Source organism: Lactuca serriola, chromosome 3, assembly GCF_051521515.1.
Source record: "Lactuca serriola cultivar US96UC23 chromosome 3, Lser_US96UC23_V15, whole genome shotgun sequence".
Lineage (NCBI taxonomy): Eukaryota > Viridiplantae > Streptophyta > Magnoliopsida > Asterales > Asteraceae > Lactuca > Lactuca serriola.
The window spans coordinates 34,000,220-34,072,308 of NC_136410.1; the positions used below are offsets into that span (position 1 = coordinate 34,000,220).

Consider the following 72,089-nt stretch of genomic DNA (forward strand, 5'->3'; position numbering starts at 1 on the left):
TTATTTTATCAATTAACAACTAAGTTATCAAAACGAGTTTTTAAGAACTTTTAGTAGCTTTTAACATTTTTTTAAAATGAATTAAGAAAATACTTTATTCGCTTGAAACTTTATATTTAAACAAAAAACTCATGATTTAAAAGCTATAACTTGTAGATTTATTAGTAATGTTGCACTTTTCAAATGTTTAGATTTATTTTTGCCTAACAATTTTACACAAATAAAAAATATGTAATTACTAGCTTACAACTTCTAGTTTACTATCTAGTTTTGCCAAACATAGTCAATGTATTTGTAAGGTTTAACATTAATTTGGTCAACTGAGTAGCTACTTACTAGCGATTTTAAAACCTTGGAAAAAAATAATTTGATAAAAAAAACTAATTAAAAAACATGTAAAACAAAATTGTAAACTAAGTTTGGACAAATTTGTAATAATAATAATAATAATCATAAAATATGAACAAATTTATGACAAAATTAGAACTTGGTCCTAATTATAACTAGTAATGTAACGAATTCAACGAATAAACGAGATAGACAAACATAACCGAACATATAATATAGTAATGTAATTAATAACAATTGAGGATGAATATAAAAAGAACTTAAATGAATGAATATAAACAAACGTTTACGAACATAATTGAATGAATGAGACAAATGTTCATGTTCGTTCATTTATTAAATAGACAAACATAAACTAACTTCTTACCGATATCATAAGATATTGTAGTTTAAGACCTTAGATGTGCATAGGTTGAATTACATATGTATGGATGTCATTCCCCATAAATGATTTTAGAACTTCTGAAGGAAATCATAAATGTGTTTGTTGATCTTGTCTGGTACTTCTTGAGTGATGAAATGAGCTGCACCTTGGATCACCACAACTTCATCCAACAAAGGCACATATTTCTTGAATCCACCACCATTTATGAACTCCTTCACGCCTGGGATATGATACACCAAATCTAACTCCCAACAATGAATTTCACAGGTACACTTACTTTAGCATCTGTCCATGGTGCTTCCAGTTCCCAGTTTCTGCAAAGAAGATAATCAAGATTTCAAATTTAACATCTACAAAAGGAGGCTAATATTTCAAATTCTACCAAACAATTGTCAAAGGAACTTAATTACAGGTCAAAACATCGGTAGTAGTTTAGTCCTCCTGTGAACCCAGTTTGCTCGAATTTTTTGGTGTAATAATCAACATCTTCTTCAGATAGCCACGATGGCAAGATGACCGGAGTATCATGCAAAGCACCAAAGGGCTGGCCTTTAGGGAAATAAAACGGATCAGGATCACGGTGTGTCAAGAATTTCTCAACAGCTTTTTTGGTTCCAAGACTCGCAAGCACAGCTTCTATTTCCCCTGTTTCCTACAACAAAGTCAAGCGAGGAAGAAAAAGATCGACCCTTTTTGTGTCAATTTATCTATATTATACCAAAGATATGGAAAATACAACAAATGTCACCTGAAATCTGCAAATGTAGTGATCATCTCCGTATGCGGTACGGAATATCTCTACCGTTTTCTGGTGAGGGCTTCTTGGGACAAATTGAACGCTGAAATTGACCAAGGCTTTAACTTTGTCGGGTCTAAACAGACACAGACGCCAAGCAATCATGGCGCCCCAGTCATGCCCAACAACAAACACCTTATCTGCACCAAGAGCATCAATGAGTGCGACCATGTCGCCGACAACATGAAGTGTAGTGAACTTGGTAGGATCGTCGATAGGTGCACCGGTGGTGTCTCCGTAGCCACGGAGGTCAGGGGCGACTGCTCGGTACCCGTGGGCGGCGAGGTAGAGGATCTGGTGGCGCCAGGAGTACCAGAGCTCAGGGAAACCGTGGAGTAGTAGTACAATTGGACCTTGACCCATCTCTGCAACGTGCATATCGATGCCATTGACGCTTATCATCTTGTGATCTATCCCTTCCATCTTGGCTTCTGTTGATTTGGATCACAAAGTAACTCTGCAAAATTGTAAACAGGAGTCTGTTTGGGTCATTATGGTGCTGTACGTACCACATAATGATACTATAATTAGCTACGAACTACCCCATTAGATAATGCACCTGCCACTCAAATATAAAGTGAATGCAACTGCTACTATTATTGCTTTATTCAAATTTATAAAAATGATCCGTGTTGGTAGATCTATGACATGACATGACTTGAAATTATTGCAATATAATCAATCATGACTAAATATTTTCTTTAATGGTTAATTTTCTTCATTAATTTTTTATAAATTAAACTCATATAGAAGGGACGTGTTCATTTGGCTACCATTCATTGTAGGGGAATTCGATCCAAATCAACTTCCTTTTGTTGTGTAAATGTGAACATAGAGTGTGCAATGATTGCAAGGTATTCTTGGAGAAGCTTAAAGGTAACAACAAACTATCAGATTTTCATATACATCAAATATTCAGAAAATACAATATCATATTATTCAGAAACCAAAAACATATCAGATTTTCCAATCAGAAATCACATATCAAAATTTCAAAATCAGGATTCATATATCCTATGATCAAAATCAGAATCACATCAGACTTTCTACATCAGATTTCCAAAATCAGAATCTACAACTTCACTGAGATTTAAGAAATTTTTATCACTATCGGATTTTTGCAACTTGATTTATTCGATTTAAGCAAGAAATTACAATGGTTCAATAACTAAGAAAAACATACTGAGATCGATTAGAAGGACGTATTCATTCAATAACCCCTTTGAAACTTCACTTAGCAGGACCGATTAGACCAGTAGAGAACCGTTTGAAACTTCCAATTTCACAGAGCTCTTAAATTTTAGAATAATGCAATCGGACATTAGAAGAAACGATTCAGAAACAAGGCATTTTGAGGAAGCCTCCTCGTCTTCTTCATATTTAATTATTAGGCGTTACTTAGATCGAGATGTCAGAGCGCGTGAAATCAAATTTTGATTGGCGCCTAATGAGGGCTTCCTGCCTATTGTCCTTTTTGGTGTGGACTGGTCCTGTTAATGGATCAAATGTGGCCCAAATTACATAATACTAATAACAGAATTTAGAAAACTTCTGCCCCTTTAAGATGTGATGCCCTCATGTAGAGGTGTACAAACCGGTTTTTTTTTCTAACGAGTTCGGTTCAAGTCAACAAAATCAACATCGGTTCACCTTTAAACCGGTTCGGTTTCAAATCGGTTCACCATCAAATTTATCCGATTCTATACAAACCGGTTCGGTTTAGTGCAAACCGGTTCACTTCAAACCGGTTCTTCGAACATGTTAAAAAAAACCGGCAGAAATTGTATCTTTTTTTAATTGTTTGTTTTATTTTTTGGGATATTATAGGTTATATATGCGTGGCCAATTGGTTAGAATTCTTTAATAGTTGACATATTAAAAAAAAATAAAAAACCCACTTAACAGTAGGTATGCATGTAATGTGTATCAAATTTGGTTTGTGCATATCTATTGAATTTAGACTCATTTCGGAGTAATTTTCGTGGGTATTTTTCTTTTTTTTGGATATTTATATTGAAAGTATATAAAACATCTTCAAACATAAAAACATATACATAAAAAAAACATCTTCAAACATAAAAACATAAACATAAACATAAACATATAAAAAAAAAAAAAAAAAAAAAAAAAAAACATCTTCAAACATCTCGAAAAACCGGTTCATAATTGGTTCAAAAACTGGTTCATAATCGGTCCAAAACCGGTTCGGAAATCCTGTTCATTGTAAACCGGTTTGAAACCGGTCCCGTCGTTTGGAAATACGAATTGGTTCAAACCGCCGGTTCGGTTCGACATCGGATCGGTTCTAGCTTGGACCGGTTCAGAGGTGAACCGGTTTTCGGTTCGGACCGTGAACCGGTTTTTTTGTGCACTACTACCCTCATGCACAAACTGGTTTTTTTATGAACCGGACGGGTTCAGAAAACCGATTCGATTCTGGTCAACGTAGTGAAAACCGGTTCACCCGGAAACCGGTTCGGTTCCAAACTGGTCCAGCTCCAAAAAAATCAGAACATATGTAAACCGGTTCGGTTTTATCGAAATCGGTTCAGAAAAAATCTGTTCAAAAACAGGATCAAAAGCTAGTTCAATACCGGTTCGGTGCATATAAGGTTTTTTTATTTTTTTTGTTTTTGTTTTTGGGCTAATAAGTGTAAAATAGGAATAGGTTTTTTTTGTTTAGATTATATTGCTTTTGATTGTGTTTAGCCATAAAAAAAATTAGGCTTCACAGTAGGTTTTTGGGGGTTGAATGAATTGTGAAGGCATAAAGCGCCTTATGGTAATACACACACATCATATCATACTTAAAAAACATTTTTCCTTTCACCACATTCATTTGAAACTCCTATGACTTTTCAATTTCTTTCTAATAATGATTATAAGTTGATTAATAAAGCTAAATAAATACAAAACCTAAAGTGTAATAAACTAAATTTTAATATTAAAAAATATCTTTACATCTACACATAAATTTACGTTTTTGAACTTTTAACATGTTATATTTAATTTATTAATTTTAATATATTATTGGATGTAAATCATTATCATTTTAAAGCTATAAATTTTGAACAATTTATATAAAATACTTAAATTATTAATTTAAATATCATATTATATGGTCAACTTAAATATAAATTTTAGTTTAACTTAAACAACCTAAAAAATATTTTGTAAATAATTAAAAGTGATAAATTGTAATGTCATTCTAATAATGATTATAGTTTAGTTAATAAGGTTAAATAAATATCCAACATAAAGTGTAACTATAAATAAACTAAATTTCAATATTAAAATAATATATATACTTCTACTTATAAAGTTATGACTTTAACTTTTGACATATTATATTTAATTTATTAAATTTAATATGTTATTGTATGTAAACCATTATCACTTTAAAGCTACAACTTTTGAGCAATTTGGACAAAATACTTAAATTGTTAATTTAAATATAATATTACAGTGTCAACTTGAATATAAATTTCAATTCCACTGGAAAAACCCAATGAATATTTTATGAATAGTTAAAAGTGATAAATTGTTGTGCTAAATACAAAAACTAAATTGTAATCTCAATTTAACTAAAATATTTCCAAACGATATTTTTATAATCGTTAAAAGTTTTCTAATAAGTAGCTTAAAATAACTTATAATAACAATAGTTAAAAATAACTCTATATAAATGATTATATTGTTACCTTTAAAATTAAAAAAAAAAAAAAAAAAAAAACAATGTTTGATGTTTTAAATAATTATAATGATAGAAATTAAAACGTTAAACAAATAAACATTAAAAAATTATTTAACAATAACAACAACTATAAATAACATTAAACCATATATTATATTTAATTTTATTCATGAGTAACTCGCAGGTAGAAGTCATTCAAACGATTGAGATTATGCAATTATAATATATGTATATATTATCATATAATTCAAAATAGTCAATTATTATATCAATTTAGTATACAAATTATTATATCAAATTTAACAACAATGTTATTGTATATTTAGAAAAACATATATTTGTAAAGATTTCAACTATACAGGTCTTTCTGCGCAACGCACGGACATTCGCATAGTATTACATATACACGTCCTTATATATGTGAAAAGGTTTTTTTCATTTTTTTTCTTTTGTTTCTTGTTTAATAATATACATATCCTTTGATGTATTAACTTTTTTTTTTGGTTTTAAATTTGATGTTTGTGTATTTGTACAAAAACATAATGTATGTACAAAATTGTTCAACTTGAATCAACACATTTTTTTGGAGCAATTTCAACCTTTTTTCATTTTTTTTCTTGTATTGGAAATACATAATACAACTTCAAACATAAAAACACAAAGCATTCAAATTGTCAAACTAATACATCTTCAAATATAAAACATCGTTGTCATCGTAGTCTTCATTCCAAGTTCGTAGTCATTGTATTTATTCTTCATCCTGTTGGATTAGTGTCTAAGTCCATAACTATTTTGGTATGTACTTGACCCGATGGTGCATGGTCCTTTTGGGTTGCCTTCACCAAAACAACTTGATAGGATGAATTATGGAGAGAAAGGATTAAATATGATTTATTAATATATTATGGGAATAATATATTAAAGGAGAAATCATATTGTTTAATTAATATTAGTCAATAATTAATTGGTAATTAGTTTTGTGACTAAAAGAGATTAATTAAACTTAAGGGACTGGAATTGTAATTATAAGATAATTGCAATTTGGGCCATGGATTGCCTTATATTATAAGGTGGAAGAATTCTATGGGGGAAGCCCATATGAAATCGTCCAAGGCCTTATGGAAAGGGCTCCATGGGTTGCTTAGGGCTTAAGCATCCAAATTAGGGTTTCCTTGTTAGATAACCCTAATTGCCTCACTATATATAGATCCCTTAAGGACCAAAAACGTGGACAAGCATCTTGCTAGGGTTTTCACACGGTTTTGGCAGCCTCCATCCTCTCTCCTCTTCATCCTCTTGCTTATGGTGTTTGTGAGCCATTAGAGGAGTGACACTTGTGACTCTAAGCCTTCCAAAGTCAATTCAAGGAGGAATTGGGATTGTTATTGCTACATAACAATCAAGGTAACATTATAAACCTATTCTAATATCTAATATGATTACTTGTATGCTAGAATTAGGGTTTATAGTCTTGGATTCAAAGCATGTACAATAGTGAAACCTAGATCCAAGCATTAGAGTTTGTATGAGCACATAGGATGTCTTATGACCAAAACCCATCAGTGGTATCAGAGCCTAGCTTGGTTTCAATTGTATTGATGCCTTGTATATCGGGAAAATTCATTTTTTGGGTTTCTGGAGGCTGGACTCGCCTAGTCCATAGCTGAACTCGCCGAGTTCATGCTGACTCGACGAGTCCAGGCTTGACTCGACGAGTCAACTCGTCAGATGGAGGGTTTCTCGGGTTTTCTTGTTGTTTTTGCTTATGGATTGTTACCTTATCATGTTAGATCAATATTAATCCGATTAAATGATATATTTGACTATAATTTTGATCTAATTGAAGATATTTATCAATTAATAAGATAATTGTTTCCTTATGTGATAATTGATTAATTATTTTGAGTAAATTGATAAATTGTTTTGCAAAAAATCATTAAATAAATCAAATATGGATAATTATGTGATTAAATGTTAATTTGAATTATTTGTTATTTGATCCTTGTTGTTATGAAAAGTTTCATATTTTACCCTTTAGGTTTTATAGTTTAAATTTGAACCCAAAAGTTTTGTTGTTTTGAAATTTAAATAGTTGAAACCCTAATGTTTTGAAAAAGGTTTCAAAACTTGCCCTCAAGTTTTGGAATTTAAATTTTGATTAATGGTTTAATTTTGATGTATATTTAAATTCTAAACCCTAATGTGTTGAAATGTTTCAAAACTTGCCCTCAAGTTTTGGAATTTAAAAGTTGATTAAAAGTTTAATTAGAAATGCTAAATTCTAAAACTCTAGTATAGTTTTGAAAAAGTTCAAATCACACCCTTATGGTTTTATTAATTAATTAAGGTGTATAATTAATAGAGATTTAATAAATCCATAAAAGTTTAGGTTTACAATTTAATTGAATTAAAAGTATAATTGTTAAACTAGACCACCTAGTATTTTGAAAGTATAAAATACACCCTATACTATATATAACATTAAAAGTCTAACATTATATATATATATATATATATATATATATATATATATATATATATATATATATATATATATATGTATGAGTAAAAGTCAGTATTACCGTTAGTAGGCCTCATTCACGAAGCTGGTCTATAAGGGGTGTTTAAGGAAATTGCCTATGAAATGGCGATTGAATGGGTATCCACTCTTACCCACCGCACTCTTGACTAGTGGAGGGTCGTTAGCCGAATGGGTAGGATAGGACGAAACCTTCCATTATAAGTATAATGAATTATTAAAGTAACTAAATGTTTTCATAAAATTCCCAATCTTAGTTACTTAGGCAAATGTGAATTGATGCAATTCCATGAAATTACACTTTGTGCCCTTACAAAGACGTTAGTGGAGCGTGTGTGGTTTACCGGCACACTAAATGGTTCTAAGCAAAGGTAGCAAAGGGTGACTCAATGTTTGTCATAGTTCGGTGGAGCGTGCGTGGTTTACCGGCACATCGAATAGGTGACTGTAACATGTGAGGGCACCATGTAGTTTGCATGGTTATTCACACCCGCTTTGTGATCCTCGGCATCCCAGTCACAAACTAGAAGGGCATATCGAGATTTAAACATGCCATTGAAAGTTCAATGTATCTCAAAGGATCTAGGAGTTTTCATAAAACTTAAATTTCTTTTCGTTTTTCGTGGTGGAAATTAGTGAATCGTCATTCACTTACCTTCAAATATTCTGCAATTAGGGTTACGGCATCCCTCTCCCGAGTTGTAGAATATTGTGTTGGGTCCTAGCCTTAGTATCTCATTTGGGTGATTTACTAAGGACTCAATCTATCAACTAACTTGAATTCGTTTTCTCCCGTATTGTAGATGTCAAAGTTTGACAACTATGGTTTTCTCAAATCCCGTGGAACAAGCATTCCACATGAAGATGATATTCCACGATTCGATCAAGGAACAAGAAATCATGTTTCACTTCCTCCACCTCCTCCAATTATTCTCCCTAACCCACAAGTTCAAAGGCTTGAAAAGTTCAAGATCACTCAAGCCCTTTTGGCAAGTAAACATAAAGAAGGAAAGTCGGTGTGTGCACACGTCATAGGGATGAAGTCACACATTGATAGGTTAAGAATGTTGGGATCCGTTGTCTGTGAGGAAATAGCTGTTGATTGGGTTCTTCATTCACTTCCTAACTCATATAGTGAGTTCGTAAGAGAGTACTATATGATGAACCGCGACGTGACCCTTATAGATCTCACCTATATGCTTATTGCTGCTGAATCAGCAATGGTTTGGCGCAATAGAAAAGCAAAGTTGATTGGTGAATCTGCCTTCAAGACCTCTATGGATATAGACAATAGCAACGAAAGACATGCTATGATCGAAAAGTTTGATCATAAGAGAAAGGCAATGTCTGAAGTAGTTCCATGTGTTGTTCCAAAAGAGTCGATTTGTTTTATTGCCAAGAGAAGGGGCATTGGAGACAAAGCTGCCATATTTACCTAAGAGATCTAAGAGATGGGAGAGTCGAAACTTATGGCTCTAATTTGGGTAAAATCCATTGACTAACTCTTTTAAGCTTCTATTCTAGATTCGTAATACATAATGTGATAAGATTACAATTGATGTTTTGTAAGATCGAAGAATAGAAAGGAAGCTTAAAGGAAGAAGTGAGCAGAATCTAACCGTGAAGGAATGAATTTTGATCGCATTTCTCGAAGATTGGATTCTTGAGCTACTACTTAGAGTTAGAATTAGATTGCTAAGAAAAATGTATTAGCATAAGTATTTCAATGAGTTGCATTGTAAGGACAAATTTTTCCGCAATAAAATAAATTTTGATTTTAAATTTTATTTATCCTTACAATGGCGTGTATGAAAAATTGATGTTAAAATGTTTCTATTATTAGCAATAATGGATTTGGTTCTTATTATGTTATTTATGGAAAGTCGAGAATTTACCAAATAGGGAGAGTTTCTCATCGCCCAAGGTTCAATTGGACAGAAACTTGGAATCATGCAACTTGGTTGCACGATGAATGAGAAATTTCATATTTGGAAATTAGACTAATTCATTGACAAAGTGTCAAGTGAAGGACTAGGAGATCGAGTACACAAAGTTGTGTGCTGATCAAGTTCACCATAAGAGTAACAAAGATATTCATCATGATTTACTAAAAGCTTAGTAAATATGATTATACTTACAAGATTAAGTGTAATTTTGAATTGATTAAAGGGTTTAGATCAATAGCAGAACGAATAAGAAGAATCAAGTAGGCGGAAAGATAAAAGTTTCTCCATTCTAAGAAGTAGGGAGAGTAGCTTTTATGCTTTATGATAGGTCTTAATGATTAAGAACCATATCTCAATTGATCCTCTAAGTGAAGTCTTAGTACAATTGTATGTTTAAGAAGAGGAATCAAGGATTGAAGAAATGGTTAAATCAAAAAGTCAATCATACTTCGTTCCAATAACAAGTCTTAAAGTTAAGATTGTGACATTGAGTGAAAAGTATTAAAGGTTTATAACATTCATCAAATGTGGAAAGTTGTGATGTCTTGGATAAGACAAAGACCAACTAAGACCAATTTATGAAGTGTTTTGATAAAAACTACACTAACTCTTGAATATTTGTTTGTCAAGAAATGTTTTGACAAGAGAATCTTATATGTCAAGGAGTAAGTGGGAGTTTTAATGGTCTTGAAAGGTTTCAAGAACAAATCAAATAAACCTTATCAATCATCACTACCACACGAGTTGAGGTTTACAACCTATCGTGTTGACATTATTTTGTTTCTGTGCCAATCCAATCGAGTTAATTATGCATGTGAGTTCTATGAGTTCTCATTTTGAACGCATAAGAGGCAAAGCACCTTAATCAATGAAAGGTACATTGATAGGAAAGGGTGAGCTGCTTAACTACTTGGAAGACATGGTGGGCAGCTGTGTTACCATAAGGCAAGAAATCAAGATTAAGAAAGTTCGGTCCATATGAGTTTGAATTTGTCGTAAACTTTAGTTTTGACAAATTTACATGGATAGGAACACATACACCGTTTAAATCTGAGTGTCATAAGATTTCCTCCTTCATGAAAATGATTGTGAGGAAATGCTTTCACTAAGAAAGATTTTAAGAAGATAGTGATTGTAAAATTGCATTCTCAAATTCGATTATGGTTACGGTATCCCTTTCCATAATTTGAATTGTGAGGTTTGACAATTGTTTACACACACATATGAACTATCTAAGGCAAAGGTGTATAAATTCAAGAAGCCTTGATAAAAGATTATCAAAGCATTAAGTATTAGAAACATGGACTTAAGAAATTCAATAAGCATTGTTTTTCTGAAAGTTAAGATGTTTATGAATACATGTCGAAGCTAGTGGGAGCATAAGTGTTATGTTTTATAATAATCATCATGATAGTGGGAGCATAAAAGTTATGATTGTATGATTATTAAGGAAAGTATTGCAAGGTTAGCAATATTAATTGTAGAAAACAAGAGTCATACTTTGCAAAGTCGCAATAGTTGATGAATTGTTTTGCTATAATTAAGGGAGAGAATATTATGCTTCATTTCAAATCTAAAGGTTTAGGTTGAGAAATGTTAATAAATTTAGTCAAAGGTACATAGTGTGTTCTTAAAATTTCGATTATGATTACGGCATTCCTCTTCACAATTCGAATTTTGAGAACATAGCAAATAAAACATTGTGCGTCGTGTCCCATACGCTTCGAGTAGAGGATCGATTGCAAATGCTTCAATGTTTGACCATTCTAAAATTTTCCAAATGTCGAGCACATTTAGAGGGAAAAGGGACTAGAATTGGTTTTGACTAAAATAATTAAACAACTATCAAAGGACAATCCAAAGTTTGACAAGGATTGGTCGCTTGTGAGTAATTGGAAGCATGGTATTGGATGGACCATATCGACAGTATTATGAATAGAAAAGATTCTATCAAGAATGAGTTGTCTTATGGAAATTATGGAAATGTTTCCATATTGGATGGACCATATCGACATCATTACGAATAGATGAGATTCTATTAAGAATGAGTTGTCATATGGAAAATATGGAACTGTATCCATATTGGGAATTGAATATTGAAAATCTATGACTAGATTAGGAACTTTTACGCAAAAGGATGTTCAAAGGAATGTACTTTGAGTGAGAGACATCATATCTAAGGAATTGTCTTGTAACAATCTCCGATAAAGGACTTTGTAACATCATTGGCAAAAATCTTTGTGACTTTGGTGCAGTGACATTACGAAAGGATAGTTGCATAGAATGTTAGAATCTAGCATATTCTATAAGTAACAAGAATTTGATATTCTCTAACTTATGGAAAAAGGATTTGGAGTTGTGAAATGAGAAAGATTGGAAATGTGTTCAATTTGATCTATTTCACAAAGTAAGAACCATAGGTAAACATTGTGTGCATGCTAGGAGCATGGGACAAGTGTTGTAATTCAAGTAAGAAGTTGATTAACCGAAACGACAAATAATGAGTAATCAATATGGTTATAAATAAAAGGTGTTTTATTTATGCTCAAAGGGTTGAGGCCATATGGGATTAGAATTATTCTTGTGTTTCACATTTGCATGTTTTGACTTCCAGAATAATTGAGTTTATTAAGAATAATCGAATTATTCGAATGGGCCACAGTCATTCATATGTTGGAAGTAGATATGAATGAAGACTATCATGAATTGGTGTGTGGATTGTCTATAAGGTATTAGACATAAGCAAATGTTTGCTGCAACGTTCATGAGTGCTTATGAATATGAATTTGAGCATTGGATTAAACCCACGCTCACTTGGATCACTCCATGAATTGTATCACGAGTGATTGGTGAGACGATAACATCTTATATTCTTGAAACCGAGATGTGTGAGTTGTATCTTGCGAATCGGTTGCACATTGATAATATGTAAACGCACTAGTAACTTGGTGTTATAAAACATATTGTTGTGTGCGATTTGGTTAGTGAGTGCAAGCAAGCATAGTATCAAAGTTTATCCGTTCCTTTTATCCAAAGTAGGATAAAAGCGATATCTTTGGGCCCCTCGATGATTTAGTGATGACAAACGTAAATGTTCGGCCGGGCTAGGGCTAATTTGATTTGTTCAATTAGTCAGTCGTCATAAATCGGAATCGAGATATAGTACAAAGAGAATGATTAGAAATCATATCTCATACGATATCTAGAATGGAGGAATATATGATCCCTTATCTAAGGACACGCGTATCTGATATGATCAGAGTTGACAGCGGCTTTGGAAAGCTACAATTGCAGATCAGGATCTGAAGTCATACGTATAATAGCTGTTAGACTTATCCAAGTGGGAGACTGTTGGATTAGTGTCTAAGTCCATAACTATTTTGGTATGTACTTGACCCGATGGTTCATGGTCCTTTTGGGTTGCCTTCACCAAAGCAACTTGATAAGATGAATTATGGAGAGAAAGGATTAAATATGATTTATTAATATATTATGGGAATAATATATTAAAGGAGAAATCATATTGTTTAATTAATATTAGTCAATAATTAATTGGTAATTAGTTTTGTGACTAAAAGAGATTAATTAAACTTAAGGGACTGGAATTGTAATTATAAGATAATTGCAATTTGGGCCATGGATTGCCTTATATTATAAGGTGGAAGAATTCTATGGGGGAAGCCCATATGAAATCGTCCAAGGCCTTATGGAAAGGGCTCCATGGGTTGCTTAGGGCTTAAGCATCCAAATTAGGGTTTCCTTGTTAGATAACCCTAATTGCCTCACTATATATAGATCCCTTAAGGACCAAAAACGTGGACAAGCATCTTGCTAGGGTTTTCACACGGTTTTGGCAGCCTCCATCCTCTCTCCTCTTCATCCTCTTGCTTATGGTGTTTGTGAGCCATTAGAGGAGTGACACTTGTGACTCTAAGCCTTCCAAAGTCAATTCAAGGAGGAATTGGGATTGTTATTGCTACATAACAATCAAGGTAACATTATAAACCTATTCTAATATCTAATATGATTACTTGTATGCTAGAATTAGGGTTTATAGTCTTGGATTCAAAGCATGTACAATAGTGAAACCTAGATCCAAGCATTAGGGTTTGTATGAGCACATAGGATGTCTTATGACCAAAACCCATCACATCCGTCATGTCGTTGCGTAATCCTCTCTCATATTCAGTCTCTTCTAGGGTGAGTGGCACTGACATTCCCATCGCTACTTCTTCCTCATGTACTCGTGCTTCGGCATGCAATGATGTGTCTTCTAGACTTTCAACGTCTTGTATACGTTCAACGTCATCAAGGTATCATTTCAAGCAAATGCACACTTTCCACCGACAAAGGGGTTAGTTTTGTTCTTCTTGGTGATATTACCCTGTCACTAACAGAAAAAAGCCGATTCCGAAGCTACCGTAGAAGCTTGGGAGCTTAGTAGATCACGGGGCATAGTGGCTAGAATTGGAAATTGGGTTTCCTTTCCTTTCCACCAAGCCAAAATATCAAAATTTTCAAACTCTTGGATACTCATTTGAGACAAGAAATCGGGACCAATGTACCTTCCGAGCTCGTTACTAGGGGTGTTAGACCGAGCTCGTTTGGAATTTTCATTCCTGAAAGTATTATAAAGCCTAATTGTTTCGTTATTTTTGTGAGAAGTGGATCCGGATGCCCCTGTATTTTGCATCATGTCATGAATGTTTGTTGAATCATATTTTGTTAAATAAACTTCAAACAAATTTTGAAAAACTTTGTTAAAATTTGAAACTTCCTTTGATGCATAATCCATGTCATCATCCAATAAACCCAAATCGTAACAAATATTCAATTAAAGTCTCAACCCCCCCCCCCCTACACACACACACATTTAGAGCCGAATTCAAAGCGACGGAACAAGTAATAATAGGAGGCATTTCTTGACAATATTTTTTTAACTTTGCTTTCATCGGTTTCATCATATTAGCAAACATTATGCTCCTCATTTCAAACTCATTTATTTTCGCAGACATTAAATAAATTTGGTTTAAAACTAAACAATTTGTAGGATAATAAACCCCCGATAAAAAAGTAGTTGTTTTTTTTAAAACATCAAGCATGTTCGTGACAAGTTTGATAGTATCCCAACTTGATTCCGGATAAGCCATAACCTTATTACAGTCCGCAAGGTTGTCATGGAACATTTTTAACGATAAAAAAGTAGTTGTTTTTTTTTAAAACATCAAGCATGTCCGTGACAAGTTTGATAGTATTCCAACTTGATTCCGGATAAGTCGTAACCTTATTACGGTCCTCAAGGTTGTCATAAACATTTTTAAAGTATCTTTTTGACGTAAGGCACATTCAAACATTTTGCAAGTGGAGTTCCATCGGGTATTATTTTCCCAATTTGGACCTAAAAAAAGGGCATTTGCATCAACACAAAATTGCATATAATTATGATATCGAGCGTTACTAGAACTAAAAATATCTTTTAGCATGTCTTTGAAACCATCTTTTATAGTTTCAATGCTAGTTAGTCCATCTTGCACAACCAAATTAAAGATATGTGCAACACATCGACTATGAAAAAAAACACCATCGCAAATTGGTTTATATTTTAGTTTTAGTTGTCCAACCGCGACGGTATTGTTTAAAACATTATCAAAAGATATAGAAAAAATATTTCCTTCAAGTTTATAAGTTTTGATCACACAATCTAAAATTTTAAATAAATTTCTACCAGTGTGCGGGTACTCAAACAATTCAAACGTAATTGTATGCTTCATCATTACCCAATTAGTTGGATTAATCCAATGAGCGGTAAAACAAAGATACGCATTTGGTGAACCGTGAGGAGCCATCCAAACATCACAAGTTAAATTCACACCGGTTTCTAAAGATTGAAATCCTAAAATCAATTCATTTTTTGCAAGTTTCCACATTTCAATACAATCACGTCTAATAAAAGCACGACTCACATGGCAATATCGTGGTTGGAGAGTATCTTGGATGAGTGAAGCCAATCGTTTGTTGTCGAAGTGGTCAAAAGACAAGCATTCTTGAATCACGAACTTTGCCATCCTATCCCGAACTTTAGCCAAATCGTAACTCCATAATGTTGCATCATTCGCCTTTGTTGTTTGATTATGTCTCGACCCAAATTTCACCGCGGGGCATCTTTTGGTCATATGAGTTTTCAATGTCGAATTTCCATCTTCATTAAAAAAAAGCATCACATTTCTTGCATCGCGCTTTTTTTATACCATTCAACATTACACACAAATCATAGTTGCGCCAAATAGCCGGATTTCTATTTGTTTCTTTGATGCTAACAACGGTAAGATTGCTTGATGAATCTCCAACACCAACGGAAGCCGAATCCATTGTTTGAATTAAGAGCGTTTTTTGAACTAAGAGAGGTTTTTTGAGGTTTGGTTAAGGTAAAGTTGAGACCTAAATATCTAATACATATGTATACTATAAGGAATGGTTAATATGGTCCAAAAGGAGCCAAAATCGGATCTTCAACAGCCTCAAATGGCTATATAGCCGTTAGGAAAAGACAAAAAAAAACGGTAATACTCGAAAACTGGTTCAAAACCGGTTCACCAATGGTAATAATCGTAAATCGGTTCAGCAAACCGGTTTAGAAAAAACCGGTTCCAAACCGGTCTCAAGGGTACAAAGTGTGAATTGGTCCAATCCGGTGGTTCGGTTCAACATCGATTCGATTCTTATGTGAACCAGTTTAGGGCTAAACCGGTTTTCGGTTCATCGACCGGTTCGGTTCCTGAACCGGTTTTTTTGCACACGCCTACCCTGGCATGGCCCAGCTCTCCCTGGGCTTGGGTCAGCCCTGCACCTATTCAATCCTAATCATCGCTTTATTTCTTCTATTGAACCGTTCAATGATCATTCAACTCTTACATTTAAGTCTACTCCATGTTGTCACTCATACTCCATTCAACTCTTATTCAATCATAATCATCACTCTATTTAACTCTTATACTACTTGCATTGTGGATGATGGGAGCTAAGGAAGTTGTTAGACGTAATATTCTCCTTTACTATATTATTTTATATATTTTCTATGGTCTTTATGTTTATAAGCCCACTTATGTATACCTAGCCCATTTATGTACATGTATTGAGTATATATACGATTTAATGAAAGGCATTCACTTTTATGGGAAAACATAATTTGTAATATGGTATCAGGCCTTTCTACGTGCCAACCCTAGCCGATCCCTTATCACATAGTATCTTCTTCTTCTGCTTCCCTGCGTCTTCTGCTCCTCTGTGCTTCTCCATTCCATGCCTCCTAAAGAAGACTCTTCTATCCCCACCTCTTGTCCCACCGACAAGATATACGGAATTACCAACATAAAATCTTATGTGCCTCTCATTCTTGACATCGATCGACTCAACTATGACGCTTGGAAGGAACTTTTTCATACTCACTGTCATGGCTATGAGATGTCCGATCACCTAGAACCTCCTGACCCTATACCCGACGACCCATCATGGCCTCAAGTAGATAACGTGGTTAAACAATGGTTGTATCCCACTTTATCCCAGCATGTTCTTCAATCGATCATTAAACCAGGTTGTACTGCTGCCGACATATGGGGTGCCCTACAGGATCTCTTTCACGAAAATAAGGAATCTCAAGCAATTGAATTTAAGGATGAACTTTGAAATATCACTCTTGGCAACTCCACCATTCTTGAATACTATACCAAGATCAAGGTCATTGTCGATCTCCTTTCTAATATCGAATCTCCTATGCCCCCGAGATCTCTCGTCATGTATGCTCTCAATGGCATTCCTTCTACTTATGCTCACATCATCCCTACGATCCGGTACTCCAAACCTTTTCCCTCATTTTTGGAGATGCGTTCTATACTATCTCTTAAGGAACGCTCCATGTTAAAAGAACAAAAACATGGAATTCAAACATCTAACTGCGATACTTCCTCTTCCCCTACCGTTCTTGCTACCGAGCACCAATCCCAATCCACAAACTCCTCCAATAACATATCTCGTAGCAGTAATGGCTCCCGCGGCGGTGGTAGATAGAATCGCGACGGTGGCAGCGGTGGAAGAGGAGGTCACAATGGTAGAGGGAGTCGTGGTCGCTTATGTGGTCCTAAAGGCGGCACTGGTAATTTTGTTTGGGGGCTGGGGATCATCGATTCCTTGGCCTGTCTACTACCCACTTCAACGTGGCCTGCTTCTGACTCCAAGATCTTCGGCCCACTGGCCAGCAGCCCAATGGACTAATCAATCGAGCTCTCATGCGCCTTCCACTCAACTTCCTTGGAATCAGCCTTCTAAGGCCCAACAGCAAACTCTATTCTGTAATGGACAGCCCACTACCAATTTTTCTGGCTGGCCCAATTCTCCCTATGCTTCGTCGGATCAAGCTACCCTTTTACCACATGCTTTCTCCACTATGAATCTTCATGATCCGGGAACTGCAGACTGGTACATGGACACTGGTGCCACCGCTTACCTTTACGCCGACCCAAGTATTCTCAAGTCCTTTAGCAATAAATGTAATAATTCTAATTTCTCAGTTTTAGTCGGTAATGGATCTCACATTCCCATCAGAGAAACGGCTAACACAACTCTTGGTTATAATCCGCTTCGAACGCTTCATTTAAAAAATGTTCTTATTACCCCCCAAATTATCAAAAATCTTGTTTCTGTGCGTAAGTTCACCCGTGATAATAAATGTTCTATTGAGTTTGATGAATTTGGTTTTTCTGTGAAGGACTTTTTAACGAAACAAATTCTTCTACGATGCGATAGCACCGATGATCTCTATCCCGTTACAAGTCCAACTCCTCAAGCTTTTGTTAGTGTCAAGTCTTCCACGTGGCATCAAAGTCTCGGTCATCCCGGCCAACAAGTGTTCAAGCATTTATTATCAAATAAAGTCATTTCTTGTAATAAAAAAGATTCTCATTTACTTTGCCATGCTTGTCAACTTGGCAAGCATGTCCGTTTGTCTTTTGCTTTGTCTAAAACTAAAGCTTTATTTCCCTTTCAAGTTGTTCATTCTAATGTTTGGACTTCCCCATTGGAAAGTCATAGTGGTATTAAATATTATGTCATTTTTCTAGATCAATTTTCCCATTTTTTGTGGGTGTATCCCCTACGTAAAAAATCCGATGTTTTCTCCAAATTTGTCATATTTAATGCTTATATCAAAAACCAATTTCACACAGATATCCAAACTTTTCAATGTGACAATGGAAAAGAATTTGAAAACTCCCAGTTTCATAATCTTTGCACCACTCATGGCATTCATATGCGTTTCTCTTGCCCGTACACTTCTCAACAAAACGGTAAATCTGAACGCATGCTTCGTACCATAAATAAAACCATTCGCACACTTCTCTTTTAAGCTCACCTACCTCCCACGTATTGGGTTGAAGCTCTCCATATGGCTACTCACCTCCTAAATATTCTTTCCACAACCACCCTTAAGAATGACTCCCCATACTACAAAATCTTTCAAAAATATCCCACTTATACTCACCTTCGTGTCTTCGGGTGTGTTTGCTATCCTCACCTTAACAATACCAACAAGCTTCAACCTCGTTCTATTCCTTGTATTTTTATTGCTTACCCCTCGATTCATAAAGGATATCGCTGCCCTAACCTTGAAACAAACTAAATCATCATTTCCCGTCACGTAACTTTTGACGAAACCGTATTTCCCTTTGGTTCAATGACTCCAAATGATTCTCCTAACTATGATTTCTTACATATTGAGGAGACACGCAACATGTTTAATCATCCTTCTCATAGAGCTCAACCCCTCAATTCTCAACCCACACCCTCTCATAACACTAGCCCTCATTCTTTTGGTCCAAATCCTGCCACTCAACAACCCAACTCGGCTGTAGTTACTCCTGTTTCTTCTACTACTGGTACCTTTTCTTTGGATGTGTCTGGTCCTCCTCGTGCTCCGGTTCACCCTATCACTACAAGCACTCATCCTATGGTCACTCGTAAACGCCACGGTATTGTCAAACCCATTGAAAAACTTAATCTTTGTGTCAAGTCATCTTCCTCCCCTGTCCCGCGTTCTTATTCTGAAGCGTTTCAAGATCCTAACTAGTTAAATTCTATGAAAGAAGAATTTAATGCACTTATTTCTAACGGGACTTGGGAGCTTTTGCCTCAGGCCCCCGATGCTAATGTGGTTAATTCTATTTGGTTGTTTAAACATAAACATAATGCAGATGGTTCTTTAGCTCGCTATAAGGCGCATGTCGTGGCAAATGGTCGTAGTCAACGACCCGGTATTAACTGTGATGAGACTTTTAGTCTGGTTGTTAAACCGGCTACATTACGCACGGTTCTCAGCTTGGCAATTTCTCATCATTGGTCAGTGCATCAGCTAGATGTGAAGAATGCTTTTCTTCACGGGAATCTTCAAGAGACTGTCTACATGCATCAGCCCCCCGGGTTCCGAGACTCGTCCGCTCCTACTCATGTTTGTCTATTAAAGAAGTCCTTATATGGACTAAAACAGGCACCCCGTGCTTGGTACCACCGTTTCGCTCAGTTCATCATCGGTCGTGGTTTTACTAACAGTAGATCCAATACTTCTCTTTTTATTTACATACAGGGTGATCAGATCGCGTATTTGCTCCTTTATGTGGATGATATTGTCTTAACGGCCTCATCCTCTGCTCTTCTTCAACAAATCATTGATTCTCTCCGTTCAGAATTCTCAATGACTGATTTGGGTGCTCTAAACTATTTTCTGGGTGTTGTTGTTACACGTGACAGGCATGGCATGTTTCTATCTCAACAGAAGTATGCCACGAAGATTCTTGATCGTGTCGATATGCGTCATTGCAAGCCCACATGAACCCCATCGGAATCCTCTGCCAAGTTTGATGGTACGAGTCCTCCTGTCTCTGATCCGACTTTATACCATAGTCTCGCTGGTGCACTTCAGTATCTAACCTTTACCAGACTAGACATTACTTATGTTGTTCAACGGGTTTGTCTCTATATGCATGATCCTCGGGAGCCTCATTTCATGGCTCTTAAGCGTATTCTCCGGTATCTACATGGCACTTTGGATCATGGTCTTTAACTATACATATCTCCGTCGTGTGGTCTTATTGCCTACTCTGATGCTGATTGGGCTGGCTGTCCTTCTACTCGTGGCTCTACTTCTGGATATTATGTGTTTTTAGGTCAGAATCTTCTTTCATGGTCATCTAAAAGACAGGGTACAATCTCTCGTTCTAGTGCTGAAGCAGAGTATCAGGGTATTGCAAATGTCGTTGCTGAGACATTTTGGTTATGCAACCTGCTACATGAGCTCCTTTATCCCCCTCTATCTGCCACCCTGGTATACTGTGATAACGTTAGTGCGGTCTACTTGTCCTCCAACCCAGTTCAACATCAACGCACCAAACATATAGAGATTGATATCCATTTTGTTCGTGACCAGGTTGCTTTGGGACATATATGTGTCCTTCATGTCCCCTTGTCTTCTCAGTATGCTGACATTTTTACTAAATGTCTGTCAACCACATTGTTTCTTGATTTTAGATCTAGTCTTAACGTCCATTCTTGATCTCCCGTTCAGACTACGGGGGGATGTTAGATGTAATATTCTCCTTTAGTATATTGTTTTATATATTTTCTATGGTCTTTATGTTTATAAGCCCACTTATGTATACCTAGCCTAATTATGTACATGTATTGAGTATATATACGATTTAATGAAAGGCATTGACTTTTATGGGAAAACATAATTTGTAATAGAAGTTACATATATAATTCTTTGGAACAACTAGAAGGGGCAGCAGACAATGCTTTTGCTTTTAGGGATAAATCCCTTTTAGATTCGGTTGATTGTACGAATCATGAAAGGAATGCAAACGAGTTATGAAACAATGTGGCTCGTTTCATTAGGAAGTAGCCAAAGACACTCGAGGGGTGTCGTTTGGGAGGCCATGGTTTTCGAAGAATCATGGTGGTGGAGCTAGGTGGTCCATTAAGATTAAGCAAACTCAATTTAAAAAGTTCTTAGTGTAGTGAGGATGGAGAAAGAGACAAAAAAAAGTAACTAAAGTTATGTATAGTAGATTGGACATAAAGAAAAGAGAGTGGAAACTTAAGTTAGATAGCTTTAAAAAGAAGACATCGAGACTTAAGGACTATTAGGAATACTACGGATGATTCAACATGAGTTCTAATTGAAAGTTTTAATTATTATGAACAAATGTGATAATTAATTTCATTCTCTATTGAACGAAGTTAGGTCACTCGTGATTGATATTCATGTGGATGACTATATATGAAGAGTCCCCTAGACTTGCAATGAGGATTATTACATAAAGACTAGTAGTGAGGAAGTAAAGGGATCTCTTAGGAGGATAAGAAGAAAAAATAGTAGTGGTGCAAATTAAATACCTATTAATGTATGTGTGTGTCATTGGGAGGTCGAAGTTAAGTGACTAATGAACCTCTTTAAAATTATCTTGAAGATTATCAAGATGTATAAGGAGTGGAGATCTGGTACAGTCATTCCGATATACAAATATTAAGCTATTCACCTCCACTATGAAACCATAGAAGAGAGTTGTAAAGGTCAAGTTATAGTGTGTTAAATTCCTGTTATACAAAAATCATTATGGCTTCATGACAAGATGGTCAACAACGGACGCGAACCACCTCCTCAGACGCTTTATAGAGAAATTTAGAGAAAGAAATAGTATCTCTATATTGTGTTCATCGACCAAAGAAAGCATGTGATAGTGTACTACAACATCTTTTCTAATAAAGATTAGGTTTTATCAGGGTCGACCCTGAACCCATATTCTTCGTCATGATCGTGGACAAGATGTCTTGCGAAATTTAGGGGGAATACTCTAGTATATGCTTTTTTTCAATGACATTATCCGGATAGCGGAGACGGGGTTGGAATTGAATGTCGGGTTGGACATAGAGGGACAATATGCAAAAAGAAGTGGTTACAGATCCACCATAATTAAGATAAAATATCTTTGGGACATAACATATGTTATACTTAATGTCCAATCAACCACACTATAATGAAATGAGATCATTCACTCCTATTTTATGATTACTTTAAGACAAATTGCACATACAAATAATGTAATGTTGTTGATTTTTCATTCCGACTTTAGATTGTTTCCTTTAAAAACTATAAAATACAAAAGCCTTTTTGTTTTCGACTAACATGGTATCTAATCATTTACTTGCCTGATTTTACATGACCATATTTTAAAGAGTCCGATTCCACCACCATGTACACAAGGATATGCAAACATCAACTCCCAAAATTGAATCCAGAAATTCAAAACCCTACCATACATATACAATATTTAGGTACAAATTTAATTTTTATCAGGTTAATTCTTCCAACCTTTTATTTCTAATCACGACATTTGAATCAAGACTTCATTGCAACCTGTTTAGAAAAATTTAAAAAATAGCAATGTACTTTAATTTATTTGTGACGTTGTGTAAAAGATCATATTGCTTACATATATGTGTTTCCCATTACATCATGGTGTTTCAACTTTTTCTTATAGAGATTACATATTGAAAAATCGACCAAATTATGGCATTCAATTTTTTAATTTAGAAAAAGAAAATCTCCAGAAAAGTCCTAATATTTTACTCTAATTTACGAAAAATTCCAAAACTTAAATTTGTTTACGAAAAAACATGAATTAAAGGTAAAAATGACGATTTGACCCATTTTCCCGGTTTACCGGTTTCATTACTTACCTGGTTTCATTAAAGTCCTATTATTTTACCCTAATTTATGAATAAGTCTCAAACTAAAATTTAATGATGATTTTGCAATTTTCTCTATGTAACACACATTTATCGGTTTCATTGCTGACTTGGACACCTAATCATTAAACTAGCTAATAAGATGGATACAATGGGTTATATAATGATAAATTTACTGTAAAATTTAATATTCATCTCATAGACTTAGTTGTGACTATGTATCTAGGTCAACAATATAAAATGTGTGTTTCTAGAGAAAAAAAAAAAAAAAAAAAAAAAAAAAAAAAAAAAAAAAAAAAAACAGGAAATGAGTTAATGTCTGATGAGATGGATATATTGGTTATATAAAATTAGATAGATAATTTGAAATTTCTTATAAATGTAAAAATGACGAAGTTGTTGCTGGTTTATGAAATTATTGCAGTGTTCGTTGGATGGATTTTATATTCCAAAAAATATACAATGCATCAAGATATCAAGTTTTATGGTAAACATAGCATTATATAACCCAACATATCCATCTCATCAGCTCATTTAATGACTAAGCGTCAAGGTCAGCAATGAAACCGGTAAAATATATGTTACAAGGAGAAAATTGTCAAATCATCACCAAATTTTAATTTGAGGCTTATTCGTAAATTATGGTAAAATAATAAGACTTTAATGAAACCAAATAAGTAATGAAACTAGACAACCAAGGAAAAAAAAGGTCAAATCATAATTTTTATCGGTAATTCATGTTTTTTTCGTAAACAAATTTTAATTTGGGACTTTTTCGTAAATTAAGATAAAATTTTAGGATCTTTTCGAAGATTTTCCTTTAAAAAAATCTACCAAATTATAGCATACTGTTTTTTACTTTGAAAAATCTTATTTATTTAGAGCAAAAAATTTGTGTTTTTTTATAACTGTTTGTATGGTGGATTTTTCATAGTATGATAATGTAATAGGAAAAAATGGAAAATAAACAAATCAATGAAAGTACATTTTTATTTCTTGTATTTAACCTTATTTCTTGATGTATACGTATAAAAAAAACCACATGAAAGCACAAATTCTGTTTGGCATGAAACTAGTTTAAAGCCAAGTAGATGTTTATTCTGAAGCCATCATCATCATCATCATCTAAATGTAGAATAGAAGTATCTGTTTGAAAGTTACAGAAATGGCATATGCACTACAAACTTGTTTCAACTTATGGTCTTTTGACGCCTTCCAACATCAAAGTGCACATCCAATATGCCTGTTATGCCAGCTTCTATCTTTTGACCAACTTTGACTGGGCCAACACCTTTTGGTGTTCCTACTCAAATAATTCATTACGTTTAGGTAACTAGATTTCCATATTTTCTAAGGTAACTAAATGTGCATTCATTTATGCAACAAAATGATTTTTTATTTTTATTTTTTTAAAACAAAAACACAAAACAAGTTCAGAAATTTTACCTGTGAGTATGACATCGCCTTCAAGAAGTGTCATAATAGAACTAATGTGACTAATCAGAAACGGGATCTTAAATATCATATCTTCTGTTGACCCTTTTTGTCTTATTTCTCCATCAACCTGAGGGGTAAAACCGTAAAACATTAATTTCAACATATAAAAGTGGATTATTATTATGGAATGGAGGGCTACCTTTAACCACAATTCCAAGCTATGAGGATCTGGCACCCTTGACAAAGACAACTGCAAATTATTTAAATATGCCTATTAATTATCAAGTAATATAATATAATAAGATAACAAAATCCTAATCAAATTAACAATTTACCAGACAAGACTAAAGAGTGTAGTTTCTAATAATTCTTACAATGGAGCTGATAGGTGTGAAAGTGTCCTGTCCTTTAGCAACAGTCCAGGGAAGACCTGCAGACTGCCATGTAAAAATATACCAAACAAGAAGTTACACACCAAAACCACAAATTCTTATGACATGAACAAAAGATAAAGAATTAGTGAGAATCAAGTTTTCATGTGGATAAATCATGTTCAACTTTACATAACTTTAAATTTGCAAATAGTATATTGAATAGATGGATCTAACTATTTAGTAACTACACACCATATTTAGTTAGAGTTTTACAACTTTTGTCTTTAACTGTATTCCTGATAACTTCTTCCAAGTTCCAACTATGTTTGACATTCTTATAAAAAAGATTGCATGAACACATAGATAAGAATCCTGATATCAATAAGCTTGAGAATAACTGATTACCTTTGCAGAAGCCTGGATTTCCCTTGCAGTCATATCCAGTGCAAGTGCATAACCTAAAATGAAACAAGCTTCCAGCTATGAGACCTTTAAAATTCTAGAAAAATGAAGCAAGGCTGTCATTACTCCATTGTATAAAGAATCCTTTTTTTGCTCCTTTTTTATTGTTTTGAATTGATTCAAAATAACAGATAATTTAGTTTGGTTGCTGATACTTGAAAGTATCAAAATTTTATGAAACTGCAGGGTTAGAACAAGCATCGATATCACTCACTCCCTTTGTCTATAATAAAATTACGCATTTAGACTCCCTATCTAGTGGCTGGCCTAGTTGATTCTTCTTTGACCATGGAATTTCTTTAAGGTCCTCTCTCCAATTTCTTGGATTAATCTTGTTCTATAGTGTCACCGATTCGTGTATACCCATTCTATTATGCAATGTAATGTACTTATCTGGAGCAGTCAATTTGCAGGACATATAAGAAGAAGGGAGGCAAATGAAGGGGGATATAAGTTAATAAGAGCGCATTACCTCCGATGTAATTCATGGCAGAAGCTTCAGGAACATCGCGAGCCTTTTTGCTAATAACGACCGCCAGCTCCACCTCGTGATCCAGCGATTCCAATGGATGCGGAACTTCGATCGTTCCCCCATTTTCCAAGTAGGAGGATGTAGGCTTCAAAAACAATACCGGCTCCTAAAAAACACCATCACACAAACACACACAGAATCACAATAATTAAATCGTATATCAGCTTCGACAAGGAGATGCAGAACCACATTAAACAAACCTTAGGGACGGCGTTTCCGAGTTCCTTTGCATGAGCGGCGTAATTACGGCCGACGGCGACGATCTTAGTCCCGACGCTTAGCAGTTTGTCCATACTTGTCAATACTTCTACTTCCCCAACACGGATACAACAAAAGATATACACGGCAAATCGGCATCTTCAACGATCAGTGACTCAGTGGCAACTCAAACTCGCAGATAGTCAAACTTTACTTGCTGTTTGGGCTTTGGGCCAACCCATGTTAAGTTTGTAAAAGCCCAATTTGAAGTTAAAAGTTGAACTAGGATTTTTTCGAAAGAAAAGTTCGTGTAGAATTCTTTATTTATGAAAAAATATTTTATGTTTATATAACTAAATGAATGAACACAAATATATTTCTAGTTTTTTAATTTGTTTTCATGAACGTTTATTATTTCGTTTGCATTCATTTATTCTTGTTAAAGTTGGTAATTAAAATGTTTTTTTTAAATGTTTCATTAGGAATTGTTTAGATATGAAGTTTGGATTTGCAACATTTTATGTCTGTAAATATACGTATTCATTTATTGGTTGATGAATATGTCTCGTTTCTGTTTGTTTAGGCCTTAATGACAAAAACAAACTTATTTTCATAGTGAACAAACATGACAAATTATTTTCTTGATATCAAACACGGATACAAAAATATGTTACTTTATGATTCGTATTCATTTATTTGTGTGATTAAACTTAAAAGAACGAATACAAACAAGTCTTGATAATATTTCATAAGTTGCTGCACCCTTTTGTGGAAATTGCAGAAATTTAGTTATTGCAAAGTACGTCACATGTTCAACAGGAAACTTCCAAGAATAGAAATTGTACGTATATAATCTTTATTAAAAAAGCATTAAAAAAAAAAAATAAAAGCAGTTTTTGATTCAACAAGTTACAAGATTCCCGCAATACATTCATTCTCTTTTTCAGTTTTGAAGTAAGAAAGGTTCACACACAACACAATAACATTTTAACTTTAACATACATTTATGTTAACTTACAAAGATGTACTCCATACATAATCTGTCTGCATATCTTCTTTTTCTTTTTGGCCTAAAAACATGATTGTGACAGATCATCGCATATGCAGCAACAACAACTCCGGTTTTTCAATGTACATCTTCCACTCTTTGCAGAAAATCGCAACATTTGCTCCATCAAGTATTCTATGATCAGCTGCTATATTCACCTGAATTTAATTCAATAAAATAAAAAGTTAATTTACGCTAATTGTCAACATATAACTTTTAAACATAACTTTATCGAAACAGGATCTTACTGTCATAAGAGAGACAGGATAAATGCTTCCATCTTCCCTAAAAGATGCAACTTTCTGAATTTTTCCAAGGGCAATTATGGCAACTTCAGGAACATTAATCAAGGGTGAACCAAATTTCCCACCAATTGATCCAATATTGCTTAGAGTTATAGTTCCACCAGCTATATCTGCAGGAGGAAGCTTGTTTGCCATTGCTAACTTTATTAGGCGCGATAGCTCCTTAGTTATCTACCAAACATCATATCATATCATATCATATAATATATTCAGTCAACTGATATAAAAAATAACAATAATTTCATTTTTGCTTAATTGTGTAGATATTTCTAACCTCCAATATGGAGAGAGATTGAACATTCTTAATGTTTGGTACTACTAGTCCAGAAGGTGTAGCCATGGCAATTCCAATGTTGTGAGAACCTTTTAACAAATAAACAAACCACTTGACGGATTAATCAATTGAAAAATAAAAGCTAAAAAGAACATGTGAAATGGGAAAATATAGAGACCTTTTAGAGTGACTTCATAATTTTCCAAGTTGAAGGTGCTGTTGACTAATGGATGTGTGGTCAATGCCATGGATAATGACTTTATTAACACGGGAAGGAATGTGAATTTAATATCTGGATCAGTATTCTCTTTCTGGAAAGCTGATTTAAGTTTCATAAGCCCATCACAGTTTATTTCTTCCACATAATGAAAATGAGGAACACTAGCGGCTGCAGTCATTGACTTAACCATTGCGCGCTGATAAGCCCTACCAACAAAAAATTTGACAACTTTAATAACATCTTTACTTCAATCAAATTCATGAAATTGTTTATTGTTTATACAATAATAACAATAATAATACCTTAGAGAGAATATCTTATCATGATAAAGTGATTCAGCCATCTCTTGAAGTTGTTCTTCAGGTCCAGACATGGGTTCGATAGAAGTAGGATTAAAAGCAGGTTTGTCATCAATAATTCCTTTTTCTACACCATACTTTAAAACATCTTCTTTCAATATTCTTCCATGTTTACCACTTCCAGTGACATCAGCTAAATCAATACCATGTTGCTTTGCAAGACTCCTAACAGCAGGGGTGGATAAATTGTCATTTTCATGACTCTTTCTGAGATCTAGCTTGTGTTCATCAGACTTTGATCCATCAGAACCTATTGATGCATCAGAAGCATTAAATGGAACAGCAGAATCATCAACCATCAACTGTAATAGAGTTTCTCCAACCTGAAAAATCAAAGTCAGATCAAAATCACTTTACCATATTTATGGAAATTGTTAATACTACTACTGGTGTTTTACCTTTATAATGTCACCAGGAGCATGCAGAATCTTGGAAACTTTCCCTTTATAGCGGCTTGTTATTTCTATAGTTGCTTTATCACTTTGAACTTCACAAAGAGGTTGATATTCTTCAACATGGTCTCCCTAACAAAACAAGTTTATTTGGAATGATTCAATTAAAGGAAAGGAAGATGTAATTATTGTAAGACCAAATCAAATCACTCACATCCTGGACAAACCATTTGAGGAGTTCACATTCTGCAATACCTTCACCAGTTTGTGCTAAAGGTACATCTATAATGCCACCAGCTTGTTGACTACCCACTGCATTACTTGAAAAGTAGTGCCCCTTGAACAATTTGTTCAACTACATAATTAAGCACAACCAAATCGTTACCTTTTATGATAATTGTATGAAGTTTTATCAAGATTCTGATGAGAAGTACCACTAATTTTATGGAATGCACCCTTGTTCACATAAAAAATGTAAAATTTACTCCAAATTACAACTGTTGTCTTAGCAAGCATAGCAAATTTACAATCTGAAATTGCCAATTTTGATGTTGAAACCAGGCTATCTAGAAGTTTTCTGAAGAAATTTAACACGTGTGTAGAGTTTATTCACTAAAAGTGACTCATTTGACCAGAAAAGGTAATAGAGACATCAGATTAGAATGGGAGTGGTGAATCTTTAGGAAAGATACAATCTGAAAAAAAGATTATTAAGCGAATATTCTTCATGAAAAGTTCAAAACTATAATCCTTTTGGCAACAAAATCAAAACCTAATAGTTTCCTTGAATCTAGTGAGTAATTTTGAGAGAAGCAATTGCATAATTGCAGTTTCTTGTTGGATTTCGATATCTATGAGTCGAAAGAAGCTTATGCATGCACATAATTTAGATCGAAAACACCCACCCACACATAGATGTAAGTTATGCCTGATGCAATTAAACATTAACCTCTTAAAGCATGGCAAATTTGTAAAAGGAAATTTTCAATTTACTAACCTTGTAAGACCCGTCGAACTTTAACTTGGCAGAAGTTGGAGCTGCGGTTGAGAATTGGGTGATTGTAGGAGGCTTTAGCTCAGTAGTGGCCACCGCCGTCGTTGAAGATGTAGAAGCCAGATGACACAAGCAGCTCCTACCGGCATTCAAAGACCTTCCACGAAGAATCCGGCGAGATAGCAGCATCTTGTGGATGATCCGACCCGATCGACCAGCAAAAATTGTCAAATAGGTTACGAAAATATATCAATCGAGAGGTAGTTAGTAGACTGAAGAGATTCAATCAAAACATATGAAGTTTAAGTAATACGAACAAGATGTGAAACGATGAAAAGATGGATCGGAGTGTGGCAGTTGCGTTGGCATAATAGCTCTTATATGGTCAACGAGTTCATGCCCACCAAACACCTTCTTGTGTTTGTTTAATGGCGCGTTTCTGGCTAGGCACGACTGACGAGGAATAAGAATTAAACACGACTTCGTTATAGATGGAAAAAGCTTTGCTGAACGGATCTTCAAACCATGGCAAGTGGCAATTTATTGAGATTTTTGATTTTTTTTTAACGGCAGGCATATATAAAAACCGAAAGCTAGCCAGCAATCACACCATGTCAAGTGGCATTTTTTTGAACGGCAGGTACAAAGGTTTGCAATGCAATAAGAAAACAAAAAACAATATATAACAAAGATCAAAAAAAAAAATTACAGCTTGCGGTAGCATCCTAAAATTGGATCCTAGCACCAATCACACCATCTTAGATTTTGGCCTCTCCGTTTCCGAGCATTGATCCATAAATGTGAAAGGGCTTGTACCTCATATGCCAACACCATATGCGATTTTGAGTTTGGAGCATGAGCCTTAGCATTTCTATATCTCCAAATTACCCACATGAAGACTAGCATTATAGCTTCATGGATCACCAGCAACCTTTGATGACCATCGAGCCTTGTTTTACAGTCTAGCAAATCTCGACAAGAGTTGAGTGAGGAATCCAATAGCCGCACCATTTACACACTTGCAACCAAACTTCTCTTGAAACCGGGCAGCCCACAAAAATGTGGTCTTCTGGTTCTGGGGCTTCATTACACATCTTACACAGGTTTGTAGAGTTGATGTCAAGTTTGAAGAGGTTGTCCATGGATGGTAATTTACCGTGATAGGCTCTCCAAGCTAGAATATTTATCTTCCCCGGTACCAGTGGATTCTAGGTCCAGATACCATCACTATGAGGAAGGACCAGATTGTCAATATGTGATCTCAACGATGAGACAATATACACCCCGGAGGAATCGAGAGACCATGTCCATTTTAGTGAGCCATCCGCGTTTGGTACCTGCTGAAAGTGGTTCAAAAAGGACACTTGTTCTTTTTATAGTAAAACTGGAATATTTACAATTGTACCCCAGCATCCACTTCGCCTTTTTGCGGTCGAAGGACTAGAGAAGCCACCATGAGATCCGTGTATGGATTTAATCACCACAACCCATATGTTATCAGGGTACTTCTTAAATCTCCACCACCATTTCCCCAATAAGGCTATGTTTTGCGCCTTTAAACTACCAATTCCCAAGTCCGCCTCTATCTTTAGCTACAAGAATCTTTTCCCAAGCGATCCATGCCATTTTCCTTGTTTCCAGACAGCCAACCCAAAAGAACCTCATTCGGATCTTTTCAAGAGTTTTTATAACCTTTACAGGTGCCTTATAAATCGAAAAGTAGAAAGAACCAAGACTGCTCAGAACTACTTTGCATAAAGTCAATCGGTCCCCAAAATATAAGGTGGAAGCTTTCCATCTTGTTAGTTTCGCCTGAAATCTTTCAATTATAGGGTTCCAGTGTGTTGTTCTTGCCATAGAAACACCTACAGGAAGACCTAAATAGATAAAGGGGAGAGAACCAGTTGAATAGTTGAAACTTCAAGCCACCATCTCCAGCTCACAGTTCTGGATACCAAACCCATATAGCTTATATTTGTACATATTTATATTGAGTCCTGATGACAGCTCGAAACATCTTAAAATTATGATAAAGTTCTTTGTATTTTTCGACGACCACATACCCATGAGTATTACATCATCAGCTTATTGCAGGTGCAAAATGGCAGGATCATGCCAGGGTAGTTGGATGCCTTCAAATATGCCATTCTCCTTCGTTGGTTCCATTGCAATATGGAGACCTTCGGCTGCAATGATGAATAAGAAATGGGGATAGGGGGCGCCCTGCCTTACTGTGACATCCCCAATTTTCACGGCCATAAAAGACCGATTTTGTTTATGCTTTATAAAAATCAGAGTACTTCATTTCATAAAAAGGTTGCGGAATTTGTTCCCAGAAAAAACATGGTAAATACGTTATTAAAACATTTTCGAAGGAACGTATTTATTTCATTTTAAAACGTTTGGGATGTCATCGTTAATACAGAAACATAAGCATAAACAGAACTTACAATTATTTACACTAGTGATCTACATCTCTTTAAATCTCTCAGTGTAATGTCACTTCATATCGTCACCTGTGATATAAATAAACTGAGTGGGTCAGGTTGGGAAACCTGGTGAGTACATAGGGTTTTCAACCCACAATAATATAATTATTATGTTCAATCATCAAACAATTAACCCAATTACCCATCCTCATTATCTTCTTTACTCTTAAGGATTTAACCTAAGAGTCATCTATCCTGCATTCGTTTATTCCGAAGTCCCTTACTTCCAGGGTTATAGGACTGGCACTAAATCCATAGTTGTCGATGTTCGTTCGTAAAGCACTAAGTCCATAGTTGCTATATCCTACTCATCGGGTACTAAATCCATAGCTACCAGTGTTCAATAGGTACTAAGTCCATAGCTACCAATTCCTAACAGGTACTAAATCCATAGCTACCAACGTCTAACAGGTACTAAGTCCATAGCTACCGGCGTTTGTCCCATAGGCACTAAGTCTATAGCTGCCAATGTATACTCACATCATCTTCTATCTCTCATCATTCATCTACCCATCTCATACCCAACATATTTGTATATATAAAATACGTATACAGTTTAAATTCTTTAAAACATGTATAAAACGTTCATCCAGCATAGACAGCAAGTATTAAGATAATATGCACACATAGCACGTAGTTTATATAAAATACTTCATATCTATGTGTAAGATGAAAGGGACTATGCACTCACTTGAAAGGTGGTGACTCAGCACTCGGACATCGCTTCGATACTCTCAAAACGATTTTCCTTCGATAAAACCTAGTACCAATACCACTAGGGTTTAGTCTAACGATAACCGCGACAAATTAATAGTCTAGCTATTATTATTATTATTATATAAGTGTTAAATAACACTCGATATAACTCATAATAATAGCCCAAATACTCATTATAAGTTCCTAATAACGTTATTATATTAAAACATAAGCTATACTAAAGATAGGGTAGGTACAGCTCACTTACAGCGGGTTTTTCGCAAAACCGGGCTTCACTGGAGCAGCGTTCCAGAGCCGAAAGGCTCTTTTCTCGAGGCTCTGGGAGCCTCGGGGCTTCCTTCGGGTGCTAGGGGGTTTACCCTAGGCTTTAGGGGGTTAGGGAGGCTTAGAGAGAGAGAGTTTAAAGAGAGAAAGAAGAGGGTTGAGGGGTGAGGAAGTTGGAATGCCCGGCACCTCGATTTATAGTGAAAATATCTGATGGACTCGCCGAGTATGGGGACCTACTCGCCGAGTTGGTCCATGTGGTGGCCTTCTGGTGGTGCCACGTGTCCAATTCTGGTGGTGCCACGTCACCCCCTATCGCGTATCAGCCTTCGAACTTAGAAAAATCATAACTCTCGCATACGAGCTCCGTTTTCGACGTTCTTTATATCCACGCGTAGGTAAAATCAAAATATACAAATTTCGTTTAGACTCCATCGGATAACTCTCGACCGATCTCAAATTTAACAGTAGGAGGCGTTTAGACTGTTAAATGACCGCGAAGAATTCGTAACTCCTTCATACGAACTCCGTTTTCGTCCATCTTTTTACCGTTGAGTTCCTATTAATGAGATCTTCAAATCTCATTTAGGTCGCGTAAGCCAAAAACCGCTCGAACTAAAATTCGAGTTTTGGGCCGTGCACTGCTAAGCCGAATCTTAGAAAAATCATAACTTCCTCATACGAAGTCAGATTTGGGCGTTCTTTTTATCGATGCTCTTAGTTTAACATATTCTACAACTTTTGTTTAGATTTCTAAGGCTAAATCTCTCTCTATCATAAATTCACTATTTACGCTTCCCGGTGCCGTGCCGGTTTTGCCGTAAAACTTCGACGGGCCATAACTTCTTCATTATAACTCAGATTTCGGCGTTCTTTATATGTACGGAAACCTTGTGACATATTATACAACTTGGTTAAGAGTATTTATTCTAAATAATCTTTTGTCGAAAAGTCGTTTTCGACCCTTATTGCCTCTAAATTGACTAGCCCGGATCTACGGGCGTTACACTTACCCCACGTTCCATACAAAATTTTGAAGTTTTTGAACCATTAATAAGCACCGAGACCCTAGCTGACGATAAGCATCCTTGGATCCATGTTCGCTATTTAGACCCAAATTCCATTTGATGCAAGATTGAGTCTAAATACTCCCAACCAAGACTATCGAAAGCCTTCTCAAAATCCACTTTAAAAGTGAATGGCTTCTTTTCATTCCTCTTTATCCAACTGATTACTTCTTTTAGAATAAGGGGCCCATCAAGAATGTGCTTATTCTTAATGAAAGTCGTCTGAGTTGTGCTAACCACCAGATGCACCACCTTTTTAGCCACTTTGCTAGAACCTTTGATATTGTTTTGTACAAGCATCTGATTAGACTGATGGGGCGAAAATCATTAATTATGATTGGGTCTTGAACTTTTGGGGCGAGGGTGATAAAAGATGAGTTACAGCCTTTGTCAATATGTCTAGTAGCTTCAAAATGCTTAACTGCGTGATAAAAGTCACCTCCAATCACCTCCCAATGTTGTGTTTAAAAGGGCAAAAGAAAATCCATTAGGACCTGGTGCCCTATCCGAGCCACAAGGCCAGATGGTTGATTTGATTTCATCCAGCGAGAAGGGTTCTTCTAAATACATAGCTGGGGGGGGGGGGGGATTTCTTAAAATTTGGGCTGACGAATTTAGGGTGTGGTTTAATCGGCTCAACGAATCTCCTAGCAAAATGTTTAATGACCACCTCTTTGATTGCAGTAGGGTCGTTTATCCAAAAACCATTCTCCTTAATTCCATTGATCCTTTGTGTTCTTTGATGCTTGTTAATCAGACCATGAAAGAAAGCACTGTTTTCGTCACCATCTAGAGCCCATTTGGTTCGAGATTTTTGTTTTAAGTCTTCAATGCGTCTGCCTTCATTTTCCACGATTTTTTGGTAAGCATTTTTGTAACATCCATAAAATTCATGAAAATTTAAAACTTTTTCCAAGCATTCAAAACCATATTTATTACAAAATGTTCTCAAAATAGTTTCGTATTAGAGTATCCTAGAAATCAAAATCATAAAATGCGAGGAGGTGCACGATCGAGCCTTCGCCTTCCCGCGATCATCCGAAGTACCTGAAACAAAATCCAAAATTATAAGCCCGAAACTTAGTAAGTCCCCCCAAAATACCAACGCCATACAAACCATAACCATATTATAACAAACAACATGCATATAGAGTCTACAGTATGACTGGACTACCCTCACCGAGCCTTTAGTCTATATGGCCCACTCTCAGAACCTTCAGCATGTCTGGTCTGCCCCTACCGGGCCTTCAGCCTGTATGGACCATTCTCCGAGCCTTCGGCCTAACTAATATGCCCCATTGGGCCTGCAGTCTATCCGGGCCGCCCTGGGTAATGTTGGCCTACAGCACAAAGCAGGTCCGCCTTAACCCACCCCAAAGCATATAATCAACACATAGATAACAATTGCTAGCATGTATAAACAGTCAAACCGATCTAATAGATCACTAATCATGGCATCGTCCTACATATCAGGATACCGACCTAACAGGTCACTAAACATAGCATCATCCTATATATCATGATACCGACCTAACATGTCATTAAGCATATCATCATGCGATAACCAGGATAACAATCCAAAAGAAGGGTTGGTATTGGTGCCTTCGACCCTGTTGATATAATGAGAAGAACTCACCTCACAATGTCGAACTGAACTGAATTGAAAAAGATCAAACTCCCGAAACACGGCTCCAAACTCAGCCACCTACAACCACCATTGATCCAATTCCATAAATTCCCAAATTACCAAAATGCCCTCATAAGTCACACATGGTCAACCCTTGGTCAAAGTCAAAGTCAACGGTCAAGGTCAACAGTCCATGTTGACCCAACTCGTCGAGTGCAGCTTACTGAATCGTTGAGTTCCTTCAGAACTAAAAAACCATGAAAACTCGAGTCAACTCGTCGAGTTACCCAACAACTCATCGAGTCGATGCGGTGTCCAGATGATCGGGAAAACCCTAACCAACTCGCCGAGTCATCTCACCCACCCACCGAGTTCACTCATAAATCCAGAAGGCGGGTAAACCCTTTCCAACTTGTCGAGTTGGCTATGCAACTTGTCGAGTTCCTTCAGACCTTTTTCCATTCAGATGCTTTTAAGCAAACCCAAGGCTCCAAACTGTAGATCTGGACTCCTAGGGTGTAGTTACCATGTAAAGTTGCTAACTTTATGTGCATGCAAGGCCTCAAAAGGTTAAAACACCCAAAACTAGCCTTAGGAAGAGGTTTAGGGCATGGAGAAAGGCCAAAGCTTGCTAAAGTCGAGAACTTTATGTCCATAAGGGCCTAGAGGAGTCCAGAACTGAACTCCTCACTTCAAAATGTGCTCAATACTAGAAATGTAACAGCCCGGATTTTCAGGTATCTTTTATGCTTATGTTTTTGGTGTTTTGTGAGGGGACTCGGCGAGTTGGAGCTCAGACTCGCCGAGTAAGATCGCGGTTCTGGACGCGGGTTCGCGCCTGGACTCGGCGAGTCCAGGGTATGGACTCGGCGAGTCCGCGCTGTTTAATGAAACCCTAATTTCTCGGGTTTGGGACCTATTTAAAGGGCCTTAAGGCCGTCATTTGTACCCACCAGCCCCCTGAGTGAAACCCTAGCGAGTTTGAGCGTTTGGAGCAAAGCAAGGAGCCATTATTGACACTGGAGGTGTTACATTGCAAGGAAAAGGAAGCAATAGCTAAGGGAAATCAAGAGGAGCCACTTCCTGAAGATTTGAGGTCCAGAACATCACATTTGAGGTACTACCTTCGAGCTATTCTCTGTTATGTTGATGTTTATATTGATTTAAGGCTTATTGAGCCTTTTGTGGCTAGATCTAGTGCTTCCTTGGTCCCTTTAGTGACTTAGGTTCTGGATCTGGACCCTTGGAGGTCTAGAGTGTCCCTTGGTCCCAACTTTTTATAGATCCATGGGGGTTTTGGATTGGGATCTTTATGCTTAAGGTCAAAACACCATTTATGAGCCATGGAATGTGTTATGAGCACCAAGACATGAACTTTACGTGATGAATAAGCTTAGGAGGGCCAGATCTATGAATTGTTAGAGCGGATCTGACCTCAGAAGCAAGTTTGAGTTGATGCATGGCATGGACTCGCCGAGTCTGAAGAACAGACTCGGCGAGTAGCATGAAGATTGTCCTTGACCACTCAGTGAGTGGTCCAGCCGAGTTATGAGTTGAATCAGTGAGTCAGGGAGAGTTAGAGAGGGTTGACAGGTGGACTGAGTCAAGCTGGGACTCGCCGAGTTGTTCTTGAGACTCGGCGAGTTGAGTCGTGGTGGCCCCACGATTCATGCCAGGTGGAACCCGTCGAGTCAGGGGAGTACTCGACGTGTCAAAAGAGAATCCTAAGAGAGTTGGTGGATACGTATAGACTCGCCGAGTCACCCTAGTGCACTCGCCGAGTCCGGTCAAAGTTGACCGTTGACCGTTGACCAGAGTTGACCAGTGTTGACTTGATAGGGGTAGTCAACCTTAGTGGTAAAAGTGTTAATTATGAGACATATGATGTTATAGGAGGATTATAGCTCGGAGGATCGAGCACGAGTGATTTCTAGGATTCGCGAGTTATCGAGATACTCGAGGTGAGTCTTCTCACTATACTATACCTGGAAGGGTTGATTGTGTGACCGGAAGGTCGGATATGATATGAGATATATGTGTTATATGTGATAAGTTAATTGTTATATGTGCCATGTATGATATGCTTGATATGGGCCGGAAGGCATTATGTTATGGGCCGGAAGGCGAATATGTTATGGGCCGGAAGGCGTTGTAGTGTGGACCGTAAGGTTGGCGTGGGTAGGACCGGAAGGTCTACCTAGTCGGGACGGAAGTCCCCTGAGACACATGGACCGGAAGGTCAGGGCCTGGAAAGGCGTATGTGCGTAGGTTGTATTTTGAGGAACTCACTAAGCATTTATGCTTACAGATTTTGTGATATGTGTTTCAGGTACTAGCGAGGACCGTGGGACGGCACCGGCGTGATCTGTACACACTGATGGAAGATTTATGATCTTGGGATTTATATGATTGTATTATGACATGATACCTTGGATTTTGATGATTTATGTGATGGAAATATATTTTAAGAAATGAAAAAAATTGTCTTAAATTTTCCGTTGTTACAAGAAACGCCTCAAGAATAAGCTAGAAATGACCCTAAACTCTTGAATGAAGAGATCCAACAAGAAAATGATCAAGGTAATAACTTTTTACCTTCATATGAATACCAAAACGAAGTAGATGCTGAATCTACAAGCTCCTTCTCGTTCCAATCTTCTAAATCTTCAAGTCTCTTCTAGAAATGCACCAAACACACACTTTTAGCCTCACACACTCAAAAAGTAGGTTAGCTCGATTAGGGTTTGATTCTGGACGTGAAAAATGGTAAGGAGGCTAGAGGGAAGGACTTAAGGAGACGCCAATGGGGAGAGAGGAGGGCGATTTCGATATGGGGGAGGGGACAACATGTGAACTATGTCACACCGAAGAGGACATACCGTTATTTCCAATGGGTTATTCTAAGGTTAAAGATGGGTTTGAATGAGAAGGGGCTTTGTTTATGTCCATCGAAACATTGGGCTGATGTCATTTAGTCACGGGAGTTGTATGGGCCCACCTTCTACTTTGTCCCGATGGGGAAGGAATTTTGGATAACATTAGAGTATGGGTGATGAGGGAGACATATAATGTCGAATAAGAGTTGGACTACTACGACATATTGCAAGAGAGCATATAGATTGAGTATTATGGCAGTATGTCATCGACTATTGTACTGTTTAATTGTATTTGGTTTGATAATAAAGACGGTGTAATAGTTAGCAAAATCAAGTTGATTGATGTCAAACTCAACTCTCGACTTCAAACTGATGATCCTTTTGTTTGGCATCACAAGCAAAACATGTGTTTATACATCATACTCTTCAATGACAAAGGAGACGAAATATAAGCAAACAATTATCAAGACAAAACTAAGAGGGGTATTTGAAGTCACTGAAGCTAAAATGGAAGCGGATGAAATCTTTCAGATTGAAGAGCAGTTTGAGTCACCCCTTACTGTAACTTGTGCAAAACGAATATGCTCAGCCTCAACTACAAATATGTTTTAATTTCATTTTTATGGAAGAGGATGAAAATGAGTTGTTTTATTTAGACTACTAATTTATTTTAGTCAATTTGTTTTAGTTTCATTTTTATTGGATCCTTTTTTGGACAACATCACCATCATCCTAATTTATTTAAAAAAATTATCACCTATCCCACAACCGACGGACTAGGTGATGTTGATGGTGTTGTCCAAAATATGTTATCTTCCAAATATTTAAAATAATTTAGGAGATGTAAGGTTGGTGATTTTTTTTGGATTTTTTGATTTAAAATAATAATGAAAACAATTAAAAGAAATTAAAAACATTAAAAAATAGTAATCTAATAAAATAATTTTTTTTATCTATATATCAAAAAAAGAAATTATTAATAAATTACAATCCAATAGAAACAATCTAATAAAGAAATTAAAAAGAGATTAATAATCCAATAAAATAATATTTTTAATATATATATATATATATATATAATATTTATTAATATATAATAATTCAATAAAAAAATAATTAACTAAACATAATTAATAATCCAATAAAAGAATATCTAATAATATAAAAATATTACATATTAAAAATAATATTTATTAATATATAATAATATAACAAAAAACTAATCTAATAAAAGAAATTAAAAAAAAACAGTTAAATGATTTAATCTCCCTATATTAATAAAATAATAGTTTTAGATTGTCACTTATCAGTCGATACACATTCGTATTTATTGTTTGTCACGTGTCATTATAATATCGATTCAAAAATTCAATTTTTAAATACTCTATCGTACACCAAAAATAACTCAAATCAAACATAATTGAAACACATTTAAATCATAAAACTTTGCTAACGATTTTGTTAGGATTAACACATCAAACTCTTTATAAACATTTATTCAAATCTATAACTAATGGTTACTATTATTATATTCTAAATATTATTTTAACTTTGGATTCCATAAGTTATAACTTAATGTATAATGATTTAATATAATTAAAAAAAATAATTCTTATAATTTGGTTGCAGAAATAGTCTCATTTTAAAAAGCTGTTAAAATTAATATATTTTTTTGAAAAAAAAAAACACATAAAGTATAAACACTTATAACTTTGACCCAAGACCATTTTTACAATTTTGTCAAAACTAAATGAAATTTAAAAATAATTAATGATCTGCTCATCGGCTTCGAGAGAAAACAGAGCAGACGGAGAGAGAAAGAGGGGCATCTCTCTCTATCTCTCAAACCCCCATCCTTCGATTCCAGGAACTTATTAGGTACATATCACACTTCTCAGTTATGCATTTTTTTAATCTACGATTCATCTCTTACCCATTAATCTATAATATTCCATTTATCTTCGTTGTATTGTTTTTGCATTTTACGAAAACGCCCCGCACAATCATGATCAGAATTTCCAGATCATATTCATATGACGATTTTCTATGTTCAATTATAATCCTTGTTGTTGTTGACATGTAATGTGATGAGCCTGCTGTTTTATGTTCAAATATTCGGAATTTAGAGCTGAAACTGTTAATTGTTTATAGATGATCTTGCCTCTTGGATTTCCTGTTTGTCGTTTGCTAAGGTTTATGCCAGAATTTTATTTCTATTTTAGTAGTTTAATTTTTTTTTTTATCAGGGTTTTGTATTGATCCTTGGTAGGAACGACATTGAGGATTATTTTAGTTTTGCAATGCAATATGCCCTTGTTGACTAATTCAATGGAACTTCAGTTAGATTTTGGATTTTTGGGTTCATTCCTTTTAGTTGAATGTTGACCACTGTCAAAGAACCAGAATGCTAACAAAGTCCATTCTTGACATAATTGATTCAAGATATCCGAATCATTTTTCTTAAGTTCCCTGTTTCTTCAATTTGTAGTGTGGGTCATAAAAGTCTTTGAATAATGATCAAGTACCTACATTACCCATTAATAATAGTAATTTAACAATGGAAAAAAAGACTTGTGGGCCACTCACCAATACCTTGTAATGACTATTAATGGACAAATTAGTAGATTTGAAAAACAAAAAATATGTTGCATTCGTTGTTGAATGTCGCATAATTTGGATGCTTGATGATGATTATCAAGTGATGTTCTTGTGAGTAAAAGTTGGAAATATGTATATAAGAACTTGAAAAGAATGGACTTTTTTTTGGATGCTTAAAGTCAACCTTCATGTATTGAAGAATATTAGTAATTGTGTCTTGGTATGTCACTCATCATTCTTTGGGCCAAATGGCATTACTAACCCTCCATAAGTTCAACAAAGACTCTCAACTTTAATTTATTTCCTAGACATACTTTTAACATGCTTATCATGAAAACATAACAAGAAACATGTGAAATGAGCATATGTTTATTGTCATCAATGACCTAATAGATTACTAGATACTTCTTAGTTTTAACCTGCCTTATCCTTATCAGCTAAACCTTTTCAAGAAAGTTAACCATGTGCAGCCTCTTTTTTCCATCCACTTTTCATTCTCCTTTACAGCCCTAGTGTTTCTTGTCATTAAAGATAGGGTGTACTCTATGCATATGTATTTGTATTCTATGCAAACTATTGATGATGATTTCTGTTTCAGAGCTGTGAATTGATGCTACTTTGCATATCAAAATGAATAATGAACGAAAAACAATAGACTTAGAACAAGGATGGGATTTCATGCAGAAAGGCATAACAAAGTTGAAGAATATCTTAGATGGTCCAACTGAGCAACATTTCAGCTCAGAGGACTATATGATGCTCTATACGTATCCTTCTTTCATATATTATTTGATGCTATATTTATAAAAGTCCTTAACTTTCTTCTAGAACCATCTACAACATGTGCACACAAAAACCACCACATGATTACTCTCAACAGCTGTATGAAAAATATCGTGAGTCTTTTGAAGAGTACATTACTTCAACGGTAGAACAAGTCACATCCTTTTTTTTTCTGCTTTTGATTACTTTACATGTAAATGCTTTTGAATACATTTTAAATCACCAAAAGTCACTATTGATATACTATATATACAATTGAATTTCATTTCCTCATAAAAAAAAGGCTTACTTTATGTACTTGATAGAAAATTGAATTTATTGTGTAAGTGATGAAAAACACATCTTGAATGTCATTCATATGATTAGCTGAAATTGATCTTTACTAGATGAAAGTATATAAGAGGAAAGTATAAAGTTGTCGACTGTAGTTGGTTATCTATCATTAGTAATAAATAAAGAAACACAATGGATGTAAACTTTTCTTAGAAAAGTTGTGAAAAATCATATGTGTTTGAGTTTTGGTTGGATCTAAGATCAATGTCTCTGCTTCAGGTTTTACCTTCTTTGAGAGAGAAACATGGTGAATTCATGCTCAGAGAGCTTGTTAGAAGATGGTCAAATCATAAAGTCATGGTGCGATGGCTTTCTAGATTCTTCCATTATCTTGATCGATATTTCATCACCCGAAGATCTCTTCCTGCTCTAAAAGAAGTTGGCCTTACCTGTTTTCGTGATCTGGTACTTCTTCATCTATAAATCATACAAAAAAATGTTTTTTTTTTCTTAATATTAACTAATTGTAAATATGTATTTCGGGGGATATTTTGTTAGGTATATCAAGAGTTGCATGGGAAAGTGAGGGATGCTGTAATATCTCTGGTATGTTATTTTTTTCTCTTACAAATGTGGCGATCTTACTTTTTTTATTTTTATTTTGTAGAAATAAGTCGATAAGTAATTATTTGTTCAAAAACCAGATTGATCAAGAGCGTGAAGGCGAACAGATTGACCGAGGTTTATTAAAGAATGTGTTGGATATATTTGTTGAAATAGGAATGGGGGATATGGAATATTATGAGAATGACTTTGAAGCATTCATGCTTAAAGATACATCAGCATATTATTCACGCAAAGCTTCAAGCTGGATTCTAGAAGATTCTTGTCCGGATTATATGCTCAAAGTTAATTTCTACACCTCTTTGGTTTTAAAATTTTCATCTTTTCAGTTCTTATAAATTATTTTTGGAATATCAAGGCAGAGGAGTGCTTAAAAAGGGAGAAAGATAGAGTTTCTCACTATCTTCATTTTAGTAGTGAAACAAAGCTTCTTGAGGTGTTCTTTTTCAATCTTTAATATTTAAGTTTGAAAAAAAAATGGTCACTTTATTTTTTATACTTACTGTTATTGACATTTGTGTTTAGAAAGTTCAAAATGAGTTGCTATCCATGTATGCAACCCAATTGCTTGAAAAGGAACACTCTGGTTGTCATGCTTTACTTAGGGATGACAAGGTATGTTGTTGTATTGTATAAGAGTAAATTACACTTTTAGTCCCTGTGCTACATTTGTTTCTTCCCTTTCTACCCTTCACTTGCAGGTTGATGATTTGTCAAGAATGTATAGACTATTTTCCAAAATACCCCATGGATTGGATCCTGTCTCTAGTATGTTTAAACAGGTTTGTGATTTTGGAGTTGGATTTCATTTTTCTAAAGTAGAATGCATTTATCTGTATATTTCATCATCTGTTTTAATTTTAATTTTTTTTTTTGACATAATGCAGCATGTTGCTGCTGAAGGCACAGCCTTGGTGAAACAGGCAGAAGATGCTGCAAGTAATAAGAAGGCAGAAAAGAGAGATGTGGTTGGCTTGCAGGAACAGGTAAATTTTTTTAAAAAATCTGAACTTTCAGAATCTTTTTAAAAAAAATAAAATAATTTTATAATAATAATAAAATCAATTGTGGTTTGGCTTCCAGGTTTTTGTTAGAAAAGTGATTGAGCTGCATGATAAGTACATGGCTTATGTAAATGACTGTTTTTTAAACCATACCCTATTTCATAAGGTTTGTATATTTGCATTATTAATTTCACTTAATCATAACTTCTTATTTACTATTTTATCCCTTATATTGTTACTTACTCTCTAGGCGCTTAAAGAAGCATTTGAAATATTCTGCAACAAGGGCGTTTCGGGAAGTTCAAGTGCAGAATTACTCGCCACATTTTGTGATAATATTCTTAAAAAAGGTGGAAGTGAGAAATTAAGCGATGAAGCCATTGAAGACACACTTGAGAAGGTATGCTCCTATATAACTCCAGAAACTTATGTCTGAAAATTATTTAATATTCATTTACATTTACAGGTAGTTAAACTGCTTGCTTACATCAGCGACAAAGATCTCTTTGCTGAATTCTATAGGTAAATAATAAATCACTTATTTTACATATAACAGTTTTTGCAGTTATTTATTTTATTATGATTGTAATTTTAGGAAAAAACTTGCTCGGAGGCTGTTGTTTGACAAAAGTGCCAATGATGAACATGAAAGGAGTATCCTCACAAAGCTGAAACAGCAGTGTGGTGGTCAGTTCACTTCAAAAATGGAGGGAATGGTAATTGTCAAATTCGTATTCTTTATATATATATATATATATTATATATATTTTATATATATATATTTTTTCAGGTAACAGATTTAACATTAGCAAAAGAAAACCAATCCCATTTTGAAGAGTATTTAGGACATAACACAAATGTGAATCCTGGGATTGACTTGACTGTAACTGTATTGACTACTGGTTTTTGGCCAAGTTACAAGTCTTTTGATCTCAATCTCCCAATAGAGATGGTAATTTTTTTTATATAAGTTAAAAACACCATTTTTTGTGATGTCTAATTGTATTTATTTGTTTTAGGTTAAGTGTGTTGAAGTATTTAAAGAATATTATGAGACAAAAACAAAACATAGGAAGCTTACATGGGTGTATTCATTGGGTACATGCAACATCAATGGAAAATTTGATTCAAAAACTGTGGAGTTAATTGTGACAACTTATCAAGCATCTGCTCTACTTCTATTCAATTTATCAGACCGATTAAGTTATCAAGAAATCAAGACACAGTTAAACTTATCAGATGATGATGTCATCAGGCTTCTTCATTCCCTCTCCTGTGCAAAATATAAGATTCTTACAAAGGAACCAAATACAAAAACAATATCTCCAAATGATTACTTTGAATTCAATTCAAAGTTTACAGATAAAATGAGGAGGATCAAGGTAATAATAGATACACTAATAATACCCGAATACCGAATCTTGTGGTTCATTTTTTTTTGTTTTAATAAATAAATAAATAAATATGTAGATCCCTTTGCCTCCAATGGATGAAAAGAAGAAGGTGATTGAGGATGTTGATAAAGATAGAAGGTATGCAATTGATGCATCGATTGTTCGTATTATGAAGAGTAGAAAAGTTTTGGGCTATCAACAGTTGGTTATGGAGTGTGTTGAACAGTTGGGACGCATGTTTAAGGTAAAAAATTTAAACACAAATTATATATATATATTTTTTGGAAAAAAAAAAAAGGATTTTTATAAAATGATTTTTGTGAATGTTTGAGTAGCCTGATGTAAAAGCAATAAAGAAGAGGATTGAAGATCTGATAACTCGGGATTATCTTGAAAGAGACAAAGATAACCCAAATTTGTTCAGGTACCTCGCATGATTGGATATAATGTCTCCTTTGTTGAGGAAATATTTAAGATGTTTGACCTATGCCTACATATATATATGTTTGACCTGCAATATATGAAAATATTTAGATTTAAAGATGGTGTATATTATATATATATATATATATATATATATATATATATATATATATATATATATATATATATGCGGGTATTTATGTATGCCAAGTGACAAGACTTTTTGTCGGTAGAATTTTTTCGTCGGTTATGGTTTTAGTAGACAAATAATTGATGGAATTTTCAAATCAATAAATGCTTGAGCCTTGAGCCTTGATGTGATGATTGTGATCTTCATATTCGATTCCCATTTAATCCACTTTCAAAAATCAAATTAAACGTTAAAGCCCAATTTCAAGAAACCATCTAAAGATAGTTTATAATTATGACATGTTTTCATCCCTTTGTTTGTAAATGTTTACATTACATGCTTCAATTTTTTTTACTATGAAGATCAAATATTATGGGCATGCAATAGTTTAAACCATGGACCTTGAATTAAGCACCTCAACTTTCGGGTACTCAGTAAAAAAGAGTCAACTTATAAGTAAACTTATTATAAACACAATCTAATCTAACTATGGTATATATATGTGGATGGTAATTGGTTGAGTGTCCGACGAGCCATCATCATAATAGTAGACCCATGGTGTATTTCTATCACGACAATAACGTCTAGAAATTTTGAAGTTTGTACCTTTTGTTCAGTGTTGTAAAACTCGCTGAGTTGGCCGATTACTCTTCCGAGTACTCACTACTTCCTCCCTTGCCGATGCGAGTTACATAATCCCAAGTACTCCCTGATCGGCTCCTTACGAACTGAGTAGTGTTGTGAAATTCGGTCAACTTGGTGATTAATATGTATAATATACTTAATGATTTATTATTTAACACACACACATGTGATTATTACTACATATATATCTTAAATTTTCAGTAATTATTCACGAAGTGATACCATTATGTGTTTTTCATTTTTTGTGTATTCACATGTATCCAATTTTGTTATATATTTCAATTAACTTATGATTTTATCTTATGATTTTGACATATATAATTTCCCTAAAAACATTTCTACACAAATTTTCAAATCCGAGTACTCCTGAGTACTCGCTACTCGGTAGTCGGCCGAACAGGTACCAAGTAACGAGTTCTACAACTTTGCTTTTGTTAATGGGTCTATCTCGAGGACAACAAATGGGATTGACATGTTTAAGTAAACAATTTCAGTCTTAATTTTTTTTTCCTATGATATTTTGAGTTTTCATTAATTTAAATATCATCGTACAACGAGTGAGATGACAAACGAGCAACAAACTGTACCGCTAAGCCTTTTTTATATGGTAAAGCTAATTCGTTTGAAGACTACATTCATAGATCGGGGGATATAACACTGCTATGCATGATCCATTGTACTCTATTAAGAAGCTCCACTGTATCCCGCACGAGGAAACCAAACATATCAAATGCAAATGGTATGAACACTTGTTGATTTTCTATGCACGATTTCTCATGTTAAATGTATTTAATGAAATTTGTTTGAGATTTTCAATACAATCCAACATTTTTGGGTAAATGGGTTTAGCTCATGTTAAATGTATTTAATGAAACTTGTTTGAAATTTTCAATACAATTTGGGTCATCGGATCTCTGCAATTGATATTTCATTATAAAATCAAGTACCATTTATTTTAAATATAACTACATCATAATTTAAAATATATATATATATATATATATATATATATATATATATATATATATATATATATATATATATATCATAATTTAAAAAATATATATCATAGTGACATATACTAATACACCATATTATAAATATTTGTTTTTGAAACTAATATAACAAATTTTCTTGTGGCATATCGTATCATAACACAACATTTTTTTCCCATCAAATTCGATCTTTTGCTTGTTAATAACCATCGAAAAATTAAATATTTTCCTATATTTTCTTCCTATTATCCTCCCACCCATATTAAATTGTAACAAATAGATTAAATTATTATTAATTTCATTAAATGTGATACGTATCAATATTTGATATGATCGGATGATGAATAGGAGTAAAATGTAGGAGGATATTAATTTTTCCATAACCATCACATGATAATTAATGCATCTGACATTGTTTTTGTTTAAAAATTGTATAAATCACATAAAAAAACTATCTTGATATGTATTTGCATTTGTTTTAAAAATAGAGGAAAAATTAGTTATGAAAGAGTTTAGTAAATTGATTTATAAAAGAAACATATTTATTATTTGATGTCGATAAATCTTAAGTTGTTACTATTTTATGTATAGTGTATAGCTCGACTCATTCAATTCATTCATGTATAACTCTTTTATAAGCCATGTTTTAGAATTGTGGGTCTCCTTAAAGTTGAAGCATGTGAGATTCGATGATGCTTGACTCTCAAGTGATCACTACTAAACCATTTTATGATTCGTGTATTTTATTTAGTAAGATCACGGAGAAAAGTTTATTCACGAGAAAATAGTATCTTATATGAAATCAAAGTGTAATACTTTCCCTAAATCTCAACATTCACTATCACTTTCTCCTTTTGTGTCAACAACTTCCTTCTCTAACCCCAGTTATGATAGGCTCCTCCAAGATTGGAAAACCTTATAGCATCACAAACGTAACGTTTTATATACTGCTCATTCTTAACCTAGATCACTTGAATTATGAACCTTGTGGGTGCTATTTCAGACACATTGCATGGCTTTGGTATCGTGGATTACCAACGAAAAGTCTTCTACTAAATGTGATTATACCGGATGAAACCATATCGATTCTACTGTGAAAGGTGGATCTATGTAACAATTTTGCAATTTTTGTTTCAAATGATTTTGAAGAATAAATTCCATGTCTAAAAAGTTGGGAAACCCTTGAAACCCTCTTTTAATACAATAAAATGCCAAGGTTATCCAGTTGGATATTAAACTGCAAAACATCATTATTAGTGAGTGCTCCAACATGGATTATTGCATGGGGATCAAGAGGATTGTTGATATGCTCAATAAATCGATATGTCTTTTCTTGAGAAAACCTAATTACACGTACCATTAAGGTCTCTCTTTGAGATTGGATTATATTGATATCCTTATCCGTCATAGCTCGTCACATCCTACCTTTTTAGAGACTTGTTTTTTTCTCATTCTCAAAGAGAAATTGATAAATCGGGTTCGTTCTTTTCAAGCTTCACAATATAATAATTTGTCTTCCATAATTATACTGACCATCAAATAGTCTGGACATGATTAGGTATCTTGCGGTGGAAACAATTGTTTGGGTGATACTCCAAACAATCAAGGTGGCTGATGATCTTTGAATAATGGAAATTTTACGTTTACCACAACACTACCCTTGTAGCCCTCATCAAAATCTATTTATAAATAGGAGTATGAGTAAATGTCATGGGCCTGCCCCATACGAATATCTCACTTCTAGGTCTAATCCATGTCAATCAATCCTTCTACCAACGTTGATGGGAAAAAAACCCATGCTTTATAACTGGTTGTCCCAACAATGTCTAGAAATCCTTGTCCATGTCCCAATTCCTACATACTTAAACAAAAATAGGCCTGGACCTCATAATCAGTTCATTCATCCTTCAAACTAATCCAACCCAACTTTACTTTGGACCTGGTTCGACATCAAGTAATCTCTTTAACACATATTTTAATGACATGTCGCTACATAATCCTAGCAGTGTGACGTGGTACATGAATTTAGGTGCAATGTCTCACCTCCACCATGATTATTGTATTAGTTGATGATAGATCTAAGATTCATGTAACTAAAATTGACAACACCACATTACTATATCTCACCTATACATTACCCCTCACCTTAATAGTGAAATTATCACCCAACAAATTGTTAAAAAATCTTATTTATGATCGAAATTTCCTAAAGAAAATAAACGCCCCGTTCAATTTGACATTTGATTTTTATCGATTTTTAAACTCGCTAAACCATGCTTCAATGTGCTAACTCTAGAGATCATTATTTCGTCATTTCTTCCACTCCACAAGATTTTGTCTCGTTAGGATAATCTCTTTGGAATCACCTTATTTGTTATCTTGGTAACCATGTGTTGCAACAATTAGTTTCGTGCCATTTAATTCCTTATACCAATATAGAAATTTAGCATTATATATCCTGCTTGTTAGTTAGGCAAACATGCCACACTTCCACATAAATTTTCTATTATGTCTATGTCGTTTCCTATTGAAATTTTCCATTCAAATGTGTGGAGTTACTAGCTACAAATTTATAATGGTTTTAAATATTATATGCTATTTGCATATATAACTCTTGCATTTCCTTTTAGGTGCACCCTTTACTCTCTCTCTCTCTCTCTCTCTCTCTCTCTCTCTCTATATATATATATATATATATATATATATATATATATATATATATATATATACTCTCTCTCTCTCTCTCTCTCTCTCTCTCTATATATATATATATATATATATATATATATATATATATATATCAAGGTTGTAAAAATCGCTTGGCGGTAGCTCGGCGGTCAACTGGGGTCAAGCGATTAATCGGTTTGGCGGGGATTAATCGGAGGATTAATCGGGGACCATAAATTACTAATAAAACTATTTTAAAACTTAATATATCCTAAGAAAAAATAGTATTTGAAAATTTCAAATTTTAAAATTTTGAAATTATGAAATATTTGGTATAATATTTGAAAATTTGAATATTTAAAAATTTAAAAATTTGAAGTTTTGTAAATTTGGTGTGATATTTGAAAATTTGAAAATTTGAATTTTTTGAAATCTTCCCGCCAAGGACCGCCGAGGACCGCCTAGCCCGAGTTTGACCGATATTGACCAATTTCCGCCAAACACCCCTAATCGTAATCAGTTGCAGACCGCCTAGGCCGATATTTACAACACTGATATATATATATATATATATATATATATATATATATATATATATATATATATATATATATATATATATATATATATATATATATATATATATATATATATATAGGGGATAGGGAATATACATTATAGCCCCATCTAAGCTTAGGTACTAAACTTCTAAAGTTTGTCGTTTTGTCTTAATTAATATACTCGGTTCAGTTTTCACTTGGAAAATATACCATTCCCCATAACATTTATTTACTCCATTATCATTTAATTATCCGTGTTTTCTTTCATCCATTATTATTTATTACTTCAGCCCGGTGAACATTACTGCTTTCCACCATCACGAAGGTCGAAGATAATCAATATTCTTGTTTTCATATCAAAATTATTTCTTCAATTTTGAATTTGCAGCTTCAAGTGTTAATCATGAATGCTCTAATTGGAATTTTTAGCTAATAAAACGACATAGTTTCTTGAGGTTTAGTACCTAAGCTTAGGTGAGGCTGTAATGTATATTTACTTTTCCTATATATATATATATATATATATATATATATATATATATATATATATATATATATATATAGAGAGAGAGAGAGAGAAAGTAGGTTCCATTGTAATTCCAAAAAAAAGATATTGAGATTCACTCTCAACCATATATTTCCCCTTTATCGCTCTAGTGATCTAGCGTACCGGCGCGACAGGAGAGTTATAATCATAAATGATTATTTAGCGCCGCCCGTTCCTTTTTCTCCGCCACCTTCCCCATCACCATTACCGCCACTGCCACCACCACTACCACCACCTCTACTACCAACCGACCCTACCACTGCCACCTTCGTCACCTATACCACCACCACCTCATCTGCCACTAACCACCATAATCATATATGATTACTCAATTTGTGAACAAACATATATGTATAATCATTTATGATTTTGCATATATGTATAAACATGTATAATCATATATGTTATACCTCTCTACTATATAATCATTTATGATTAAGCATACCCCGTGTTGTCGGTACACTAGAGCGTTAGAGCGGTAAATAAGAAATATGTAGCTAAGGTTGAATCTGAAGATCTCAATTTTTTCTAGAATCTCAAGTGAACCGTGTGTGTGTGTATATATATATATATATATATATATATATATATATATATATATATAATACGATGTGTTTAACAAATGACTCCACTTTTTTGTTTAGACTAAAAATCATTTTGATGACATTTAATATTTCCAATGACAAAAAAATTATCATCATATATTTTTCGTAGTATTTTTGATTCAAATAGAATTCACACCTATATTTCAAGTCCCAGAAAAGTGGAAAATCTGAATAAATTCTTGGCAATATCAACTATGTTGTCTTTACCCACCTTTATCATGCTCACTGAACCTAACTAATTAAGTTGAATCAGTTTACTTAGCTTCACACGTAGGCCTAGAAATTCACCCGACCTGGTGGGGAACCCAGTTGACTTGTCCCAATCGGGGACGGGGTACTCCCCGTAAAAATGGGTACCAAGTATGGGGTAGAAAATCCCCGTTAGGCTAAGACTAAGGAAGGGTTGAGGTCGGTTATATAAATCCCTAACTCTCCTCGTTCCCGTTTTGATGACATTATATATATATATATATATATATATATATATATATATATATATATATATATATATATATATATATATATATATATATATAATTTATTGAATTTGAATTAAGCCTAATAAGTATGAATTGATCTGTATCAGACCATCATAATACATATGTAACATCCCAAAAATAAGACTCAAAAATTTCATTTTTAAATTAATAAAACTAATATCCCAAAAACATCATCATAAAAATCCAAATATCGAGCCCTGCCCACACTCGCGTAACAGGCCCCGCCCAATGAGTATGGTGGGTCCCGCCCAAACTCGCATATCGAGCCCCGCCCACAGAGTATAACGCCCCCCAACATATAAATCACATAAGCACATACACATACAAGAGTCACATAGACATCTAGTATCCTGGCATAACTATGGGCCGACATTGTTGCCTTAGACCTGCTAAACATGGTGAGGAAAATCACCTCACACTACTGAATCTCACAGATAAAATTATGATTGTTGGCCCGCTAAAATCCTCGCCCTGTCAATCACAAAATAATCATCCAATCAATAATTGGATCCTAACTCACATTAATAGTCCAAACTAAGGTAAGAAGATCTCTTTACCCTATCCCTAACTTGGCCTAATCCAAAGGCCCAAAAAGCCCAAATTCCAACCTAATCATCCAAGGCCCAACTATGACCCAAACTAAATAAGCCCACCAAGGCCCAACAAGCAATAACTAATGGGCCCTAATGTAACACCCATAAAATTCGAGCCAAATTAAAACATTTTAATTCATTCAAAAACCATTAAGTTCATACATTTGTTTTCAAAATAGTTTAAACATTAGAGTATTCCCCAGAACCATATCACATAAATCATAAAACATGAGGAGCGGTACGATCACACCTTCGCCTTGCCACGTTCTCCTAAAGTACCTGAAACAAAACACTGAACTGTAAGCCCGAAAGCTTAGTGAGTTACCCCCAAAATACCAACCACACACAAACATACTCATAACATATCGCAAATAGAACAGCCATGTACATCGGGTCTACAGTGTGATTGATCTGCCCGCACTGGGCCTTCAATCCACCTGGTCCACTCTCTGAGTCTACAGTATGACTGGTCTGCCCACACCGGGCCTTCAGTCGGCCTGGTCCACTCACCGAGCCTCGGCACATCTGGTCCACCCTCTTGGGGCCTTCAGCCTATCCGGACCGCTCGTTGGGCCATCGAAATATCTGGTCCGCCTTGGGTATGTTGGCCTACAGCACAAAGCAGGACCCGCCTCAACCCAACCCCCGTCAAACAATCATATGCACAAGAAACAGTTAATCGCATAAAAACCCTTAACCAGACAAACAGTCTAACAGATCACATAGCATATCAGTAACATAGCAACCATCCTAAACCAAGATGTATCTAGCATATTAGTAACATAACAACCACCCTAAACCAGGATGTATCTAGCATATCAATAACATAGCAACCATCCTAAACCAGGATGAAATCTAGCATATCAATTACATTGCAACATCCTAACCAGGATTCCGACCTAACCAGTCACTTGCATAACATTACCCTATATACCGGGTACCGACCTTAACCAGGTCACTAACATAACACCATCCTAAATACCAGGATGCATATCTTGCAAAGAAATAACATAACAAACAATACCCGGATTTCCATCCGATAAAGAGCCGACCTTGGTCCCGTAGACCCTATCGATATAGTGAGGAGAACTCACCTGCAATTGCCGACTGGAAAGATAAGACCAAGCTGCTCCGACCACCGACACGATCTTCACCACAGAACACTACCAAACAACCAATTCCATAAATACCCCAAAATTACCAAAATACCCTTGGAAGTCAAACTGGTCAACTCTTGGTCAAAGTCAAAGTCCTCAGTCAAAGTCAACCTTCCTGGTTGATTCTACTCGCCAAGTCACCCCGACGACTCGTCGAGTTCCTATACTCAGAAACTCCCATAATACAACTCAACTCGCCGAGTCGCCCCAAGACTCGTCGAGTCCAACGATCTCTGAGTCCCATCCTGACCGACTCACTGAGTCGCCGACCGAATCACTTAATCCAAGGTTTTAACCAAAAGAGGTTGGGGTCTGTGACCAGACTCGCCGAGTCCAAGAACAGACTCGTCGAGTCCAAGGCAATCTTCAACAGACTCGCCGAGTTGTTCTTCCAACTCGTCGAGTCCAAGCACATGTTCATACAACTCGTTGAGTATACCCATGTGACTTGCCGAGTCTCTCAAGTTCTCAATCCATTCAGAAGCTTTTCGAGTCATGTAGGGGCTCCAATCCATAGATCCACCCTTCTACAATCTAACCCTCACATAAAGTTGCAAACTTTACGTGAAACCAAGGAGATATAGGCCCAAAACATACTAGGGCTTGGGTTTTAGACAAAGGGGCTTCACCAACAACTCAAAGACCGAAGCTTTATGATATTCTAGGCCATCATGAGTCTAGATCTGGAGTAGCAACCCCAAATCTAACTCCAAATCTGAGATAGGTCTCAAAATAAGTTAAAGAACTCCCAAAACAACCACCAAGGATGAACCACAAAGGAAATAGCTTAAGATAAGGGATCCTTACCTCAGAGATGTGCCCAAATCTGATGTAGATCCCAGATCTATACAAACCCCTTGATGCTAGCTTCCAATTTCTCAAGCTCCTTCCAACAATTTCCTCTTCCAAGTCCCAATCTCCTCAACAATGAAGCCTCACATGAAATTAGGGTTTTTTTGGAACTCTCAGGGGGATTAGGAGGCTGGGGGAAGGACATAAAGTCCTTTAAATAGGGTGCAACCCTTGAGATTAGGGTTTCTCTCTTCAACACCAACTCGTCGAGTCCACCGCTGACTCGGCGAGTTGGCCACTTAAACTCGCGATCAATCCCGCTCCGACTCGACGAGTAGCATACCTACTCGTCGAGTAGCTTCCTTAATTTACACTTAGCACCCTCCAACTTCTTGCTTTCGAACTTGGGATGTTACACCTAATGTCCAAAAGCTCCAAGGACAACCCTAAAGTAGTCAAATGACCAAAATGCCCTTCTAGAGTCAAAACAGTTGACCAAGGTCCACTTGGTAAAAAAGTCAACAGTAAAATTTGGGACAAAAGTCAAATCGGTCAACAGGCTGAGTATGCCTTGTGTACTCATCAGTACGCCCGACATACAACCAAAACAAGAATGGGGTCCCAAATGAGTAAGCGCAACGTGGTTAGGAGTACGCCCATCATACTATGACTGAACCAAAACTCTTAATCAAGGCTTAATTCTTTAATCCTTCACATCAAAAGCCAGATCTAGGTCTTAAATAGTGTCCTTAACCATAAAGTTTCCAATTTTATGGTTTTTCATGGCTATTAAGAGCTTTACACCAAAAATCCCAACTTCTTAATCCATAAAGACACTATAACTCATGCAATGAGGAAAACTAACGTACAAGGCCTCATTTTTATGATTCTAGACTCATCAAGATGTCTAAAAGAACAACTCAAAGGGTTTCGAGTAACCCATACTCACCAAGACCAAACTTGGTTCTCTGAACCACGTAACATAATCATCGTAGTCAGACTCAATTCGATATGACCACTAGGGTTGGAATAACAAGCATCTTCTTAGTCATTACCAAAACAATGGTAATGACATATTTGAATAAAACGGTATCAATTACTAGCTCCTTGGTAACCTTGTGACTTTCCCTTATCCAAGCGTGAGTCCCGTGCTTCCGGTAGTATAGGCCTCTACTGCCTTTCACACCTACTCATACTCGTCCCAAGTATTGTCTCACAGTTCTCCAAGTCATTATCACATAAACAATTTTAACACATACAAATATGTCCAAACAATCATATAATTTTCCCTAGACTCTACTAGGACTTCTTCCATGCATATCTTCAATAACAAATCCGCTTCAACTCAGTTGGTGGTGAAACTGTCAGACGATGGGATAGCTCCATGGATTATACCAAAATTCTTTCTTTCCACCAATTGAAAGTGTACTTCAAACGTACCATACTCCTCTGAATATACTGTTATTTATCGAACATATTCTAAAGGAAAGATACCACTCTTACGATATCTTCCGATAGGTGTCATTCACTATCATAATCATTTTCATTTCCTCCATTTACACAATCCTCTACGAGTCTTCACCATGATGCTATGTTCACGGAAGCATGCGTTTAGTGTATCGAGACGAGATTATAGATAGAGAAGGTTTAGACTCGTAATCCTCCTTATTACTCCAAAAAGTTACATGCCAATTCTAATATCGTATTTAAACGTTTAGAAATCTGAACACATAAAATTTCCAGATCCAGTCGGCAACAGACCATAGATTCGATCAAACGATAACATAAAGCATCATAAATCATTTAGCACATATAAGCATTTTAGGCATCTTCCCTAATTAAGCTAGTGCTTGTGTCTATTCAGGTTTACTTCCTAATATATTAGACACACTCCTCACGATAATCACTTAGCATTCTAAGATTAAGTCTAGAAATAAATCCTTATTCCTAGTTCGCTTAAACTAATGCTCTGATACCAACAGTGACATCCCCATTTTCACGGCTAGAAAAGACCGATTTTGTTTATGCTTTATAAAAATCAGAGTACCTATTTTAATAAAAATGCTGCAGAATTTGTTCCCAGTGAAACATGATAAATATGTTATCAAAGCATTTCCAAAGAAAAATATTTTTATTCATTTTAAAACATTTGGGATGTCATCATCAATACAGAAACATAAGCATAAACAGAACTTACATTCATTATCACTAGTGATTTATATCTCCTTAATCTCTCAGTGTAATGTGACTTCATATCAACACCTGTGATATAAATAAACTGAGTGGGTCAGGTTGGAAAACCTGGTCAGTATATAGGGTTTTCAACCCACAATAATATAATTATTATGTTAAACATCAAGCAATAAACCCAATTACCCATCCCCATTATCTTCTTTACTCTTAAGGATCTACCCTAAGATTCAGACATTCCTCGTTCGTTCATTCCTAAGGAGTATTCTAAGGAATCAACACTAAGTCTGCATAGTCGTCAAGGTTTATCTCGTTTATTGACAATATCGTTTTCGAGAGTCCACTCGCAATACCTGTCAATGGGTTTTTAGAGTACACCGGGTGAACACATCGTTCACAACACCTACAGGTTGCGAGCTTGCTACTGTTCCACTAGATTGTCTAGAATAGTCTGTGGTTGTCATCCATACTCTGCTAGATGACGCGGCCATCGTTTGGGTCATCTTTTTGGCTCATCGCTTCACAACATATTTTTTCACTCATATATCATCACTCATCATTCATCTCATCTTTCATCGCTCATCATTTATCTCACCTCTAATCTACCCATGTTTTACCCAACACATTTTGTAGATATGAAATACATATATAGTTTAGATCATTTAAAACACGTATAAAACGTTTCATCCAGCATAGACAACAAGTATTCAGACAGTATACACACATAGCACGTAATTTATATAAAATACTTCATATCTATGTGTAAGATGAAAGTAACTATGCACTCACTTGTTAAAAGTGATGATTCCAAACTTGGGCAACGCTTTGCTTTTAATGATTCTATTTTCCTTCGACGAAACCTAGCATTATTATCGCTAAGGTTTAGTCTAATATTCACTAAGACTAATTAATAGTCTAACTATTATTATTATTATATAAGCGTTAAACAATAGTCTTCACTCACTATGTACAAATAGGGGCCAGACATAAAACACCAGAGGGCAAGACCATTTTGGCATATAGCACTTCAGAAATCCAACAACCCTATGCGACCCTTTAATCCAGATTCCCCGTACCGCGAGTGGTTAAAAAGATATTATAACGACACTTGTATAACTCATAATAATAGCCCAAATAATTATTATAAGGTCATAACATTACTATATTTAAATAAAAGCTATATTAGAAATAGTGTAGGCGTAGCTCACTTACAACATGTTTTTATTAAAAACCGGGTTTCGCTGGAGTAGCGTTTCCGAGCCGAAAACTTTTCTTCTCGGAGCCGTCGGGCACTCCGGGGCTTCCTTCTCGTGCTAGGGAGGTTCCCTAGACTTGGGAGGGGTTTAGGGAGTCTAGAGAGAAGTTAGAGAGAGAAAGAAAGGCATATGGTGTGAGGAAATTATGAAGGATTCATCCTTTATTTATAAGGATTTTATCGTAGAGTAGCCCCTAAGCTTCATTTGTACCTCCCGCGTACGAGCTCTGTTTTATACGTTTTTTTTTATATCCACGCGTTGGTATTTACGAGTACTACAACTTTCATTTAGACCTCGTCGGCTAATTCTCATTCTATCTCCGATTTGCAAAACTGTATCGAATTTATCGCGCTCGAAGAGTAGGGACTAAGTTTCGTCCATATCTTTCGCATACGAGCTCTATTATTGACGTTCTTTATATCCACGCATTGGTATTTACGAGTACTAAAACTTTCATTTAGACCCTATCGGCTAATTCTCACTCTATCTCGGATTCACAAAACTGTATCGAATTCGCCGCGCTCGAAGAGTAGGGACTAAGCTTCGTACATATCTTTCGCATACGAGCTCCGTTTTCGATTGTATTTTTATTGTTTAACTCCTATTAACAACATCTTCATTTCTCGTTTAGATTATTTTGGCTAAAAATCGACCGATCGAAAATTCAAATTTCGGGTTGTGCACTGCTATGCTAAATCTTAGAAAAATCATAACTTCCTCATACGAAATCAGATTTGGACTTTCTTTTTATGCACACTCTCGGTTTAACATATACTACGACTTTTATTTAGATCGCTAAGGCTAAAAAATATTTTATCGTACATTCACTTTTTACGATTCCTGGTGTCGTGCCGGTTTAGCCGTAAAACTTCGACGGGTCATAACTTCTTTGTTATAACTCGGATTTCAGCGTTCTTTATGTGTACGAAACCCTTGTGACATATACTATAACTTGGTCAAGATTATTTACTCTAAATTATCTTATATAAAAATGTCATTTTTGACGCACATTGTCTCTAAATTGACTAGCTCGAATCTGCGGACGTTACAGTTATCCCCCCCTTAGGATGATTACGTCCCGGAATCATCAACAAAACAAGGCTTGTATAATGACTCGATACATTATATCTTCATCCTAGGTAATAATCGTAACTTCTATATTCATTCGAATCAATATCTATCTCTTAGACTTATTGACTTCAAGTAATACTCGATCGTGCACCCACTCTCTATCTCACGTTAGTCTTCCAATCATGACCTTCTAATCACAATCTCGATTCCATATTGGATACTCCTTCTTCTTAAAAAAACTTCATATAAGTTCTTTGATTACGACCATAGACTATTGGGTCATGTTTTAATGACCTCTCATCGTATGATGCGACGCTTAGACTCAACTCTTTTAGAGTCAAATTCCAGAACGGAATATACCTTCCTTCATGTTCTAATCATATCTGTGACAACCTGAAATTTATTCTGTCGCTGTAACCCATTTCCGTTAATAAAATATATTTTTATTTAAATTTCCGTTAACTTTTGGGTTAGGCAAATCAATTAATGTTTTTATTTTTATTTACATAAGTGTCAAAACGAAATAAAAACACGTGAAACACCCTCAAATTCATTTGGAAAAGTTTTTAGTTTACGACCATTTAATCGGGTACGACCATAAACTCCGTTTAACGTCGGTATTGGGTGGATCCCCACCTGGCCGTCAACTCAAACCCTATATAAGGGTTGAGTGGCCTTCACTTGAGTCTTTTCCCACTCATAAAGCTTTCTCTCTCTACTCTCTCTCTCTCTCTACAAGTTGGATTTGGTCAAGAAACACCTCATTTAAGCTCCAAAATCGTAAGTAATCCTTCCTAGCTTGTTGTTTTGCTTTGTATCCATGCAAATTCGGGGTTGAATAATCCAAATACCTCAAAAACTTGAGTTTACGGTTGGGGAACACCTCCCAAAACCGTAAACTCCCATAAGGGGTTTTTGAAGCCCCAAAATCCCTCCAAAACCCTTCTAATGCTTATCTATGACTTAGAAACTTGCATGCATGAACTTAGAACCCCAAAATTGTGTCTTTATGGGAGTAAACATGAGTTTACGGTCCATGAACATTCATGAACCATAAACACCAAAACCGTAAACACCATAAAGGGTGTTTTGGTGACCCTAACTCCTTCCTTATCATGTTTAATGGACTAGAAACTTGTATGAATGAGCTTAGGACCACAAAACGCGAAGGAAATGATGTGCTCAAGGGTTCACAGCCGTAAACCCTAGTGTTTACGACCGTAAACTCCCAAGGAGTGGTCCAAAGACTGCAAACTCCAAGGGAGTACCCTTTTGAACCCTAATCACTTCTCAAGACCTTTGTTTTGACCTTAGAACCCTTCCTAGTGATGCAAGAGACCTTTAAACACACACACTCACTATTCCCATGAGTTTACGGCCGTAAAATCATGGGGGAAGTGGTCTCTCAACCGCAAACTCATGTTAGGGTGGTCCCTTGAAGTGTAAACTCCATAGTGAGGCCATACACTCTTTAGAAGCAACCCCTAGCACTCATTGCACTTGTAGAAAAGTATTTTCATGCACTAAAGGGTCTTTACTTGCTAAATTGGTGATAAAATGACTAATTAGACACCATCATGTGCCACTATATGTTACATAGGATCCGTGGACGTGTTCAAGTCCTCACGTGACACCTAGCATCCTACCCGACATTCCATCCACTCCACTCACAGCAGGTGAGTTCATACCCATTAATTAACCTTTCAAATGTTTTTAAATGATTTTATGGGGGGGAATACAAGTTGAATCCAACAATTTATAGTATCAATCACATGTGATTTGTAACTTACAATAAAAAAGGATTTCTATACTCCTAACCGTTTTGCCATCAAAACTACTTTCAATGTTTATCAAATTCATTTTCATGTTAAATTGTTATAAAAACTATTTTCAAACTCTTTTAAACTTCTTATAATCCTAAAATATATCTACACCAATATATTTATATAAGTAAGACTTGAAGGACTTAGGACTGATAGCTCGCCTTAATTCCGGTTCTTGTTTGATTGGGGTCTTAGGGTATATCGTTATCTGTCCGACTGTCGTTGAATTCTTAGTTATATATTGTATGTATTTGTGTTGGATATGAATGTCTTCACTCAGTTCAATACTTTTGTGTATCCAAGAATGACTACAACAATGCTAGTTAACTGTAATAGGTATAATTAAGGTTTACCACTCCTCACTACCATTACTATGATACTTACCACAGTTGGTACTGTTATGAGTCTCTACGTGTTAAGTACTATACAAGAGAATACTATATACTATACAAAAGAACGCTAAATACATTATACCGAGAAGCACACTATACACTAATACAAGAGAACATACTAAAACAAAATGTGATACATTATCTCTCTATACGACACTTTACTGCGCCTTCGCCGTGTAACCATAGTCTCCTGGAGGGAGAGCGGACTCTATGTGTATAGATCTATACAGGGCGGACACTCTCACATCCCGACTGCTAGCTACAGCCCGAGCTGACTAGGCCCAGGGATGATAACATGCTACCACACTACGTGTGACCTGGAGGGTCCTAATACATTCGATCGCATATCCGCATGGTTACATACAGATTCACATTCGGATCCCTAAATTAACAAATTAAGAATTAAAGGTAAAGTAGACTCCCCGAGGTGTATTATATACTTATCACCACCAAGAGCCTGCAGTTTATTTACCATTCGGTCGGCAGTAACACTGCTGGAATAATACATTATTTTCCCCATTTACTTTGTTCAAATGAAGTCCAAACTATATTTTGATAATTGAAAGTCTAATTGGGAAAACTTTTACACACTCAAAGGATCAAACCTACAAGTAACCAAGTCTTGGCAGAAGACTACTTTTACTAGAAAATATAGGATTTTCTAGAGATTCACACTATTTTCAAACTTGATAACAACTTTCATGTTATACAATTGTAAACACTTTTATACAAGAAATGACACTAAATTCTTATGAACTCACCAGCTTTATGCTGATACTCGTTTTCAAAATAACTTGTATTCTCAGGTTGTCAGTAGACAGATACAGATGCAGCTTTTGAGAAGACGGAGCACATAAAAGACACCTCTTTATTTTTTATTATACTTTTTGGTGTCTAACAAACTGTACAGAACACACTTGTATTACAATTACTATATTAATGCAATGGATGTTGTTGCTTGTTTTTACTATTATGCATTGTTATGATACTGTACATGACGTCCTCCACCCCAGAACGTTTTCCGCCGTTCTTGGTTTCGGGGTGTGACAATATCTTAAAAGGTAGCATTTCTAGCTACAAGCAATTATCGCGATACCTCTACCGATCGCTTTGATTATATTTTATTTTAATCTTCTGGCTTATGTCAGATGCTACATCAAACTTGGTTCTTTGAACCACCTAAAATAATCATTGTAGTCGGACTCAATTCGATATGACCACTAGGGTTGGAAATAGTGCATCACTGTCTCCAGCCTGTACGAAGATTTTTAATAAATTAAAACAAATTAAATGTTTTCTGATTTTAAAATATGAATAATATAATATATCGCTTCATGTATCTTTTTCAACTCGTATGCACATATATCTAACAGCCTCTTCACTTCCCTATCAAAAAGAGTCAATCCGATGGTGTCAATACCATCTTGTACGTTGATTGGAATTATATACCTAAAAAAACAATTAGATAAATATTAGTTTTTTTTTGAAAGATTGAAACGATTAATATAAATAAAAATGTGTTTACTATATAACTATATGAAAATCCGAATTGTTGCAACGCGAATCTTTACACTGAACAACAACAGTTTCTATAATTTTGTGAAGGTCGGTATAGGAATGATTGGGTTTGGGAACTGGGTTTATTTTTTTTCCACATTTGTAGCATGCTTTGTAATACCATGGTAGATTCTGTCTTATATTAATGATGGAAGCGACTAATAAAAATTTCAATTGTTGTATCAAATAAAATGTAAAGTTAGAAAAATACATAGTGTAAAAAAATAAATAAAAAGATATCAAATAATGCAATATACCTTGAGCGGTTCTGTGATCTCACAAACTATTTTTAATGGGAAAGTGCCTTTAAAGTCATCTGTATATGAAGAATAGTAGCTTTGGAGTGAAGTTATGCTTTTTTCAGAATTACCTCCATTGTCATCAACTTTCAATTTGTAATGTTTAAAATCATTTGAAAAATCTTAGGATTTGTGATTGTGTAAATTAAAATACATTATAAACAAATAAAAAACAATTGGAAACTAACTTTGTAACACCCAAAGTTTTGAAGGCCAAGAAAGGAAAGAAAACCCTAATTTTTAGGGGCGACTCGGCGAGTCCAAGGAGGAACTCGGCGAGTCCGAACGGGATCCGGGTCGAGGTGTAAGTGACCAACTCGGCGAGTCGGTCAAGTGGACTCGACGAGTCTGGTCTGTGCGAGGAAAACCCTAGTTTATGGTGTATTTTGCCTAGATCTCCTTCTCTACACGTAAAGTTTGCAACTTTACGTGAGGAATGGGCTTGGGAAGGAAAGATCTACAGTTTGGAGTCCATGCATGACTCAAAAGTCCTCTGCATGTTTGGAGATCTGAATGGACTCGACGAGTCCTTTGAGTGGACTCGGCGAGTAGCATGAAGATTTGGAGGAACTCGACGAGTGGGATGAACAGCTCGTCGAGTCAGATGAAGTTGGGTAGGAACTCGGCGAGTTGTATGAACAACTCGGCGAGTCTGTTGAAGGTTGTCTTGGACTCAGCAAATATGTTCTTGGACTCGGCGAGTCAGGTCGCGAAACCCCAAACCCTTCGAGTTGAGACTCGAATCAGTGAGTCGAATGGAGACTCGGTGAGTTGGACAGGTCAGGACTCGGAAATCGGTAGACTCGGCAAGTCATGGTCTGACTCGGCGAGTAGAGTCGCGAGTGGAAGGACTTTGAACTTATGAACTCGGCGAGTCAGTAGGGTGACTCGGCGAGTAGGGTTGACCTGGAAGGTTGACTTTGACCATAGTTGACTTGGTAGTCTTTCGGGGGTTAGTTAGAGTCAGTGTTGTATTGATATTGGTAGTTCGGGGAGCGAGTGGAGCTGAATTTCAGAGAGTTGTCGTGCATCAACTAGTGGGTTCATCAGCCAGATCAGCCAGTGCAGGTGAGTTTCCCTTTGTATGAATGGGTCTACGACCACAATGCCGACCCATGTAGTTATGAGTAGAAGACCCGGGGGTTAGCCCTAGGCACCGTATGCTAGTATGATATTCGGGACGAGGTCCAATGATAGAGGGCGGGTGCCCAAGGAATGGTTTATGTGATAGTTTATACTTGTTGTCTGTGTGATACTTGTATGTGCCTGGTAGGGAGGTGAGTGTGGGCGAGGTCCCGTATCTCACCAATAGCAGAGTGTGGATGGTGTTCCACATCTCAGTAGCAGCAGAGCAGGGGCGAGGCCCAAATTAGGGAAGGAGTGAGGGTGGGCTGGGCCCGTACCTCACTATCAACAGGAGTATGGACGGGGTTCCATGACTCATCAGTAGCAGGACAAGGGCGGGGCCCAGAGATAGGCGAGGCCTTAGGACAGGATCCGTTAGTATGTGTTTAGATTATGTGATGTGATGTGATATGCTTACATGCTATTATATGTTAGTGGGCGAGGCCCTGTGACAGGAGAGGCCTAAGTGAAACAGATTTGTATCCGAGCGGGGCTCGAAGCCAGGCGGGGCCTGGAGCGGCGGGGCCGTTGTAGCGGGCGAGGCCCGAGGTAGGGGGAGGCCCAGGATAGCAGGCGTGGCCCAATATGTGCAGTATGTGGTTATGCATGGTATGTGGTAGGGTGGGGAACTCACTAAGCTTCGTGCTTACGGTTTTCAGTTTTGGTTTCAGGTACTTCCGGTAGCGGAGGGAAGAGCTCGGGGTGATCGCATGACACACACCATAGTTTAGACAGCCTGGGAATGTTTACTCTGATAACGTATATGTATTTTGGAAACTAATACTCTGTTTATGTTTTGAAATGATGAATTTGCTTAAAGTAATGTTTTATTAAAAGAAATTTTTAGTCTTGAATTTTGGTACGTTACAAACTTTTTCTTGAACTCATTAATTTCGACAATGTCAGAATTTATGAACAATTTGGTTACTTCAAAATGACTTTTAGCTTGACCAACTCCTATAAAAATAAAATAGCAAATCAATAAAAATTATAGAAAAACAAATATATATATATATATATATATATATATATATATATATATATATATATATATATATATATATATATAAAGTGTGAATACAAACCATCCCAAATTGTAAGTTTTACAAACTACATCACTATAAAACAACACAATTAACCGTGGGGTTATCTTTTTCGTATTGTGACATCTGATATGCTTGAGTTCCAAATATAATAACTTTTAGATATACAAACCTAAATAAACAATGAAATTAGTTATTACTATTAAATTGTGATTAAATTAAAGATAATAAAGAAAAAAAAATATAAGCTCACTCTAGGTTGCTAAGTGTGAGTTTTATATAATGCTTGGATGCTACATGATTTGATGATTCAAGCGGCCGAAATGAGACATTTTGTCCAATAACATCTACACAAGTATAACACAAGTTATACTATTGTATTAATATTAAAATAGTAAAATGTATAATAAAGAACACAAGTGATAAACATTATTGGAATAAAATTTAATAACTAACCAAAGAATGCATCTCTTGGGCATGTTTATTCTATAATAGAATTAAAATCAACAAACATAAATCCATTCACCAGACTCGAGAAATCCTCACATTTTTTTAGGATACTTTTCCAATCCAACGTTATGGTTTGTTTATGACATGTATAACTAAAACCCTTAATAACAACCGCCATATTGGGTTTTATAATTATATAAATTTCATCCTCCTTTAATAGTGACCAAATCTGGAGAAATTTTGATTGAAGACGCGAGAATAGTATTTTGTACCATGTTTAATCAAATAAATAACAATTATTTTTTTGTTAAAACATATGCAATATTGAATGGGCTATTGAAAATATACGAAATACAACAAACCTCCTTGTCCATTATGATCATTGCAGTTGAACAAACCATATTATTCTTGATAAAGTTCCACATTTTCAGCACCCGTACCTTGATGTGTGAATTATCATCAATATGTTCAATGTTTTTTAGGTAAACTTTATTACCCATATTCATTTCCTGCAAGCGGTTGAAAGCATATAAAAATGTAAGCAAATAGACAAAGATACCCTTCTCGGACCGATGGACCCCGTTCCCGTGGGGGCCTGGTCCCGTGGGTAGGGGTGTCGAACGGGTAAAATTTTTGGGTTTCGGGTAGAACGGGTATTTCCTTAAGAAAATAATACCCGATACCCGACCTATATTGTAATTCGGGTTTTCGGGTTTCGAGTATTCGGGTTTAAGGTCGGGTCGGGTAATTATCGGGTATACCCGAAACTTTCTTAAATGACACTTATTGATAATTTATTTATTTTATTTTTACATGTTGGTTGGTTTAATAAAAAATCGGGTAGGAAAATACTCCATACAATTAACAAGTACATATATAATAACAGTACAAATCATTATAATATGTTATGTACTTTTTTAATTCCATTCCATGCGATAGTGAGAAACTGAGAATTGTGATGACGGTTCAGGACTTCAGCTTTAGCGTTGTATTCCCTTTGCAAGTTTGCGTTGACTGTCGAGCCGTCGTTCATAAGAAGGAAACAAATGGTTTTGTTTTATTTGAAGTGTGCGTACGTCACTGCATTGTATATTTGATATTATTTAAAAAACGAATTCGGGTATTCGGGTATACCCGAAAATAAATATTCATACCTAAAACCCAGCCTATATTATTATCGGGTTAACCTATTACCCGAATGTTCATACCCGTTACTCGTTCTACCCGACCCATTCTACCCGAATTCGAAACGGTTCGGGTGGGTAGAACGGATTTCGGGTTTTTTTGACAGGCCAACCGTGGGGGCCCGGTCCCGTTTGGGGGAAATTTCTTAAAAAAACGGGGACCCCGTTAATAAATCACACATATATTTACATATATTAATTATATAAATATAATAAACAATAACATGATTTTGAGCTTCCAAAATTTATCAAAAAACATGTTTTTAAGTTGTTAGTATAATGTTTTAAAGATGTCATAACTTTTTTTGTTTTTAACATGTAAAATTTTGTTATAAATAGTTATTTGTTACCTAAAAAGTAGTTTCTTTTAGCCTAACTTACAACTTCTTTTATGTGACATCCCCAAAATCTCGGCCAGAAAAGACCGGTTTCATTTATGCTTTTTAAACATTTTCAGAGTAAATCCTTTTGAGTTTTAAAAGAGATGCGGAATTTGTTCCCAAAAACAAAACATGATAAAATAATATTTATCAAAGCATTTCATCAAGAGATGCGTTTTCATTATATAATCAAAACTCGGGATGTCATGTTCCGATACAGACCATAAAGCATAAACGATAACATTACAAGCCATTCAACAAATATATACATATACAGACTTGTAAACAAAACAACTCGATGATTCATCCATCTTATGCCCTTGCGCCACTTCCTGTAATACAAATAAAACTGAGTGGGTTAGGCTTGGGAGCCTGGTGAGCATGTAGGGTTTTCAACCCACAATAAATAATTATATTAATTCAACAATCAACAATAACCCGATTACCCATTCCCGTTATCCTCACTTTACGTCCCTAAAACAACATCTATTATAAGGAACTTAATTTTGGATTTTCATCGGGGCGGACATTACTGTAAAGGGGCTTCCTTAGCAATAAATATCCTAAAGGCAACCATGTGGGGGATAGAGTACATCGATGAACACATCGTTCACAACACCTACAGTTTATGAGCCTGCTAGTGTTCCACATGACTATCTACAATAGTCTGTGGTTGTCATCCATACTCTGCTGAATGACTAGAATAACACCAACAACATCGAGGCCTCTCATCTGTTTATCACACACCAACTATCTACCCATGTTCTACCCAATATATTAGTAGATAAAAATATATATTTTTATACATAGTTTAAAACCTGTATAGAATGCTCGATCAATACATTTTTCCACATAACAGATGAGGCACACACACATAACATGTATTTCATAGAGAATAAATCAGATCTATGAGATAGAAGAAAGTGAATATACATTCACACATATAATCAACAAAGTATACACGTAACACGTATTTCGTATAAAATACTTTATAATAATGTGTTAGAAGAAAATGACTACACACTCACTTGATCAGAAGATGATCGGGCAACACTACGACTTGCAGAAGTAGTGTTTCTCCATAGATGTGGAAGATCTTCACAAAAACCGGGCTCCTCGCTGGCAGGGCTTTGGCTCGAAAATCTCACTTCTCGGGATCCTCGGGGCTTTGGAACTTGCTTTGGGGCTCGGGAATGATACCGGGGCTTCGGGATATGATTGGCACGCAAATCGAGGCAAAAACTAGAGAGAAGAAAGAGTTTGAAGAAGAGAAAATGGCTGATCTCAGTTTCTATTTATAGGCTGTTAGGTCTGGGATTACGCTGGGCGTAATTTCTGATTACGTTGGGCGTACTCAGTACACTAGGCGTAATATCCAAGTACGCTGGGCGTACTTCGACGTCACTGCATGCGTCATTTGGTGGCACTCGAGTATTGGTCAGACAAGTTGCACCCCTCTGAGTACGTTGGGTACTCAAATTACGCTCGGCGTAATTTGACTCTTCAAACTTCTAAATTGCATAACTTTCGCATACGAGCTCCGTTTTTGACGTTCTTTATATCCACGCGTAGGTCAGACCATATTCTACAACTTTCATTTAGACTCCGTCGGCTAATGTTGACTTTATTTTTATTATTTATTTTTAGTAGGCCGGGACAGGAAAACTTCGTTATAAATTCATAACTTCTTTATCCGACGTCCGTTCTCGCCTAAATTTTCATCGTTTCGCTACTAACAACGAGATCTTTGATTCTCGTTTAGATTGTTTTGGCTAAAACCCGCTCGATCTCAAATCGAGTATTCGGGCTGCATACTGCCAAGTCGAAACTTCAGAAAATCATAATTTCCTCATACGAAGTTAGATTTGGGCGTTCTATATATATATATTCGGAAACCTGGTTTCGGCCACTACAACTTTATGCAAAGATATCGAGTTTATTTTACACTTAAATTTTGACGCTCATTTTATTCTTAATTCAATTAAGACACACAATTAAGCACAAAACACATAATACTCAAATAATACATTCTTATTATATTAAATTGGGTTACAAAGGTTAACCTAGACTATTACATTGCTAAAAAATGGTAAGCCCAGAAACACGGGCGTTACAATTCTCCCCACCATAGAATGATTCCGTCCCTGGAATCACACATCAACAAACAAATGCGGGTAGCGACTCATCAGGTCACTCTCCGTCTCACATGTGAGATTTGGCCCATTCGTGTGTTTCCAACGGACAAACACTAACTCAACCATCTTTCGTCGCAACTTTTTAGTCTTTCGGTCAACGATTGCCTCTGGTTCTTCAATCAACCTTTTGTTCTCATAGATTCTCAACTCCGAAAGTGGAATCATGTCAGGAACTTCTCCCGTGAACTTCCTCAAGTAACACACATGAAAAGTGTTATGAATTCCATTCAGTTCTTTGGGTAGTTCGAGCTTGTAAGCTTGGTTCCCAATTCTCTAAAGAACTTTAAACGGTCCAATAAACCTTGGACTTAACTTTCCCCTTTTACCGAATCTTATAAGTCCCTTCCACGGAGAGACTTTAAGCAAGACCGAATCTCCAACTTCAAAAGTCATCAGTCTTCGCTTTTTGTCAGCATAGCTCTTTTGACGATCCTGAGCTGCTAACATTCTCTCCCTAATTATTTTCAACTTTTCAGCAGTTTGATGGACTATCTCTGGTCCCATAAACTGCTTTTCCCCAGCCTCAAGCCAACAAGACGGCGTACGACACTTCTGCCTGTACAAAGCTTGATAAGGTGCCATCTTAATGCTCGAGTGGAAACTATTATTATAGGAAAATTCTACCAAAGTTAAATGCTCATCCCAATTACCTTGGAATTCCAGGGTACATGTTCTCAGCATATATTCAAGTGTTTGTATCGTCCGTTCGCTCTGACCATCAGTCTGTGGATGGTAAGTTGTACTTAAACACAACCTGGTACCCAATTCCTTTTGTAGACTTTTCCAAAATCGTGAGGTGAAACGACTGTCACGATTTGACACAATCGTTAACGGAACACCGTGAAGCCTCACAATTTCCTTCACGTAAGAATTCGCAAGCTTTTCCATAGACCATTTCTCATTGGCTGCTATGAAATTCGCACTCTTAGTGAATCGATCAACGACCACCCAAATCATGTCGTGACCACTTTTTGTTCTGGGCAGTTTAGTGAAAAAATCATAGCAATGTCTTCCCACTTACCCATAGCTACAGGTAAAGGTTCTAAACTCCCATATGGTTTATGTTGTTGTGTCTTGACTCTTGCACAAGTCACACACTCCGCCACATGCTTCGCAATGTCGAGCTTCATCGTCGGCCACCAGTAATAGGGTTTTAGGTCCCTATACATCTTTGTGCTACCAGGATGAATGGAGTACATGGTTTTGTGAGCTTCTTCTATCAGAAGATCTCTTATTCCTCCTGACTTAGGTACCCAAATCCGATCTTGGAACACCTTCAGTCGATGACTGTTTATACCGAACACCAACGTTTTGCCCAAACGTTTCCCCTTTCGGTCATTCTTCTCATAAGCTTCCTCTTGTGCTTTCTTTATACTTTCCACAATGGTCGAGACAACTTCAATTCTCAACGCTCTTGGCCTTTTTCATCCAAGATTGACCTTCCGACTGAGAGCATCAACAACAACATTTGCTTTACCGGGGTGGTAAAGTATCTTACAGTCGTAGTCTTTAAGTGACTCTAGCCAGCGTCGTTGTCTCATATTCAATTCCTTCTGACTAAAGAGACATTGGAGACTCTTATGATCAGTGAAAAGTTTGCACTTCGTGCCGTAGAGGTAATGCCTCCATATTTTCAGAGCGAAAACTACCGCTGCCAACTCCAAATCATGAGTCGGGTAGTTCTTTTCATGCTCTTTTAG

At 35.7% G+C, this 72,089-nt stretch overlaps 3 protein-coding genes and 1 pseudogene across 7 annotated transcripts; 1 reads left to right on the forward strand and 3 right to left on the reverse strand.

Annotated features, from left to right (window-relative positions):
- Positions 1-592: 592 nt before the first annotated feature.
- On the reverse strand, positions 593-2,110 carry LOC145091838 (epoxide hydrolase 3-like; annotated as a pseudogene). Its single transcript, XR_013702304.1, has 3 exons — positions 1,482-2,110; positions 1,144-1,385; positions 593-1,047 (listed from the first exon to the last, which is right to left on the reverse strand). The product of XR_013702304.1 is annotated as an epoxide hydrolase 3-like (transcript).
- Positions 2,111-24,471: 22,361 nt separating this feature from the next.
- Positions 24,472-26,653, reverse strand: LOC145091840 (Fumarylacetoacetate (FAA) hydrolase family). Its single transcript, XM_079029653.1, has 7 exons — positions 26,505-26,653; positions 26,245-26,410; positions 25,716-25,768; positions 25,311-25,373; positions 25,136-25,186; positions 24,946-25,063; positions 24,472-24,802 (listed from the first exon to the last, which is right to left on the reverse strand). Exons 1-7 carry the CDS (start codon positions 26,595-26,597, stop codon positions 24,690-24,692), a joined length of 657 nt encoding a protein of 218 aa, XP_078885779.1. The 5' UTR covers positions 26,598-26,653; the 3' UTR covers positions 24,472-24,689.
- Positions 26,654-27,372: 719 nt separating this feature from the next.
- Positions 27,373-30,626, reverse strand: BCE2 (2-oxoacid dehydrogenases acyltransferase family protein). Its single transcript, XM_079029654.1, has 8 exons — positions 30,098-30,626; positions 29,315-29,455; positions 29,107-29,232; positions 28,652-29,031; positions 28,308-28,555; positions 28,130-28,218; positions 27,799-28,026; positions 27,373-27,708 (listed from the first exon to the last, which is right to left on the reverse strand). Exons 1-8 carry the CDS (start codon positions 30,281-30,283, stop codon positions 27,595-27,597), a joined length of 1,512 nt encoding a protein of 503 aa, XP_078885780.1. The 5' UTR covers positions 30,284-30,626; the 3' UTR covers positions 27,373-27,594.
- A 10,259-nt stretch (positions 30,627-40,885) lies between these two features.
- On the forward strand, positions 40,886-46,351 carry LOC145091842 (cullin-1-like). Of its 4 annotated transcripts, XM_079029655.1 has the most exons (18): positions 40,886-41,012; positions 42,331-42,499; positions 42,561-42,660; positions 43,068-43,253; positions 43,347-43,394; positions 43,493-43,696; positions 43,771-43,848; positions 43,938-44,027; positions 44,114-44,194; positions 44,300-44,398; positions 44,496-44,582; positions 44,667-44,816; positions 44,883-44,938; positions 45,012-45,132; positions 45,207-45,368; positions 45,436-45,798; positions 45,887-46,054; positions 46,146-46,351. In XM_079029655.1, exons 2-18 carry the CDS (start codon positions 42,363-42,365, stop codon positions 46,245-46,247), a joined length of 2,232 nt encoding a protein of 743 aa, XP_078885781.1. In that variant the 5' UTR covers positions 40,886-41,012; positions 42,331-42,362; the 3' UTR covers positions 46,248-46,351. The 4 variants fall into 4 exon arrangements, with proteins under 4 accessions (XP_078885781.1, XP_078885783.1, XP_078885782.1 ...); XM_079029656.1 differs by lacking the exon at positions 40,886-41,012 and having other exon boundaries at positions 42,360-42,499; positions 42,561-42,628; XM_079029657.1 differs by lacking the exons at positions 42,331-42,499; positions 42,561-42,660 and having other exon boundaries at positions 40,930-41,012.
- Positions 46,352-72,089: the final 25,738 nt, after the last annotated feature.

What these genes read in the sequence shown, in the direction of transcription:
- LOC145091840 (XM_079029653.1), bottom strand. Translation starts at nt 26,597, where the DNA reads ATGGACAAACTGCTAAGCGTCGGGACTAAGATCGTCGCCGTCGGCCGT. An exon ending in TCACACCTATCAGCTCCATT is followed by an intron (nt 25,187 to 25,310) that starts GTAAGAATTATT and finishes AATAATTTGCAG; the next exon opens with TTGTCTTTGTCAAGGGTGCC. An exon ending in GCTTGGAATTGTGGTTAAAG is followed by an intron (nt 25,064 to 25,135) that starts GTAGCCCTCCAT and finishes TTTACCCCTCAG; the next exon opens with GTTGATGGAGAAATAAGACA.
- BCE2 (XM_079029654.1), bottom strand. Translation starts at nt 30,283, where the DNA reads ATGCTGCTATCTCGCCGGATTCTTCGTGGAAGGTCTTTGAATGCCGGT. An exon ending in TCAAATGGTTTGTCCAGGAT is followed by an intron (nt 29,233 to 29,314) that starts GTGAGTGATTTG and finishes TTGTTTTGTTAG; the next exon opens with GGAGACCATGTTGAAGAATA. An exon ending in AATCTCTCTCCATATTGGAG is followed by an intron (nt 28,027 to 28,129) that starts GTTAGAAATATC and finishes GATGTTTGGTAG; the next exon opens with ATAACTAAGGAGCTATCGCG.
- LOC145091842 (XM_079029655.1), top strand. Translation starts at nt 42,363, where the DNA reads ATGAATAATGAACGAAAAACAATAGACTTAGAACAAGGATGGGATTTC. An exon ending in GTCCGGATTATATGCTCAAA is followed by an intron (nt 43,697 to 43,770) that starts GTTAATTTCTAC and finishes TGGAATATCAAG; the next exon opens with GCAGAGGAGTGCTTAAAAAG. An exon ending in TTGAAGACACACTTGAGAAG is followed by an intron (nt 44,817 to 44,882) that starts GTATGCTCCTAT and finishes TTACATTTACAG; the next exon opens with GTAGTTAAACTGCTTGCTTA.